Source organism: Arachis stenosperma, chromosome 5 (genome assembly GCF_014773155.1).
Source record: "Arachis stenosperma cultivar V10309 chromosome 5, arast.V10309.gnm1.PFL2, whole genome shotgun sequence".
Classification (NCBI taxonomy): Eukaryota; Viridiplantae; Streptophyta; class Magnoliopsida; order Fabales; family Fabaceae; genus Arachis; species Arachis stenosperma.
The window spans coordinates 23,807,110-23,878,925 of NC_080381.1; the positions used below are offsets into that span (position 1 = coordinate 23,807,110).

Consider the following 71,816-nt stretch of genomic DNA (forward strand, 5'->3'; position numbering starts at 1 on the left):
ATCAAACTAAAAAAGAAAAGATACAAATAAAAGACACCTACAATAACATCTTAGAAATTACAAATACTTGTAAACATAGCATGGTGACATAGTCACAAACATGCTTTATTGAATATAAAAATTAAAAACATATTATTTAAGGAAAATAAACTACAAAGCAAGTGACTCAAACATAAGAAGTAAGTGCAATCTAGTCAATGTGCTCCTTGTCAACAGTGATAATAGACTCCTTGATGATCTTCCTGCATTTAGAGAATGAAGAGTTATCGAGCTCTGGGAATACATTAGCAAAATTTTTAGCACACTCTACAGAACTTAAAGGGCGCTTAGGAGTAATATAGTCCTGGTTAGAGTCAAGGTTGATTATCTTTGGTTATCTCACATGATTGGGAGTTATAATCGTAAAGAATTTTTATGAAATTAGAATCATAAAAAATTAGATAAAAATCGAGACTAAAATGACTTAGAAATAAAATAACACATACTATAGGAGTTTCATTGTAATTAGTTTGTATACTTTGTATTTTAGAGTTCTCCATAGTAATGTTCTCCTAGTATAAGAGAAAATAATTAATCACGAAATAGGTAATAAAGAAATACATTATTAAAATTAAGAAACCATACATCATAAATGATGTATTTAGATGCAACTAATGATATCAATTGCAAATTTTCACAGAGCTTAAGAACGATTATATTGCATGGTTGGCAAGCATTTATGTTATCAAGCTTGACAGAAATTTTGAACAAAAATTTCTTTTCTCTAAAGGAACGAAGTTCATCTAAAAAAGTCATCCATAGAAGAGCCTTATATGATAGGAAACAATAATAAATTAATGTCAACCACAACATTAACATGAATAAAAAAGGAACGTATTGAACAATAACAATTACACACACTCCATGAACTTACCTTGGACAACTGAGTAGCATAGAGATCTGAAGTAGAAATACCAAGATATCAGGAAGCCTCTTTATTATCATATGACAAATGATGTATTATCAGTGTCATCATAAATCCTAACTTGGATGCAAAATCTGAATGAGAAAAGTGTATCAGTTAATATAAACTTGCTGGTTGCAAATAGATAAAGAAATTAACAAAAAAAAATCCAAAAATGCACGTTTGACCAACCATAGCATTTCGTAATTCATTGTTAAATCTACTTTGATTCTTTATGCACAAACAATTTTGGACTATTACCATAGTTAAAGCAAAGTTAGGCATAGGAAGTTTTAAATCTAGACGCAGTATAATATTCTTTCTACCACCATGTTAATATAAAAAAATAGTTTGAAAAAAAAAGATAGTTGGAATCTTTTTCAATTTAAAATTTAATAGAATTTTTAAATAAAAATAATTCTATTAAATAAAAATTTTTACTTATAACTCATATAAATATCTATTTTGGAATCTATTTATTTTATAAGAAGAAAAAATATTTTGAATGGAATATTTGAATGGAATACTAAATTAGTGGCTTGTTCAAGATGATGAACAACAATATTTTATTCTGAAAAAACACAATCATTATGAAAATGGACAGGCAGTAGAAAAATTATGCCAATCCATTGAGATATGGTATGCTACAAGTGAATATTTACGACATATAAATGAACTCTCTTCCTGTTTCAATGCATGATAGCACAACTTGCAACTTTTGTACCACCATCCATTTTTGCTCTTGATAGAAATCATAGTGTCAATAGTACAATAGAATCCACTCTGAAAAATTATAAATTTATTACATTTTATAAATAATGCATACATGAATAAAATAAGTACGTTATCAAATAATAATATGATACCTCAGTTAACTCCTTAATCTCACAAATAGGTTTGTATGGACTTCTACTGAGACATCATCCTCAAGAGAGTATGTCGTGTGAGAAGAAATTTGAGTTAAGACATTTCTGGACTGACCATTGCCAATAATAAAACTGGAAAAAAAATCTAAATTCAGAATACCATAAAAACATTTAAACATAACAGCTTATACATTGTTGTCTATACGTTTAAAGAGTAATATTAACCTCCTTAAAATTAGGATTGATATATAGAATTGAATTATAATTAGTATTTGATACATCCATAGTACCTGCAAACAAATCTAGGAATTTAATGGTATAAAGATTATGAAAATCAACCTTGTATCGAATACAAACTTCATGTGCATACATTATTTACTAATATAATGAAAGAAAGCTACAAACCCTTTAAAAAAATTGAACTTAACAAACTGAATAATAAAAATGTATTCAATAGTAGAATTATCCTTTATATGGTGAACCAGTTGTGTGCCAAACTCCTCCCCAATGAGTATACCTAATGGTACCTTTGTCCCTAAAAATTATGAAGAAATAGAAGAAAATAACTAATCTGTGATTAACAATTAAAAAGATGGACAACACTTGTAAAGAATATATGAAAAAAAAAATGTACTACAGGTCATCAAGCTCCACAACCATATAAATTGATTTTTTTGCCATTTTTGAGAATTTAACTATGTCCCTTCTTGCAGTAAGAAGACCCATAACATCTATAAGTAAAAAATGAGACACAAAATGGAGATAATAATATATAATAAAAATGTCTATCATAAAATTCTTTGCAAAAATGTCCATAAAAAGCAATTACCTATGAGATGGGACTATGGATTCTGCTAAGACAATATTAATTCATTTGGGACAAAGTGAAAGACATTAGTAAGAAAATTAATATCATTGACATGGAGAAATGAGTTTTTCTCTTAAAATAAATACGAAGAGCATGGGAAGTGGGCTTATATTTTTTTATCATTAGCAGCAAGGGAGAAGTTTGTCAATGAGTAAAGCCTTCTCTCAGTTATGTCGTTCTCAAAAAATCTTCTATGAGGGCTCCTAATAGAACATTGAATTCTATGACGTTAAAAAAACATAACAAAAGTCATTACATCACTGAACACAATGTTGTAACTAACATTATAAATACTACTTAAAATATAGACAGAAAAAAACACGTACCATTTAGTCCATCGCAATCATCTCCAACATTGGTCTTTTATATTTGTCTTCAGCAACAGAGATTGACCATTTCTTAATGACTCTAACCTTGAGGCGCCAATTTTGTTGGTCAAATGAGGCATCAAGGTCTTTAAGCATAGTAAAAGAAGTTGTCATGGGAGCTAAGGAGTAAAAAACATATTCGAATAAAAGGATTAAGCAACAAAAGATAAGCAGATTTGTATGAGATATGAAAAAAATGTAGAAAGAAGTAGATGTATTTATATGAACAAACTGTATACTTGGACAACACCAAAAAGAAAGATTTAACAAAATTACAAATAGATATATCCAAAAGAAAATTGGTCAAAATAGATACAACACTCTGTAATAATGAAAAATGTGGAAATTCTTCCTTTGAAGACATGATCATATACGATATAAATGGACATGATAACAGACTATGAGTAACAATGCGAAAGCTATAGTATAGCCCATAATTATATACATGCAAAAAGAGTTAAAACAAGAACTAATAACATCTACATTTTTTCTTAGTATACTACCTAAAAAAAAAAGGCTGCTATACTGCTATGAACCAATAAAAATAAAGCATGAAAGAAAATTTATAATATATATAGCAAAACATGTAAAAAAATGTATTTTACTGTAACTGCATTATAAACATAGGTTAATATATGCATAAAGTGTATATAATGAAATTGAATGCAAAATCATAGATTGTTACAAAAATATTAATCTCAAAAGGTATATAAGAATAAAACTAAAAAATATTTATAAAGCTAAGAATAAAAAAAATAAAATTGCAAAAAGATATGACATGTACTAAGAAATGGGTAAGATCAAAGGAAAAAGCAAAACGGAGTTTTATCTACATAGAATAAAAACTAATACCACTCCTGTAATCAAGATAATGTGCATAAATGAAAATAAAAAATAAAAAAAGAGGCAAAAGTAAAATATCTGTGAAACAGCATTATAAGCATGTAAGTGGATAAAGCATATAATTGCTAACTTTGTGGTCTAAATACAATAAGAGTAAAAGTTGTTAAAAGATTAAAGCACTGACAGGTTTAACTACTCTAAAGTGTTTGTATAAGAAAAAATAATAACAGCTATTTAGGATTGATATAGAATCAAATCAATGCTATACAAATGAGACATATGCATGTATAATCCTATAATCATTACACTTAAGAAATCTAATCCAAAAAGTGAAATCATGATTTAACTGCTATGTAGATAAATAAAATTAAGTTGTGAGCTATATTAAAAATAATATTTCAAAATTGGTACAACTTTGTTACACGTGGTACTAAAAAATGTAGATATGAAACCGTGTGAGACATGTATGAGATAGCAAATCATCCTAGAACCGGTGGTGATGATTAGTTGAAATCTAATATTAAAAAGGTATATAATATCATTCTAATCGATCTCGCTAGGTAAATAATGAGAGTTGCAAACAATGAGCCGCATTTTCTAGCACAGTATTCAGTCAAATATCCCAAACCCAACATTCATTTTCACCTATCAGCTACTCCATAACCCAATTTCACACTACCAACCCCTAAACCCTAATTTTTTAACGTAACCTCCCGAAACTCAAAAATCACCAAACCGCATTCCACCGTTGCCGTGTCGTCGCATCTCCATTACACTACCACCTTTTCGTTGCCGTCGCATCATCGTTGGGCCGTATCATTTCCATCTCCCCACTAACTCTTCGTCTGCCTCGCGCCCTCGTAGTTGCCATCAAAAACAGAGGTTAGCACAGCCACGGTTGGACAGTAGAGGCAACCCATCTCGGACCGTCGCTCTCCCCCCACATAACTGGATTTGTCATGCTATAAGCCCTAAGCGGTCACCAACACCACTAGTAACTGTTCTTCCTGTAGTTTCATTTGAAATTTTGATTGAATTTTTTAATTGTTTGAATTGGATTTCTGGATATTCTTTAGCTTGAATTCTTTTTTAGTTACTAGATGTTGGTTTTATAGATTAGTGTATGTTATTTTTTGTTTGAATGAGTGGACTTTACTTCTTCTTATTTTATAAATTTTTAGTTACTAGATGTTAGTTTTATAAATTAGTGGATGTTAAATTTGATTTGAATCACTGGACTTTACTTCTTGTTTTATAAATTTGTAGTAACTGGATGTTTTTCTATAAATTAGTGGATGTTAAATTTTGGTTTGAATTAATGGACTTTACTTCTTCTTGTCTTAAAAATCTTTAGTTACCGGATGTTGTTTTTATAAATTAATACTTCTTTGTCTTTTGTTCTTAACTAGTCTCCTAGAAAAATAAAGGAAAAAATAAATGCAAAAGAAGTAGAATGAACTCGTCTTCAATTGAAATCAAAGGTACTCTTTCAGTCTTTACTACTTCCCTGTGCATGCCATCATCATTAAATTCTTTTACAAATATTTATATTGCATTCGAGATTATTATTTATGTGTTTAATTGTTAAATGTGTATATAAATTGAATTCAGTAGCTGAAGTTTACTTAATTATATATAATGGATAATAGTTATGATCCTAATCCTAAGTTAAGAGCTGGTTATTGCTATTGTCATCTATTTATATGTTAAGCATATATTGCATGTCTTAAAAATTGTCTTCCTTTATAAACAATAGAGGAAAAGGTAAACATAATTTCAAACCCACACCCCAGCCAATTTTTCACCAGGTCAAAACGTTTCAAAAAGTTATCAAGAAAAAGGTATTTTCTTTATTTATTTCTTCTTATTTTATAAATTTTTAGTTACTAGATGATGCTTTTATAAATTAGTTGATGTTAATTTTGGTTTGAATAATTTAGTTATATCATATGTATTAGTGGTTGCCTAATAATTGACAAAGATGTTGAGATTACCATATATGTAATTGGTTCTTTTAAATGAGAACTGCTTAGTTGTTTTTTTATACCATTGTTTTGTTTACTAAATTGCTGGAATCGACATGTACATGCTCCGTAGGTTTATTTTGAATAGAAATTGGATTTGATGGGAGTCATTTAAATCGGATGCACCGGTGATATTTTGGTCAATGAGTTAGTTGTTACCTAAGCACTAATAAAGATGTTCATTTTAGCATGTACGTGGATGGTTATTGCAATTCAAAGAATGGATGTTTGTTCGAGTAATACCAATGGTCTTTGGCTTGATTTTCTATGTGAATGGTTATTTCTTGTTGAATGATTTAAAATAATTGGTTGTATTTTGTTGTGTGTTTATCTGACTTATTTTTGTCATTGACTGGTTGTGTATTTTCCTCATATTTACCTCATGATACGAGGCTTGGAGATGATATGGACAAATCAATCATGAAATCAGTACAGAGGAAAAAGAGGAATTCAGCCCCAATATGTGTTTGCATTAATTAAATTTGGACCTTTTGTTGAGATATTTTTGTGGAGTTAGTGACTTATTTTTGTTTGTGTGAAAATTTTACAGGATAATCGTTTAGAATCTTTTGAAAATAGAGAATTGAATGCATCTGTTGAATAGAATGAAGCGTAAGAAATTGGCGGGTTTATGTCTTTGTTAAACTCGTTTAGCAATAGCTAGTCTATGTTGAATACGGATTCCACGATGTTATTTTTTTGGTCAATTTATTAGTTGTTTCTTATCAAGTATGTCGAATGTTCAATTCACTATGTATGCGGATGGTTATTTTCATTCTGATGTGGATGTTTATTTGAGTATATCATTAATATTTTACTTGGTTTGCTTCATGCTATATGCACATGCTTTGCATGTTTCTCTTGTTATGTGGTTTGGATTAGATTTAGTTTAACGTTGACTAAATTCAAGATGGGCTCGAGTTATGGCATTTAGATATAAGTTATTAAGATTAAAAACTTTGTTAAAAAACTCCGACGGCATGGGAACTATTATCACAACACATGTTACTAACTTTCTAAATCCTACTTAATTAGGTCATTTACGTAGAATGTAAATTTATCAATTATAAAACATATGCCATTATTATTCTAAGTGTCTAATGAATGAGAAATTTAATGTACATGTTAGAAGTTGTGGTCAACCCATAATATGTCAGATGTTCATTTTACTAGGTGTGTGGATGGTTATTTTCATTCTTAAGGGGATGTTTAATTGATTGGATTGGATTTAAGGAGATACAATTAACATATGCTGGATGTTCAATTCACTAGATATGCGGATGGTTATTGTTATTCTTAAGTGAATGGTTATTTGATTAGATTGGACTTAAGTAGGTACAATTAAGATATGACAAATGTTCAATTTACTAGGTATGCAGATAGTTATTTTTATTCTTAAGTGGACATGTATTTTATTGGATTGGATCTAACTCAAATTTGCTTGATTTTGCAACAGAATCACACAAGTTCAAAAAAGAACGGAACATCTATATGTTTGTGACTAGAAAAACGTCACATTTGTCTTATAAATAAACTCCAACTATTCAATACTAAAATATCAAAGAAAATTATACTATTCAATTTTATTCGGTTATTTTTTTCTCCCTTTGTCAGCTCTTTTCATGGGTAATCCTTTGACCCGTTGTATTATAGTCCTCATGCTTGGTGCTATGAATGGTGTTCTCACCTCCTTACGCTTGTTTCTTGGATGGTTGTGGCATAAAAGTTCAGCCTGGTCTTCCAATATAGTTCACATTTTATCAACTAATGAATTTTGTGGATGTAGGAAGCTCTTCAATTTGATTATCTGAAATGTTCAAAATTAGCCAAGTCAGTACAATATGAAGCCATTTAATAAAAAAAGATGATGATGTTAACTGTTCCAAAGATCTAGATTAGATTATCATAAAAAATTGTCCATCCCTAGAGAAGTCTTACAGTATATATATTACAGTCATTCTTCATCTGAAATTTTGACACCATTTTTAAGATTATAAAGCTAACAATCAACTAAACTCAGTTTAGTAAGGTCAACAATCTTTCAAACCCAGTTAAATAAGACCAACATATTGATAAAAGAATTCTTTGATCTATTTGCATGACTAGGAAGGGAAAAATGGATGTGAAGGAAAATACATGCAAAATCATGCATTATCATCCTCATCTGATGCATACACAAAGAAGTTAAATTAAGTATATACAAACTATTAACTTGTATTTCTTTCAAAGAGTAGCAACTCCCCAACGAATTCTGGAAGAGAATGTAACATGTTATTTGACACATTTAAAATCAACAGTTGCATTATCAAACATACATGAAACTTTAAATTTAAAAAAGGTTTAATTACTCTGTTGGTCCCTATAAATTCGTGAAATTTTCAATTAGGTCCCTATATTTTTTTTCCTTTTAATTGGATTTCTACACCAATTTTTTTTTCAATTAGGTCTCTCTTAGTAGTAATTGGCTTAATTATATAGGGACCCAACTAAAAAAAAAATTTGGTGCAGGAACTCAAATAAAAGGAAAAAAAAGTATAGGAACTCAATTGAAAAAAAAAATTGGTGAGGGGACCCAATTAAAAGAAAAAAAGTATAGGGACCTAATTGAAAATTTCGCGAAACTGTAGGAACCAACAGAGTAATCAAACCTTTAAAAAATGGTACACATTTTATATCAAAATATCCTAAACAATCAAAGAAAACACAATAACAGCAATTTCAGCAAATTTATCATGAATACATCCTTATAATCCAAGTGCCATGGGTGTTAACAGCATAATATAACATCGAAGGTAACAAAAATAGCAAATATCAAAGAGAAATTAAGTCTATATCCAAAGAATCATGAATAGTTAGATGGAAAAAAGATATAAGAATGACACAACACAATCTAAAATGTCTTATAGTGTAACTAACTTTGCATCATAGCTAATGTGTCTATGACATGGAGAAAAGTTACCAATTCAAAATGTTTATTAATAATAGGGTAATCCCAAACCATTCAACATTCCTTGATTATGCAGTGGTAACAAATATATCCATATAAAGATGCATCATGAATGAAAACTCCAAATCTGAGAAGGAATAAAATAGTGAAATGATATTTAGGTTCCATTATGTATGATCACCACATTTCTTAAACTGCCAATAGTTGCTGGCAAGCATGTTAACAAATTTTCAGAAATGGATAAGCGTTCAAGCCTTACCAACTGTTCCACTGGAAAAATAATACACTGTCAGCTATAAATAAAATCTCACAGAAAATGTTCCTTGAAATACATGTCATGGAAGAAAATAAGGCAAAATCATTTCTTTAAGAAAAGTATCTCATGGAATTAAAAAAGAGAATTACATTCATCAGGTAAGGAAGAAATTTGATTTCCATAAAGGTTCACGAGTTTTAGAGATTGGAGTTTTTCCAAATTTATTGGCAGTCTCTCAATTACATTCTCTGCCTCTGTGATGTTAGTGCAACTTTATTATGTAGTAGTTTTTGCAATCAATCTTTAATAATACCATACGTCTAGGGTGTTGAAAAATTTAAAACAACCACGGCTAAAACACCAACATGGAAGGAAAAAAACATAATAGTTTAAACAAACTCAAAACTAATAAATTCTATCCTAATCAATAAACAGACAAACTTCTAAAGGAACAACAAGAATATGATAGAGTTTGTGGTAGTAAGGAAGCCAACCAAATCTCAATTGGTTATGTGGCTCTTTGAAAATTTTTATAGGATTTAGAACTTCTTGTTCATCCTTTCTATTGAATAATGAAAAGACCAATGTATTATGTAAACAAGTTTGAATGCACATTGAGCAATTATTTATCTTTCTAACTCACTAGCCTCACCTTTTTAAGAGAAAGAATGATCGTGTTTTCAACACGAAATACGGTATTAGACTTGGGATGGCAACAGCGGTGTCACCCTTAGTGACCACAAGACAACAACTGCGGCAGTGGTGGAAGTGTCGTGAATTGGAGCGACGGAGGGAGCACAAGAACGTGAACGAAACGCACGGGGTATGGCTGCGACTGTGTCTGCATGGGTATGCGGGGGGGGGGGGGGGGGGACAATAGTGTTCTGCTGCGTCTAAACAGGGTGAGGGGGAACGACGGCATTCTGCTACGTCTGAACGGCTGTCTTCGACAACGATGATGAGTTGTGGACGTGGATTGGAGAGGAACTATGTGGGCTATGCCGTGGACGTCAAAAAATGAGGTTATGCTAGGATTGGAAGTAATCGTAAGTAGTGTGAATGTGGTTGGGTGCTAATCCTAATTTTTTAAATTTTAAAATCTGATAATAATTAATTAATTAAGAATCTAAAATTTAATTTTAATTATATCAATTTTTTTAATTCGTTGTTCACGTTAATTACTATATGCATTGTTCCCTATACTTTCTCAATCATATATATGCATTTAATATTAAACAAAACATTGATGGGAATAAAAAAGATATTGCCTGCAAAACTATACTTAAGAAACATATCTCATGAGTGAGTTGTTCACTGATATTGGGATAAAACAAAAAGTTAAAGATTATGACTAACAATATAATAGTTAATATTAGGATTAAGTACAATTTTGGTCCCTAAGATAGAAGTTGAAAATCTTTTTCGTTCCCAATCATTTTTTGCTTATAAAATTGTCCCTAAGGTTTAACTTAGTTTTAAAATCATTCTTTTTACCAAAATTTTAAATTTTTATTACCAAATTATCCCTAACTAAAAAAATAAAAAAAACGCGTTAAGGGGGAAAGGGGGAAGGGAAAACGCGTTAAGGGGGAAGGGGGTTTCAGAGAAGAAGAGGGGGAAGGGAAGGTGGGGAAGGGAAGGGGAAGGGAATATGCCGCCGCTGCTCCTCTTCCTAGCTCGACGTCGACGCCAGTAGATCCGCGAAGAGGGTGCCGCAGTTTTTGGAGTGAGCTTTCCAGTCGGATTGAACTGCGTACTTCTTAGAGAACTTGTCGCATTTCCATTTCTTCTCGCCGTGATTCTGGCTGAAGTGCTTCTTGATTTTGGTGAGGTCTCCTAGTGCTCTGGCAGGATCGTGGTGCACGCAAGTTGGCTCCGAGCACACGTATACCTTCTTCCTCACCACCTCCATCTTGGTTCTCTGCTTCAGCTTCCACGACAAGATGTGGCCTCTTTTGTGCAGCTGCAGATTATGGTTCCTCTGAAATCCTTTCCCACAGATCTCACATAAAAATCTGTTCGTCATCATCAGATTCTTTGGTGACAATGTTATTACTTCAGCATCAAGGTCCATATACATAACATAATATACCATGTTTAATTTAATTATGTACCTACAGAATTTAATTAATTTAGCCGTGAGTTTGAGTTGGTAGCGGTGGAGTGAAGTTTGACATGCTCTCTTGAGTTATTACTCCTGCTAATGCTTGATTCTTGTGTTGTTGTTCTTCTGATTCCATTATCCATTATTGTTGTTATTCTTCTGCTTCTGGTTGTTGTTATTTCATTGTTGTTGCTTCTAGTCGCTTCTGCTTCTACATTGTTGTTTCATTGTTGCTTCTGCATCTGGTTGATTTTGGGAAAAAAGGGAAGGGTATTTTGGTCCGAAGGACGGTTTTAAAATTAAGTTAAATCTTAGAGACAATTTTGTCCGCAAAAAAGGTTGAAGACGAAAAAAATTTTCAGCCCCCACCTTAGGGACCAAAATCGTACTTAACCCTTAATATTACTCATGAAATTAAATGCTAGATCTTCATAGATAAAATATTATATACATAAAGTTATAAAAAAACAATTAGGATGATTATATAATGATTAGATAAGAACCAAATAGTAGAACATACTAGCATTAATAAAATTTATATTTAAAATATCCATTAGATAAACAACTAACATGACCAAAATACATACATAGAATTAATAAAGACTTTCTAAAATAACATGGACTGAAATTAAATGTGAATACAATAACATAATATTAGATTTGGATCCTCTAAATTTTGAATTTCACTTTAGAGAGTAAAGTGTGATATCTCACCATTTATTTTATAAGTGAAACCAAGAGAAAATATGAAAGAAAAATTATTCAAGGGTGAGAGATCATACTTTATTCTCTAAAATAAAAAGTCAAAATTTAGAAAATCCAAATTTCATAACATTAAATTGAATAATAACATTGCATAACTGCAAAATATTACTAACACGAAATCCAACCCACTAATTGAGCATCTATTGTACTTCAAAGACTTGATATATTAATTGACATGATTGTCTCATCTATTGAGGAAACACTAAAACGTAACACGTTGCCTTCTACCATTCTTTTGTGAGGAACACCTCGTTGGGCCTAATATCACACCATCCAAGTTTCATTCTTATCAAGTGTCCAGAGGGTTGAACAACATTAACAAAATCAAGTTTTTTGGGAAATTAAATGCTCTTTTAGCAAACCTAGCAGAAAGTAACTGGAAATGAACAAAGAAGATTTAAAATTAGTGGTCAACTATAAAATCAGCCAAAGCAATTTATTAGTGAATGTAAATTATTTAGATAAAGTAAAGAAATTAACCATTGCATAATGGTGGGCTCGATAAGGAGATATGACCTTAACTATTGAATAAACAACAGATGAATCTTGTGAGGAAGGAGGTGGGATTGGGGAAAATGATTAGGTGAACTCGTATTATGCACAGACATGCATTGATTGAATGAGTTAGATATATCATCCCCAAGAGACATGATAGAATCCTCCATAGAGAGAGGCATGGTTTCAATACACTATGACACCTAGTCCTAAATAAATCATGAGAAGAGTTTAGTTGCCTCTCATTACAGAAAAATGAAGCATGAATAGAATCTTGATGGGATTGTGTTTGATTGAAAATGTAGTCAGTTCTATCGCACAGGCTGTCATTAAAAAATGAAAGAATTTGGGATGGGTTAACAACTTGTGATGTGTTAGGGCCTTTCTCAATTAAAACTTCGAACTCGTTCCCAGCACAATCAGTGAAAGATAATAAAGAAGATAATTCATCTTAAAATCTCCTGTAGAAAGTGACGAAAAGCTCACCCATGTCCTGTTAGCATAAATTAGTAACGAAGTGTAGTCATATAAGGGGTTGAACAGAAAAAGATCTGCATTGAATAAGACATAAACAAATTAATAAATTAAATAATAGATTATGATCACACATTCTTATCATCTCAGATGATACCTTTAGGAAAAATGACCTCCCTTGAGTTATCTCAAAAGTAAAAGCCATCAGACGAGGAGAAGAATAACAAATTATTATGTGAAAAGGAATACAACCTTTTGGAGTAGAAATATAGTAAGGAAAGCAAAAAACAATATAGCATTGGACAATTTATAAAAAATGGGATAGAGTAACAATAAAGAAAAACGTATAAAAAAATAAAATAAAATAAATAAGTTAAATAATAAAACTGGCCAAATATAATCTCGAAATTTTAATTCAAATAAGAAATATTGAGGAAATAAAACTAAAGTTGGAAAGTTGATGAAATCGATAAGCATGTATGAATATCGGATGAAAACAGAGGCACTGATTAGTTATAACTGAAATAATGATTGCTTTTCTGATTGTCGATAGAAAATAGCCAAATATATATAGTACATAGGTTTCATGTGTAATTAAAAAGATACAGATATAGGTGGTAGAAGAAAGCAAACTACTGATAAAGGAAAATATAATTCCCTTGGTATGTATGAATGTATGCATGATGGAATGAACATGAAATAGAGCATAATAAATGCTGATTGAAACCAATCATAATGAAGCTAGATGGATGTGCATGTCGTAAACAATTGCATCACATCTGAGAATTTTGACAATATGAAATTCTACTAACTTAAAAGTCTTTTATTTGAAGAATAATATTAGATATTAGATATTAGATAATATTAAATATTAAATTAGATTATATTAAATCTATTGTATTGTGTTCTATATTTATATTAGAGTGTTTGTACTTCATAAGTGATAGGTGAATAATTATTTATGGGTTAGTAAAAATTTTCTAAAAAAAAAAATATACTGAAATATTTTGTGAATAAAAATAATAAATTTTTTTCATCAAACAAAGAATTCTTAAGGAATAAAAACATTAAATTGTTCTTACAATAAAGAAAGGATAAATATTAGCCAATTTTTAATATTAAATCGTTTATCAATATTGAACTAAATAAAATAGTTTTAATAAAAAATATTTTAATATATCTATGCTATTATGTTATGGCGTTTTTTTATTATTTAATAATATTTTTTAACTTTAATTTCAATAATATTTATATAATTATTGTAGCTATTATAAATTTATAATTATTTACATACTAAAATTTACTTTAATAAAAAATAAATATTTATATACAATTATTTTTATAAAAAATTAATAATTATAAATAATTAAATAATATTTTAATTAAATATATCAAATCATATAATAATTCTTAACTAATAATAATGTGAGAGAAAGAAAATTTTACCTCTAATAAAAATATGGCAAAAAATATAACAAACCATCTGGTTAAACATCTGACGCTACCCGTTTACAAACAATTAAGATCGCTGAACCAAAATAAAATCGTAGCGTAACGTAAGTATCTCCTGTGAAAATCAGAGTTCCTAAATTCCTAATTCCACATAGACACCAAAAAAGGAAAAAAGAATCCTAATTCCATAAAATTGGTGGGTGTTGTGAGAGAGGGGGCAGAGAGTGTCCAGTTCGATTCGGTTTCTTCTTTCGTTTCCTGGCTGCCAAACAAATCGTCAGTTCTTTACCGCGTATGCAGAGTTTCATGGATGGATTAGCAATTTGGTTGTTTCGATTTGTTTTTCGGGGTTTAACTTTTTGCTGCTCTTCCTCTCTCGTCTCTTGCAATTTGGTTTAATAGTGATTCATCGTTTATTCTTTCGGAATGGCTGAGAGTGCAACGGACGAGTCCTTGTTGGCTCGGATCCAACAACTGGAACAGGGTATGTACGTCAACTTTCTTTTATTTTCTCTGTGCTATGGGGCTTAACTTTGATTAGCTATTGTACTATTCATTCCGAATTTTCAATAAATCATAGGAAGGGGTTGTTCTTATAACCACACCATATCATGCCCCTAATTCCTCACTGATTGCAACCCCGAAACAAGCCTCCTTTGTTTCATACCAAGCATATAGTAAATAACAATTCAGAAATTCTTTTTATGGATGGCTCTTTGTTAAAGTTATAAGATGTGCTTAACGAGTATATGTTTTTGCAGAGCGTGATGAATTACGCAAAGATATTGAACAGTTATGCATGCAGCAAGCTGGGCCTGGGTACCTTGCTGTGGCTACTCGAATGCATTTTCAAAGGTATCCATTCATTTTCCTTGTCCATTACGAAATCTATGTACAATGAGTATCTATTATGTTAAGGTAATCAACAATTACCTATTATATTGAAATTCATGCCCAATTAGGACAGCTGGATTGGAGCAGGAGATTGAGAGTTTGAAAAAGAAGGTGGCTGCTTGTACACGAGACAATCTAAATCTGCAAGAGGAGCTTTCAGAGGCTTATAGAATTAAAGTGAGTTATTGAACCTTTTGTTTCTGTCGCTTAAATAATTCTTTCGATCTTGTTTACTTACTTTACTGTATTCAGAGTCAACTGGCAGATCTACACAATGCCGAGGTTTCCAAGGTTCCTATTCTTTCTCTCCATCCCTTTACTTGCATACTCTTCTTATTATTCTTTCTAAACAGATATTGCATTACGGATCTGTTTTCCTGCTTCAGCAACTTGATGAAAGTTTTTGGTCACATACAGATATTGGTGTAATGGGTTTCCATTTGTTCATATAAAATGCTTATACTTGAATGTCTAATTTTACGATGACTTATGGCAAGCACACAATGGAAAGAGTTCTTAATCCAATTTATAAATCGCGCACAAGTGCTAGAGTTTATCGAAAGAATTAAATGCTTTTGTGTTGTCAACTTTATGGATTTTGTACATATTTTGACCTACAATGTACATGAGCAGTAACATGGTTCACTGATTATATCTCCAGAATATGGAAGCAGAGAAGCAGGTTAAATTTTTCCAGGGTTGCGTAGCTGCTGCTTTTGCTGAAAGGGATCAAGCAATTATTGAGGTATGGCAATTTTCATTAGAAAAAGTATCATCTTCACTCTTCTATGTTCTTTGCACTATGGTGGTTATGGATATTCTAAACATTCAATGTGCTAATAACAGGCTGAAAAGGCCAAGGAAAAGGAGGAGATAATGTCACAACAAATAAATGGCATTCATCAAAGGTATTTTGAATTTTTGAACCCTTTAAATTTAATGAGAACGGGAAGCTGATGCTGATTAAACATGTAGCTAATATCAAATTCAAAAGTCAAAACCAAAAAAAAGAAAGATAAAGGAGAACTTGGTGTAGAGCATTATCTTTTACTGGGTATTGAACTATCTGTTGGTGGATATCTTCAATTCTTTAGACTATCATAGTTTATGGGAGTAATTGATAGAGGTCAAGAATGAAATGTGTTGTTATGGTAACTTTTGAAGCAATATTGGAAACGTGAAACTTGTTGCTCATTATATGATTGCCTATACCACTGCTCCCTGTGGTTATGCTTTTATATATGGACTTGGTTTACCCGAAATATATATACTTTTTTCATAACTTCATGCAATCTTCTTTTATACAGGATAGAGGAGCTCACCTCCGATTGTGTTAAACTGAAAGAGTTTAATGATGCTCTGCAGATTGATCTAGCAAAGCAGATTGAGCTGAGTGTAAATTTCAAGATGGTAATATTTCCTCTCCCCTTTTTCCTTCTCTATATCTTTGTTTAATTTCCTGTTATGATAATTTTATAGGTTTCCCGATATTTTTAAGATTCAGCATGTAATAGTTGAAAAGCTGGGCTGTTCTGCACATTTCTTCTCTATTGCTTTATTATGCAAGAAATAAAAAAATGATTTGTTTCAGCATCTAACTGATTTAAGATTACACGAGTGAAATATTCTCACTGGTTAGCTGTGCTATATCTTTATTGGCATAAAGCATACTTTGAAGGGTGCTGGTTACAGAGTGTCAAGGTTACTTGAAAAGATTTACTCCCTCTCTCTCCCCCTCTCCCCCCCCCCCCCCCCCAAAAAAAACCACACACAAAAAAGAAAAGGAAATACTTAATAATTAATATCTTTGTTTGCTGTGTGATTGCATTTATATGCTTTAATTCTTATGCATTCAGCTGGCTAGTGATTTTTTGTACTCCATGTTGATTGCCTATGGCAGGCTCCATTTTTATTGACTTTTTCTTTATACTTGTTTTGCCCTTACAGGTAGTTAATAAGTTTGTTCAGATCAGACAAGGTTCTCTGGAAGAATTTGAAGATACAAGTTGGGATGATAAATGTGCATGCCTTTTGCGTGATCCTGATGCATTGTGGAGTTTTAATGATGCTTCTACCTCTAAATACATTGTAAGATTTTGGAGCCCTGGTATTCTATTCCCTTGAAAATTCTGTTTCCTAGCTTATGCTGGTCATTCATATGGTGTCCAATATGGAAGTAACAGTATATGACATGCTATAACTCTAGACTTAGCTTCTGTTAGTGACAGATGATTTTTATTGCATGTTTGGGATGCTTAACCTAACAAAATGGACTCGTATTTTTTTAATGAGATCCAATATTCTATACATGGTGTTAATAACTCTTTCTCAGACAGAGTGCATTAGAAGAACAGCTGGAGACATTGAGGAATTCTGTAGATCGTCTTCAAAATAAACTAAGGGTGGTATGATCTAGCTTACTTTTGTCATGTTTGCTATGTTAACCCTATTTTTCAATAGCCAGTTATTCTTTTCCTGTTTTGGATGCTTTAGGGCTTGGAAATTGAAAATCATTTGAAGAAGAGAGTAACTATACTGGAAAAGAAACAAGTGAGTACATTTAAAACTCAAAAGGGAATTAATCGTTTAATCTATTCTATTTTGGCTTCTTTTTTTTTTCTTTCCTTACCTGTTTGGTTATTTTGCATTCCGACGAGTAATTTGCAGAATTCGATGGACAAAGTGGTTGATAATGGCATAGCAGACCTAAAGCATCATCACTCTCAGTATAAGGAGCATATTATGAATTTACTGAATGATGGGGAATCAAGTATTAAATCCATAATCAATGTGATTGATGAAAGAGTCCGGAGTTTTGATCAGAGTACTATGCCATATTTGATCCCCCAAAGAGATGGACAACTAGAAGATCATGAATGTCGAGATGTGCATATAAGCCCTCAAACTAAACCAGTATCATCATCCAAGGTTTGAATCTGCAATGCTGATACTATTGTATTCCTTTCTCAAAGGGACCTATCATTTTTGCCGATAGCAAACTTACCCTTATATCAATTGGGGTCAGCAGGCTAAAATTAAGAGTGCATAGTGCTGGCAAAGAATATGATTGATTTAATAGTATTCAAATTACAAGAACATACTCATCTTAAAGAATTAAGCTACTTGAGAGTCTCTATCATAGTTTTTCTCTCCAACAACTGTATTAGCTGTTTTATAAAGGTATATGAATTTTTTATATTTCACATGCCCCATAATAAGTATTGATTGGAGTTGAAGAATGAACAATGCATTGATTCACCTAACATTTTGCTTAGATTTCACTTATATTTAGAATAGGAAAAAATAGAATTGAACACTAAAGACTTGGTTGTAAAGGCTTTGACACCATGTGAAAAAACCATCTCCCCTAAAGTTAAGCTGTTTGATAGAGTTACATAAATAGATTTATGTCTAACAGAAGTGTTCAGGTGTCAGTAAATAAAAACAGCGGAACTGAAAAGACAAGTAGATGAAATGAGAACAGTGCATCACAGGAATATGAATATGTATGGCCAGCCCAAATCGTCATCAGACTGAAACCTGCCCAGTCTTTTTGGGCTGTAACAGGGCTGCAATGTGGTCAGCCACCCAGTCATATAGAACGCAATGGATTTTCTAAAGCTGTTATAATGCATTCTATCAATAATAATTACGTTATTCAATATTTATTGCAATAAGAAGTTTGTGTGGAGAACGTGTCCTGTCGGAATTTAGATGAGTTACTCCCGATGGTATAACAACAAAAATGGTCTTCCCTATAGAAAGTTATCCAATATTATGGTAACACTGGGACCCAATGTAAATGTATTAACCTGGTCTAGAGTGGAGCCTCACTTTATTCAATTGATTTATGTTGACTGATATGAAGTGTAATCCTTGGTATTCATTAATATAATTGATCACTCTATTACAGAGTGATCCTAGCTTGGTGGAACTGAAAGCTGGTGGAAAAGGTGATAGATTTGATGCTCTAGCAGTTGCTTTACAAGAAAAGGTCTTTACACCATCTGATCATATTCTTTTATTCTCCATTTATTTAATTTTTAATAGCTTTTTCGCTGACATGTGCTTTTGATATATGGTAATTTAGCATTCTAATATTCACTATGCTATATTCAGGTTGCTGCATTATTGCTCTTATCACAACAGGAGGAAAGACATCTATTGGAGAGAAATATGAATGCAGCTCTTCAACAGAAGATTGAAGAACTTCAGAGAAATTTGGTGCAGGTTATTATAAGTCACCTCTCTGCTTCAAACACTTGGAACATTTAGGTGCTAGTAGATTTTGATGCTAGCAGAGTTTAGAAAAGGACTTGAGGTTTTGAGACAGCTCGATATTTGTTTAATACCTTATTTTCGTTTTTTTTGTTCTCTATTATTATCTTGTAACTTTTTTCTTCAATAATGCATGTGCCTCCGAATTGTGAATTAATGATTCATAATTTGAAGAGCTACATGTGCAGGGATCCTTGCTTTTTATCTATTGTTTCCAGATATGGTTTTCTAATCTGTAAGGTGGTTTTTTTTTTTTTTTAAATTCAGGTTACCAATGAAAAGGTGAAAGCTCTTGTGGAATTTGCACAACTAAAGCAGGAGCATCAGTTACTGATAGAGTATGATTGCTTTCATATGATGGTTACGGAATCATATTTTTTCATGTTTATATTATTAGTGGCTGCTGTTTATTTTTGTTATTCTTTAGTGAAATTTTTCCCCTGGAAGCTCTTTATCTTTGTTAATCAACCAAAAAGCATTCATTGAAAACAGCGGTAGCTTTATAATAGTGTTGTGTCATTTTGAAGGATAAACCTGCATTAAGCTGTTTCAGAGTGTTGTTTTCAACTGTTTTCTGAACAATTATATTTTCTAGATTTTGATTTGATTGCCACAACTGAATAACGTGAAAATTGAAAAACATTCTGGAAAATAGTTTGCTAGTTTTCTGGGGACAAAATAATGCAAACATGTAACATCAGAAAACTGAGTCTGAACCTCTCTGTTTTATGAAATAAGTGAGATGTTTCTCTTCCTTAAATATTGCATGATTATCAAAATATGCTGTAATTCTTGTCTAGGAAACTGGATCAGGAGACTAAACACGGAAAAGCCATGGTTAGCGTTGGAGAAAGAAAGCTTATTACTCATGAAAGAGATGGAAGTTTAAAAAACTTACTGAAGAAAACATATCTAAGTCGATGGATTGGCCCACTTGATAAGAGCGGCAATGAAGTCGACAGTAATCCAAATAATGAAGGAAAATTCCTTAATAAGAGATCCACCAGTATGGATTTTGCAAGGTAAGTGTTTTATTGGTAGTCAGTTAATCTGAATTTATTGCATCAATAGATGATTTTGGAGGGTAATTTAAGCATATCTCTAATCTAATTGACTTGTATGAAGCTACCACTATGACAAATAGTGATTGTTTTCAGACTTCTGTCTATTTATATGGTAACGTGTCTTGTCCATCAGAATGAAGATTGAAATTGCAACGCTTAAGGAAAGCATGGAAAGCTTGGAGTGTTTAACTTCATCAATTCATAGGCTTCGTCTCTCTCTTTTCAAGGTATAAAAAGTTTTTGTTCCGTAAGTGCTAAAACTTCTATATTTGAAAGAATCAAAGCATAAAAGGGAGGTTTCCCCTCTTGATGTATCAATTTTGTCATGTTTAGTTTTGAAACTCAACATCTGAAACATATTAATGTGGGTTGCTTGCTTGATATGGCAAACTAGACCAAGGAATCTGTTGCCTGTGAAGATGTAGTTTCTAGTATCTCAGAAGTCCTCAATGAAATTATCAATGAAGCAAAACTTGTAAAGACTGCACTTGGGAGCTCCTTACCCATCAGTTGGTCAGGGGAAGGAGATGCTGGTTACACAGGAGATAATGCGGGCAGTGGCACGCTGCATCAGGAACGCAGTGGTGAGAAGATAGATACTGTTTCTGCGGCGGGGCTTGAGATGGTAGAACTTTTGATATTTGCTGCTCAGACATTGAGAGATAGCGCAAACCAAAATAACGTGGTTGTTGATAGTTGAAATTGAAGTAGTAATAGTATGATGCTTTCCGTGTTTTTTACTATTACTGACGTCTTGGTTTGTATAAAGCTGCATATTGGGGATTCCATCTGACCAGGGTGATATGTGCAATAGAATGTTTGTACCTATTACCCAATTTGTTGAAATATCTCGTGTGCTTTAATCTGGATTTCTTGTTGCCATTTGATTAATTCAGTGTGTAATCTATGTATTACAGTATTAGTTCAATTATCTTCGTGTTATATAATTTTCTGTAACCAGACATTTTGTCTCTGGTACTCAAGGATGACGATTAAGAGAGAGCATTTTGTGAAGAATCAAGATATCCCGCTCCAGTTTAAACTGAAAACGAAGCAAACGAAGGATAAAAGTTACTACCGAGAAAGAGTAATTTACACATTTATTCTGTAATTTTCGAAAGATAATAAGATATTGAAATAGTTGCCGACTTGTAAAGTGCTTATATTCGGAAATTAAATTAAAATACATAAATTTTGTATAAATCTATGGGGAAAGGAAGAATAAGGGGAGGGAAAAAATAGATCAGTGTGTATCTATTTTTTGTTGTCTTTTTAGGATATTTGAATGGGGAGTTTGGTTGAATAATATTTGTTTATTTAATACTAGTTTATGTTAAAAGGTTTTTCTTACAACTGTTTTAAAGACATTAATTAAGAATATTATCCAAAAAAAAATCTTAGAAGATACAAGTAAATATTAATTATTTTAATTGTTATAATTCTCTTATCAAATAATTTATATAGTTATATAAAATTAAACACGAAAGTTAACGTAGCGCGGGCATTTGGTCTAGTGGTATGATTCTCGCTTTGGGTGCGAGAGGTCCCGAGTTCGATTCTCGGAATGCCCCTTTATTTTTAACGCACTTAATAATTTTAAAAGGATATAGCCTTTCGTCGATTAGATCTTCGGAACCATCTATCTCATTCTCATCAGTCAACAGTCATCAGTGATCACCGAATATCAAGTAAGAAAGGCGCACTTAAACAGCCTGGTTTTATTTTAAGGGTAATGCTACGGTGATGATGTTATTTTTTTTCAGTATGTCATGAAACTTGTTGGCATAGTCCTGGGGGCGACATGTTTTTTGTTCTTTACAGGTTAGTGAAGTATAGGATCAGTTGGGTCAGGTTTGGAGTCAGGTTTAGATTACTCAATGTCCACAGATTCCTAGATAAAGTCAGATTTTAACATAGCTGATGATATTAATAAAATAAATTAACTACCAAATTAAAGAATTTTTATTAAATAAATTAATTGCACGTTCTATTTATTAAAAAAGTATTTACTTTTTAAATAAATTAATTAAATGTTTTCTATTTTAGAATACTAAAAAAAATAATTTTTTTAAAATATATGTAATTTAAAAAGTATTTATTAATTTATAAAATATTATTTATCTTATTTATAATACAAATGAGATAAATCATATTACAAACACTAATTTTTTAGTTGTTTTATGGTCCAATAATTGTACACATTTAATTACAATACAAAAGATATGTTTTTATTTTTAATTTTTTTTAAACTCTTAATATCTCATTTACAAATTTGATTTAGTCAATTAAAACTTTCGATAAATTTAAAAAATAATATTAATCTCCCAACTATTTTAATAATTGTCTAACTTTTTCTCTTTCCCAAATTTTAGTCTAATTTAAATTTAAATCTCACTTTTTTTTTATATATCTCTTTTATATATCTATTTATTAATATATATAATTTTAAAAGAAGTTATATTTTTACACTTTATTCACATCTTATTACAGTAATAATAAAATAAATAGTATGAATTTATATCGAGTGTAAATGAAATAAGTAAAATTTTAATTGACTAAATCTAATTTGTAAATAAAATATTAAAAATTAAAAAAAAAATAAAAATAAAAATATATTTCTTTTACTGTAACTAAATATGTGTACAATTGGACTATAAAACAATTAAAAAATTGGGTAAAAAATCATTATAAGCCATTGCCATGTAGAATTTAAGTATATAAGCCAAACCAAAAATGGTTTCAGTAATGCGTCAGATCATATATTAATATAATTCGAACCAATATGGTTCGAACTGCATTTGGTAGTAATTCGAACCAGAGCAGTTCGAATTACAAGTTGTGTGTTGTTAATAAATCGAACCAACATGGTTCGAACCTTGATTGCACGTAATTCGAACCTGAGTGGTTCGAATTATAGAGAGAATTCGGCCTTAGTAATTCGAACCAGGGTGGTTCGAATTAAACAAACCATAATTCAAACCAGGCCGGTTCGAATTAGTGGGAGAGAGAGGTCTATATAAGCGTTCTAAACGTGAGTTGGTCTCATTAGAGGGAGTAGGATGGCTAGTGAGGAGAGTTTTGTTGTTCTGGTTCACCATAGAGGATCCATAAAGAGGAAAACTCGTTCCGGAGTGAAGTTCACAGATAAAGATCCTCTCTGTATTGTCGTAACTCCTCGGACAAGCTATGATGACCTTGTTAGATCTGTACTGACGAAGCTCGATCTGGAAGATGCGAAGCGGGTGAAGAAGTTTTTCTATCGCATTCCAGTCACGGTGCTCCAGGATACCGCGAAGTATGATTGTTTCACGATTAGTAGTGATGAGGACTTACAGGTAATGTTTCTTTGTCGGCGGCAGTTTCCGGAGGTCAGGACCCCAGAGTTGTTGGCAAAGCTGGTTGATGTGGTATCCAGCTTAGGTGGTTCGAACCGGAATACCACCACTTTAGCCACACCAGCCGGTGTTAGTTCCCGGCCTGCTGTTGCTTCTTCCTCCGTCGCTGTTTACCAGCCAGTGGTCCAAGTTGTCGCCTCCCCGTCTTTTGCTGTTGATCTCAACGGCAGCGTAGGTAAAGACGTACATTCAAGGAAAAATCTGCCGGACGATTTACTTGGCGTTGGAGACGGAGTGTTGGGTGATGCAGATGAGGATGACGTCGAGCCGGATATGATTGACGATGACAGCGGCGATGACATTGGACCGAGTGAGCCTGCATTGGCGACGGGTGGTTCTAGCACTGGCACACAGCAGTATCCACCACATTTTTCCTCTTTGGACTTGGATGCCATGAGGCAGGAGGGGGTTTCTGGGCACTCTGTTGGATTCGGAGCTAGAGATGCGGAAGGGACTGCTGGTCTGACAGAGTTCCAGATTGGTCAGCAATTTCAGGATAAAGATGAGGCCCTTCTAAGTGTGAAGACTTACAGCATCCGGCGAGGGGTACAGTACAAAGTAGTGGAGTCCGATCAATTTTGGGAAAGAGAAAAAGTTAGACAATTATTAAAATAGTTGGGAGATTAATATTATTTTTTTTAATTTTATCGAAAGTTTTAATTGACTAAATCAAATTTGTAAATGAGATATTAAGAGTTTAAAAAAAATTAAAAATAAAAACATATCTTTTGTATTGTAATTAAATGTGTACAATTATTGGACCATAAAACAACTAAAAAATTAGTGTTTGTAATATGATTTATCTCATTTGTATTATAAATAAGATAAATAATATTTTATAAATTAATAAATACTTTTTAAATTATATATATTTTAAAAAAATTATTGTTTTTTAGTATTCTAAAATAGAAAATATTTAATTAATTTATTTAAAAAGTAAATACTTTTTTAATAAATAGAACGTGCAATTAATTTATTTAATAAAAATTCTTTAATTTGGTAGTTAATTTATTTTATTAATATCATCAGCTATGTTTAAATCTGACTTTATCTATGAATCTGTGGACATTGAGCAATCTAAACCTGACTCCAAACCTGACCCAACTGGTCCTATACTTCACTAACCTGTAAAGAACAAAAAACGTGTCGCCCCCAGGACTATGCCAACAAATTTCATCATATACTGAAAAAAAATAGCATCATCACCGTAGCATTACCCTTATTTTAATATTGAGTAATATCCCAAATAGGTCCCCAAAAAATTTACTATCCGACAGTTTTGTCCCCCACAAAATTTAACTAAGATTTTGACTCTGAGGTTCTCAGATATCCCCCAAATACGTCTCCAAAACCGTTTGATCCAGTTAAAGTGGTGACGTGTCAGGTTAATTGTGACATGTCACCTTTAGGACATTTTGGTCCCCATCCACGCTGGACAAAACGACGTCGTATTGGAACCAGTGGCAAAACGACGTCGTTTCGGGGAGGACAAATTCGTCCCCACTTAGACAGAGAATGCAAACGGCGTCGTTTTCATGTTGGGGACCTATTTGTCTTATAATAGTATCTTAGGGGACCTATTTGACCTATAATTCGTGATGTTAAAAAAAGTTATATTTACTTCAACGCAAACCCCTTAAAAACACATTGACATTGGTCTGTTCATTTATCAAAATAGTAACATAAACCTGAGAACTCAATCATGTTAACCACACAAATATTTGGCTTCAATAGCAACACAAACCAAATTAAGTTAAAAGAAGGTTTATTTTCTTCAACACAAACTAAACGAAACCATTTTAAATAACATAACGTCTTTTTTCTCCAACATAACAAAAGGTGGTAACATAACTAAGACAACAACTTTCACACTAATTCTTAGAAGCATTGTAAGGTCTCATATCGGTTGGGGAGGGGAACGAAGCATGCCTTATAAGGGTGTGGATACCTCTCCCTAGCATGACGCGTTTTGACGAGTGAGTGTGGGGGGTTTCGACTAGCATCCCTATCGTCAAAGGTAAAATCGTGAGGTCTTGTGTGCCAAAGCGGACAATATCGTGCTAGCGGGTGGTATGGGAGGGTTGAACCAGTCTTTCAAGAAATGATGCTTCTAAGAATTAGTGTGAAAGTTGTTGTCTTAGTTATGTTACCACCTTTTGTTATGTTGGAGGAAGAAGACGTTATGTTATTTAGAATGGTTTCGTTTAGTTTGTGTTAAAGAAAATAAACCTTCTTTGACTTGATTTGGTTTGTGTTGCTATTGAAGCCAAATATTTGTGTGGTTAACATGTTTGAGTTCTCAGGTTTATGTTACCATTTTGATAAATGAACAGACCAATGTCAATGTGTTTTTAAAGTTTGCGTTGAAGTAAATATAGCTTCTTTTAACATCACAAATTATAGGTCAAATAGGTCCCCTAAGATATTATTATAAGACAAATAGGTCCCCAACATGAAAACGACGCCGTTTGCATTCTTTGTCTAAGTGGGGACGAATTTGTCCTCCCTGAAACGACGTCGTTTTGCCACTGGTTCCAATACGACGTCGTTTTGTCCAGCGTGGATAGGGACCAAAATGTCTTAAAGGTGACATGTCACAATTGACCTGACACGTCACCACTTTAACCGGATCAAACGGTTTTGGAGACGTATTTGGGAGATATCTGAGAACCTCAGGGTCAAAATCTTAGTTAAATTTTGTAGGGGACAAAACTGTCGGGGACCTATTTGGGGTATTACTCTTTAATATTTTTCCATGTCACTTTTCGCCTTTATAGTGTTTACATATTAGATTAACCAGCCACCACCGCATGGTTCCATGTGTGCACTTTAGGCGAAAGAAGTTTCTCATATTTGGCACTTCTATTAAGTTCACGTACCTGATAACAATTAGAATTAATTCATACTTAGCATGTCCAAGAACAAAGTAAAGATACCGTTGAGTCTAATGTCTTAACTTCAGATTAACCAACAGAAATTTCAATTATCATACGTGAAACAGAACAGGCAAAGAACCGTATAGCTATTTAGGAATACATATCATAACACCGTTACAGAGAAAAAAAAAAGGATATTTACAAAAGGGGTTGTAGGCTTGTAGGTATAGAAAGTATAAATCCATCAAATTTCATACTATATTTACAATAAAAAACTATACAGGCTTAAAACTCTCGAGTCTTTGAGAGAGAGGAGACAAAGTAGATGGTAGCATTAGGTAATTGATCACTTCAACGCTGCAGTAGCTGGTGTTTAAGAAACTAAAGAAAGTATACAGTCAAAATTTCGCTGGCTGAAGAATGAAGATAGGAGCACCGCCATATTATGCATCTAGGTACCCTTTGTTCTCCAAGTATACAACTATTTTTTCTGCCATCTCAACAGGGGAAGCGCATGGCTCTCCATGTTTCAGCACTATCTGATCATTTCAAAAGAGAGAAAGCTAACTATATTTTTCCAATATTATTCTTTGTGATAACAGAAGATACAAGCTTGAAGGAAGAAACCAGTCAAATTCAGGAATATAAACGGTGAAATAAAAGGTGCAGGCTTGAAATGCATAACTAGCACAAGTTTCTTTAGCAATAATGGCATGCTAAGGGCTACTCACCTAAAAAATGCAACAAAATTTCTAAATTGGACCACTTCTGATAGGAATGTCAATCTACATACATCCCAACAAGTCAATCAACAAGATTCTATTAAAGTTCAGGACACATACCTCCGAATGAATCGGTGTCTCGTAAGGATCGTCAATCCCTGTAAAGCCTGGAGACACTCTAGTAGTCATAGTCATAATAATATATGGATGACATGTAAAGAATGAAGCAAAAGTGAAGAATGGAATTAAAAAGTCTGTGCAAGACTACCTTTGATCTTGCCAGCACGTGCAAGCTTGTAAAGGCCCTTGGGGTCTCTTGCTTCGCAAACATGTAATGGCACATCCATGAAAACCTGTAATAATGTGAAATCTCAGTTAACTAAGTAATCTAGGCAAAAGAGCAGTCACAATAATGAATTACCTCAATAAAATCTCCATTTGGCAACATTGATCGGCAGGCATCTCGATCTCTTCTATACGGAGAAATCAAGCTTGCAATGCAAATAACTCCAGCATCTGCAAATAGCTTTGCTACCTCACCTGGATGGAAAAATCAAGTTGTGTTGTTGATATTTATTTTAGGTAGAGCTTTCAAAACTTTGCATGACAATCAAATAGTATTCAAGAGATTCCGTACAACAAAACTTACCAATTCTCCTGATATTCTCTGCACGGTCTTGAGCTTTAAATCCAAGGTCTTTATTCAAGCCATGACGAATGTTGTCCCCATCAAGAACATAAGTCAACTTGCCCCTCTGATGCAAGATTCGACTCAAAGCACAAGCTATGGTGCTTTTCCCTGTAAATTGTGTAATTACAAAATGAATAATGCTAGGTAACTAACTTTTTTTCGACTAACATTAGCCAACTTTTTAAAAATTATTGTATTTATCTTGACTTCTAAATCATAAACCCTTAATCCTACACCCTAATTTATAAACACTAAACACTAAGGCTTAATTTGGTAAGATTTTACTTTTAAAAGTGCCTTATAAAATTAACCTTTAAAAATTAGCTTTTTAAAAGGCAGTAACATATTTGTATTTGGTAAATTAAATTAAAATTAACTTATAAGCACAAATAACAACAAGTACGTTTAATAAAATAACTTTTAAAATTTAAAAATAATATAATAGACATTAATATAAGAATTAAATTTAGATATTAATTAATATATAAGATTATATTAAATTTTTTATTTTTAATAAGTACGAATCAACTTTAAAAATTTCTTAGGTGCTTTTAAAAACATCCTAATTTTTAAAAGCTACAAAAATAAACACATTAACTTTTTTATTTATCAAAATCAAAATGAGATGGTTGTGAAAACCCTCTTGAAAAAAACTTTACCAAACCAACTTATACTTTTCCTAGATTTATGAGTTATGTTGTATGTTTATATAATTTGTAAAAAAAAAAAAAAGAAAAAAAAAAGAAAGAAAAGTGAGAAAAATGAAGAGGAAGAGAGGCACAAACCAGAGCCACTAAGACCAGTGATCCATATGACACATCCTTTTTGATGGAGTAACCTGTGCCTATCATCTTTTTGGACGGAACAGCTGTGCCATTGAATATTTGTAGAGTTTCCAATTGTAGATAAATGCTTCAGGTTCGTTGTCCCTGATTGAGAACCGCGTCAGGAAACTACATAGCCAACTAAACTGAAACTTGCTCAACCAGCAAGTCATAATGAGAGAGAGATAGAGAGAGAGAGAGAGAGAGAGAGAGAGAGAGAATGAAGGGAACGGAAGGTTACCGGATCCGGTGGCATTGCCATTGCCATTGGAGTTGGAAAGAGTGAGGTCGCGAGCGACATTGAGGCGCATCTGATTGGAGCTGTCGGAGGCTTTGATTTGGAGGGATCTGAGGCTGATGAGAGAGCGGTTGAGCTTTAAGAACCCTAGCTTGGGAATATGCGACGTCGTTTGAAGCCGAAGAAGAGGGAAAAAGCTGTCTGCCCCCACAGTTGCTGTTCCAGTGCCAGTCATTTCCGCTTTGAATCAAAACTCCCCCCACAATGAGATGATTCTTCTCTTGTTATTTAATTAGAGGAGAAAAAAGAAGAGCATCCCTCAAAGTAATGATGATGAATTAATAATATAATTAAGAAGGGAAAAGACGAATGAGGAAATATAAGGTAGTAATTAACAACGGTAACGGAGTAATAGAAAAGAAGAGAATAGTAGCAGGAATGAATTGAAGGGGGTCATTCCCATTCATATGGGTGGTGGGGATTGAGGGAATGAATAGATGCGGTGAGAAAGCGGCATCTTCTGTCTTTCGTAGGATTTTGGGAATAAAATTTGGTGGTCGCTGCTCATTATAACCATGCCATTGCTGCAACAAAACAAACACCCTCAGAAAGACGCAAACTACATACGTTGGCTTTATGTAGCCGCGACGACGATCACACATTATCACCCCTGCCCGCAGGCCTCAAGCACGTGTCCTTTTTTCTTTTTTTTTTTTCCTTTTTGGGTTTAAACAGGATCACAAACTAACTATGGTGACTTACGCGAACTCGACATGATACGGAACACGACGAGTCGACGACACACAAATTAAATTTTTTTTTTTTAAATTGGCATTTTAACTGTTTTTAATGTTTTTATTAAATATATAAAATATTTTTTAATTTGATAAATAATAATATACTATTTTTAATTTTATTTTAAAAATAAAATAAAATTAAATACGCAATACGATAAATAATTTATTTCAACTAATTTTAATTTTTATACTTATATATACATTTAAAAAATAAAAAAATAAATCTTTAAATATGGTAATACTTATTAATATGAAGTCATCTGACTATGGCTAAGAACGGTCATCCTGAAAATAAATCTTTTTAATTTTCTTTTTAATTGTTTTGTTAAATATAATTTTTTTATATATTCCTTAAGTAGAAAAAATATATAAAAAATATTAAATAGTAAAATAAATCACACTTAATAAAATAATTTAAAAAAAAATTGAAAAGATGTATTCACACTTGCACAATAAGATAACAATTTTTTTTCGAAGTATATTATAAGAAGGGGGATGTTACTGTAAAGATGTCATTTTCATCTTTTTGTAAAGATGTTTTCATTTTGTGGTTGTTATTGATTTAAAAGTGTATCACTAAAAGTGTTGCTTAAAGAGAAAGTGTTACCCTTAATCATTAACTTGGCTCTGATACCAATTTTTTAACATCGACTTTTCTTTTAATTTCTTTTTCGAAATTTCTATTAACTCTTCATATTTTACTTTGAATAAGTTTATAATTTGTATAGATTCAATTGGTGGTGCTTTATTTAAAGGATTTTGATAAAAATAATTTGCAAATTCATAATCTAAAGTATTGACCATTTCTACTATTTCTCTTGCATTTATTACTAGTCCTTAATGTATATTTATAATTTTGATTTATAACTTTTCAATCTTGTTTTAGTTTATAATATTCTTTTTTGCATGGATTATTGTATATAAAATTTTTTATCTGTTTGTCTTTTTTTTTAATATTATTTCTCAAATCCTCAATAACTTCTTTTATTTCTACACTTTTTCTTGTTTCTAAATATCTGTTTAATTTTTCAATTTCATTCTCCATTTTTTCTTTCAACAGCTTTAATTCTTTTAAGTCATAATATGGTTTTCCAGGCATTTATAAATTTTTTAAGTTTAATTCCAACTTGTTTATATTTATTCTTATTTCTATCCTTTTTATTATATGATCATCAATTTCAATCTGAAGATTATTTAATTCCCTTTTATACTCCTTTATTTTACTTTTTAATTTTTTCGTCTTTTTTCTTTTTATTTTATTTTCTGGTTTTTCAATCTTTTTATGCTTCATTATTTATTTTAAAATTTCTGCAAACTCTATCATCGATTCATTACTATTTTCTAGAGATTCTATTAATTTTTCTAGTTCTTCAACTTCTCTTTTCAACTTGTCATAGATTATTTTTAGGGCTTCAAATGCTCTTTGATTTATTTCAGAAAACTGTAAATAATTCAAACGATTTTCTCTTTCAAAGAGCTCTTGTTTCTTGTCTTGATAAGTTACATATATTTCTTCTTTATTTATTGTCATAATTTAGTGTTTAGGGTTTCATTTAATTTTTCGACCTTTTTTGTTAGTTCTTTTATTTTAGAATTTTCTTCTTTAATTTTTAACTTAGATAAACTTAACGGGGGTATTATTTTTGGATTCTCTTATTTGAAAATTCGATGAAACTAATTTTCCTGATAGTTCTTTTAATAATAGAACTGGGTTTTCAATAGCTTTATATTTTGGTATTTTTGTTTTTACAATTTTCTGAAATAATTCATCAACATAAATTCTTTCTCTGTTTTTAAATATTATACTATGATGGCTATTTGTTAAAGCATAATTTATTGCATATGTAATTGAAAATGGTTCATCATCTTGTTCCATTAGATTCTTTCTGTGAAATTTATAAGCCAAACTTATAGATCTTCCAAGATTTTTTCAGTTGATAAAGGTATAGCGTATCCAAGATGGGCATTGAATTTAACATTTACGTTTGCCAAGTTTCCATGAACAATTCCAATTATTTGATCTATTGGGTCATCAGTAATTCTTTTGTCACAGATTGCTAAGCTTATTGGTGAATTAATTCCTTTCATATATGTAGATTTGATTAAGACTTGTATAGTACTAATATGAATCCATCCAATTTTAGACCTTTTTTGTTGATCCTTAATTTTCTCAATCTGTTTACTCAATTCTTCATCATTTATCAAAGCTATTTCAAGTTCTCCATTAGCGGATTTTATCTTTGTAGGGGCTTCAAGTTGAATTTTTCCATAGTATATTATATTTTTTCTATTAAAAACTTCTTTTAAAAGATTTTGTTTATTAAAATTTTCATTTGATTTGAGATTTAATTCTGTTTTTAGAACAGCCTATTTTTCATTATCTAATAAAGCAGTTAATCTATAATAATCAGATTCTTCTGTTAATTCTAAACTTTCTAAATAATTCATAATTGAAAGACTAGGATGAAGATGTACCTTTCTGGAGAAAAACTTCCTTTATTTAGTATATTTTACATGAGGTGTTTTTATCTCCAGAGGGGAGATTGTAGATACTAACTCCAGATGGGAGTTTAGAACTATTTTTCCCTAAGGGAATTCTTCCTCAGACTATAGAATCGCCTCGGCAGCTTCCTCCTTGCTCTCCTAGCATATGAGTACTCTTAGCCTTCTGCTTTCTATTGTCTGATGTCCCTTACAATTGCCTAAGCAATCTATTTATAATGGTTGGGTCTGATGGACAATTTCCATCCTTACCCTTCTTATGACGTTATTGCTTACGTCATTATTTATTATTTTGCACCAGCTACATTGTTGGTGCCTTATGACCTAAGCGCTTACGTCATAATATTGAGGGATGCTTCAGATGCACTGTCCTCTTCTTTTATCATGTGGGCTTCAGATGCATTGTCCTCTTCTTTTATCATGTGGGTTGATTCCGTTTCATTATTGCTTTCTTCAGATATTTCTGAGGCACATAGCTGGCATTTGTGGTCTTCTCTGTCTTTTATCAAATAGCAGAGATTCCTCTTTATCCCTTCAGGGAGTTTTTCTAAAAGTCCAGATAAATTGTAGAATGCTGATTCAAATTCCACCAAGAGTCTCATGTCTCTTTCTTCAATTTCATTTCTTTTACTTGACACAAGCAGAGTATTTCTACTTTTATAATTAATCCTTGTGTGAGATTCCTTCGTTATTTTTTGAGTTCTTTCAAAAACCCTTGCTAATATGCTGGCTAGCCTTCCTTTATGATTGTAAACTGTTAAATCTTGAATCTGATCAATTGGTTGAAAATTTCCTGGGAAGACGGACATGAATATTACTTGGTGTGCTGGAACCAAGCATTCTTCTTCTTCATTAAAAATAGGTTGACTGTTTGTAAATTTTAGGGATATATCCCTTGGATTTATATTGTCAATCATATTTTTAAATCTCTTTACTGCATCAACGAATCCTGCAGGAAACTCACTAATAATTTTTAGATCATTAAAAATTAAAATTGTATCAATTAATCCATATTGGAAAAACTGATAGGTGTCAGATGGGGAAGCATCTGAAAATATAACCAGCTTTGTTAGCTGTTCTTTGGCAATAGGATAATATCCCAAAATTGCCCTTTTTTCTTCAGTCCAATTCAGGACTATGTTAAGGGTTTCTCTGAGATTTGATCTACAGACCCTTTTCTTTTCCTTGATTTCAGCCCTTGTAGGAATGTTTCTTATTATCCCGGTTCTCTGGGTTTGAATTGGAGCTTTATCTGCTCTTTTTAGGGTTTGCTCTGGATGAAGAGCTTCATATTCCCTGAAGGATTCCTTTGCCTCTTCCAGTGTTAAAAACCCTCCTTTATGAATTATCCTTGATTGATGTGTGAATAGTGCTGCTTTTTCCCAAGCATCATATACTCCTTTCATGGGGCCATTATAAATTACATAATATTTTTTATCTTGGGTGGATTTTTTAATAATTTTAGCAATTGTTTTATTTTCTGAAATTTTTTCTTCACCTGATTTGTCCACCATGCTTAGCTGGCTGAACTTTGATGGTTTTGGTTGTTGTGTTGATTTCATTGCTTCGATGGCCTTCTTGAGGAATTGGATCTGTGTCCTTATTTGCTAACAATGCTTGCATTTTTCGAGTTCTTGCTCATATTTTTGAATTTCTTGATCTAATGCATTGTAGACGAACTCCATTCTCTTGTTAATGTATCTGCAATAACATTTTTGTCACCCTTAATATATTCAATTTTTATTGGATATTGTAACAAAAATAATTGCCATCTTACCAGTCGTCCATGATTATAATCAACTTTTAAATTATATCGTATGAAACCTGTTAGGTAACTTGAATCTGTCCTTAATGTAAATTCTCTGGGTAGTAAATCAATTTTCCATTTCTTAAGAGATTTAATTGCTGTTAGAGTTTCCTTTTCATGAGTGGTATATCTCTGTTCTGTTGGAGTAAAAGTCCCTGAAATATACCTGCAAAGTAGTTCCTTTGGGAAATATTTAGAATCTAGTGATTCTTTTTCTTGTTCCAAACTTTTTATAGCTTTCTTAGCTTTTAGACATCCTGACCAGGTTATGTCTGAAGCATCTGTTTCTACTATTAAGTAGTCATTTTCTTCTGGAATATAAAGTTCTAGAAGTTTTTCACATAATTCTTTAACTCTTTGAATTTGCATACTATCTTTTTCGTCCCATTTCCATTCTTTTTTAGTACTTATTTTTGGAAATAAGATTTTAGTGTATTCTGTTATATTCTTTAAAAATCCTTGATCAGAAATATAATTTATACACCCTAAAAATCTTTGTAATTGTTTTCTATCTTCTATTTTATTAGGAAATAAATTTACCTTTTCTAAAACATTTGGTTGAAGTTTTAGCTTTCCTTGAGTGGATAGAATTAATCCAAGAAACTCTATTTCTTGTTTTGCTATTCTTGCTTTCTTTTTGCTAAGAACTAATCCTTTTTCTTTACATCTTTCTAAAACTATTAATAATTTTTGAAGATGATCTTCTTTATCCTATTTTGTAAAAATTAGTATATCATCAATGTATACTAAAACAAATTCATTTAACTCTTTTAGATTTTCTTCCATAAATCTTTGATAAATACTTGGGGCTTGTTTTAATCCGAATGGTAATACATTCCATTCATAGAGCAACACACTTGTTGATTCTTTTGTTGGGCAAGTAAAAGCAGTTAATTTCTTTGTTTCTTCGTCTAAACGAAGTTGCCAATATCCTGATTTTGCATCAAGAGATGAAAACCAAGTTGCTCCTTTGATTTTTTCTAAAATAGAATCTTTTCTTGGAAGTTTATGAGCATCACCAATAGTTGCTTCATTCATCTTCTTATAGTTAATAACCATTCTTCGTTTTCTCCTTGTAATTTCATTATTGTTTTCGACATAAAAGGCTGGAGCCGCATGAGGACTTCTACTTAATCTTATAATTCCTTTTTCCAAAAGATCTCTACATTCTAATGAGAACTCTTCTCTATCTCTTGCGGAATAAGGAATTTTATTTGGAACATTTATCTCTTTTGTAGGATCTTTTAATTTAATGCTTACTAATTCGTTATTTGTATTTTTAATATCTAAAGGATTTTCAGCACAAATTTCATCCAAAAGTTCTTCTATCTTTATTTCAAGATTATTTTTTGGAATATTTATCTGAAAGTATAAATTTAAATAACACGTCTCTAATATAGAAAATATTTTGAATTTTAAGATCTTATCTATAGTAGTAGTTGGTATTTTATACGTTTTGATTTTTGATTTACTGAAGAATCGCGTGGAGCTTTTAAAACTATATATGTTAATTCTTGAATGAATGGATGATATAGCTTTAAAAAGTTATTTCCTATGATAAAATCCATTCCAGAATCTAACATATATATAGATGGAATGATGAACCTATAATTTTGAATAAAAATTTCAGCCATCTCTGCTTTTTGGTCAATTTTATGTATTGATTTGTCAGCTATTCTAACTCTTAATGGTTTCTTTAATTTTTTCCAATCAAGTTTTATATTTGTACTAGCAAAGTATTGTGTTGCTCCAATATCTATGAAAGCATTTATAATCTTTTCTGTTATTTTTATAGTAATAAACGTGGCATTATTACTCAGTCTCTGAGTCTATTTCTGAGACATATTCAAAAATATAGTCTAAGTTAGTTATCATCAGATTCTTCTAATGGTTCCATGAAACAAGACTTAGCAATTTCTATTTGTTTGGTAAGATCCTTTTTATCCTTCTTTTTTGGACATTTATTTGCATAGTGTCCTTCTTCTTGGCAATACCAACACTTACAATTTTCTTTTTTATTTGGGCAATAGTCATTTTTTTGTCTTTTGTTTTTATTGTTATTTCTTTTTCTAAAATACCTCTTTTTTCTCCAGTTTGGATAGTATTTTCTTTTTCTAAATTGATATTTTCTTTTTCTTTGAAAATTTTTATTAAAACCATATTTTTGGGGTATCTCTTCATTATCCTGACAGCAAATTCTAATTATATTTGCAAATCTTTTTTGAGTCGCTTCTTGCATACAACGTTCTTTTATTTCCTCTCTTATTGCAGAGGTTGCTCTATCAAAATTATTTTCAATTGTCCCTCTATTTATTTCTCTTATAAATCTCCCCATTATAAATTCATTAGCAGGATATGGAAGTTTTGTTATATACATACTAAGATAATGATTTTTATCTTCTTCTTTTAATTTGTAATAATGTATTTTATATTCACATATATAAGACTCTACATTACATAAATCATATATCTGAATATTAGCTAAATGGTTTTTTGCTTCTTGATATTCTTTATTATAGACTTCTTGTCTATGATCTATAATATTTTTTTCCAAAAAATTCCTTATATAGAATCATCATTATATGTAATATCTTATCATAAGCTGTTATTTTTGTTGTTAATTCTTCTATTATTTGGTTTTCTATTGATGTCATATAATCTCTTATAGTTCCTTTAGTATGAAACCCTATGTAATTCCAAATATCTCTTCCAGACAATTCACTAAGTTTTGGATTAGTAAAGGCTTCTAATAAGAAGGAATTCAACCAATTTTCGAAAATTTCTTTTTCATTCTTTTTACAGTCTAAATCGAGCATTCTTTCTCCTTCCATTTCCTGGATTTTAGAAACGTATTTTGATGGTATTTTTGTATATTTTGAATCTTTATTTATAAACCCTTTTTTAAAAGCATAATTATCAAAACCTGTTTCCCATTTAAATTGAGATTGATTATCCTTAGATGTTCCAGCTTCATTTTTTACTTGTATTGGAATTGTTGGTTCTTCGTCACTTGAATAATCTAGGATGTGTTCTTCATTTTCTATTTTTCAGAATTTACTAATTCTTCTTCTATTTGAAATCCTTGTTCCATAATATTATTTTCTTAAGCCATTTTTAATTGTTTAAAGAGCATTGTAACTTCTTCTAATTTTTCTTCAATATTCATAATTTCAGTGGTGGTTTTACTTTTAAATCTATTATGTTGATTATATTTTGAAATTTTTCTTCTTTGGGATTCTCTTTTTCCTTATTTCTTTGAAATTTTATGGATACTAATATTTCTTCAAGCATATCTACTATAGAATTTAATTGTGGGTTAAAAGTATGATAAAGATGTGGGGAATCATTTCCATGGTGACATTTTTTTGAAATTTCGTGTGAAAATTAAGTTTTTTCAAGTTTTTGAAATCCTTCAATAAAACTTATAGTAAAATAAAGATTTTGAGAAAAATTATTTTGTATTGATTTTAAGAATTCGGTGTCATTACAATTAACATTAGTTAAAATCATTAATTTTGATCTATTAATTTTGATAATTTAATTATTTCTTCTCTTAAATCTTCTAATTTACTTTTTTCCATTAGGTGACGCTTTTCTTTGTGAAGAGTTACGGTTTTAAATAAAAAGTGTGACTTTATAATGTATGGTTTAGACTTTACCACGTAAGCGTCTTTACCATAAAGTCATTTTTGGGATCTTTATTTAAGTGGTGCCTTTATAAGAAAACTACCCAATTTTTAGCAACCAAATTCCTAATCACTTAACAACATGTCGCTACATTCCTAAATTATTGGCATAAATGGATGGCTATTTTAGAATTCATTTGCACAATGACATTCACAAAGCCTTCCTAAGCAATAAACTGGAGACTATAGAAATTAATAAATTATACTAAAGTTCCACAATGGTGATTGAGCAAGATAATAAGGAAAATAGCACAAATAATAAGAAAAACAGTGAAAAAAATATGTTCTTAGTAATCTAGGTTATTAAAAGGATTTTTTTTATTAAATTTTTAAAAAATATGTCTTTGACAATTTAGAACAAAGGTTTAAAATTGAAAGAACCAACACTAAAAATTATCTTAGACTAGATCTTTCACACTACAAAAAATTCGTTGAAAACTGTAAAACCTGGTTAATTAACGGCTAATTAACCCATAAATGAGAATTTATTCTAGAAAGCCTAAAATATGATTTTTATGGCTAAATGTGATAGAGGAGACTGAGACGAGAATTTTGGTACCAATTTTATAGAATTCGGACCAAGATTGGACCGAACGGGCTAAACCGGGCCAACCGGACCCAAAGTGGGCCCTTGGCCCAACATAACTAAACCAAAACCCTAGTTTTCAGCATTCTCTCTCCTCACTAAACACACTCACATGCTGAAAATGGAGGCCATGGAGGGAAGAACTCTCTCTCAAGTTCTTTCTCTCACTTGATCTTCAAACCACCATAACTTTTGATCTAGAGCTCCGATTGCCGCTCCGTTTGCGGCCACGCGTTCACCGCGGAGAGCTCTACAAAACCCATATAATCAATCTTGAGGTAAGCCACAAGTTTCTGTTCGAAATTCCAGCCCTTATTTTCGAGTTTCATGGGTGAAATGTTGAGATTTTGGGTTCTTTGATGTTATAGGACCCAACTCTTTTGAAGGAGAAGGTTAATCTTGTCTCCTTGGACCTTGGGTGTGGTAAGACTCTCAACCCTAGTGTAATTTGTGATTTTATGATGCTTGGGTTTTGAGATATTGTGTATGGGTATGATGGTTGTGGCTTAGGTTGTGTATGTGTGGATATTGGAGCTTGATTGGTGACTTTGAAAAGCTTGAAAAGGGTTTGGTGGTGAAAAATCTGTTCTTGGAGGTGTTGAGGCCTTGAGAGCTTGTGGATAAGTGGTTTGGAAGTGCTCCGGTGGAGCTTGGGAAAATCGGCTAAGGTATGGTTTCGGTTTCCCGTATCTAATATGTAATGTGGTAGGAAATACTTAGGCTAGAGGCCCTAAGATAGGCATTGAATGGTTGATGTTGTTGAATGATTGAGATATATGATGTGGTCATATATGTGATGATGATTATTGATGCCTTGGTGATATGATGTATGAGAAATGTGCATGTTGTGATATATGCTTGATGATTGGTTATGGTTGAATTGTGGGTTGAACCATGTTGATGGTGAGTATGATGTTGATTATGTACAATGATGATTTATTGGAATTGATGTTGTTGAGAATTGGCATGAGGAATAGTATATGATATGTCAATATGTTTGAGTTTGAGCCACTTGGGTGAAGTGGGCTAAAATAATGAGATAGTGATTTTATGTATTGTGGTAATGTGTCAATGTGTGAGTTGAGGAGGCTTGATGTTGAATTTGATACATTTTGATTGATTTCAAAGAAAAGGGATGAAATTGGCATGTTTTGATTGACTTTGAAAGGAGTTGAAAATGGTTTGTTTTGAAAATGGCATATTGTGGTTTTGTATGAAAATATGGTTTTTGGGCATACTTTGACAGGACATAACTTGGACTACGGATCTCTGTTTTGTACCAAATCTGTTTAAAAATGAAATTGGATCCGGGATGTCCATACCGTTCGAAGAACGGGTGAAAAATGATTTAAAATGAGGAAGTTATGTCCGTTGGAAGATTGGGGTGTAAATCTGTGAAATTCTGCAGCTTTTAACTTAGAAAATTTTTAGCAGAATGACCCCTTGCGCGTGGGCGCACCTGGCGCGTACGCGCCGATCTTCCAGAAAATGCCATCCACGCGTACGCGTGATGTGCGCGGGCGCGCCGATTGTGCTGCACCCAATGCCAAGCCATTTTCCAGAGAGTTATGCCAGAATTGTGCCGGTGTTGTGCCTGGGGCACGAGGACACCCGCTCGTACGCGTGGTTGACGCGTGCGCGTCGATTGGCAAATTTGTAATCCACGCGTTAGCGTGCATGACGCTTGCGCGTCGATGAGTTTTTGAGGCCATCCACGCGTGCGCGTGGAGTGCGCGTACGCGTGGCCCTGTTTTCATCCCAAAGTTGATTTTTGAGTTTTAAAAGCCAAATCTCATACTTCTAAGCCTCCAATCTCACCATTTATGTCTTAAATCATTATGACATGCCTAGCTATTAGAAAGGGGCTAGTGAATGAGGTAACTTGCGAGTGAAGCAAGGCAAAAATGAATGATCAATGAGGATCAAGATGATTATGTGAGATGCGGAGGATGGTGGTGGAAGTGCTTGTTATGCCATGGGCCGAAAGGCTGTAATTGTTAATGAAATGGTTGGTTATGGATTTAACCGTGAGCCGGAATAGCTGTGTATGCTATGAATATTGGCTGGTTATGGATTTAACCGTGAGCCGGAATAGCTGTGTATGCTATGAATATTGGCTGGTTCTGGACTGAACCGTGAGCCGGATGGCTGATATGGATGTTGATCCATGGATGAGAATTCATGCATGTTGATGCTGAATTATTGATAATTGTGAATTGCACTTCCACTATCAGAGATACGAGTTTCCCTGGGTAGTAGCAGTGGCTAGCCACCACGTGCTCCAGGTGGAGGCTCGAGACTCTGTTGACCCTATGTCGTAAGTGTGGCCGGGCACTATGAAAGACCCGGATGAGCTCGCCCCCGAAATATTCACCAGTGAGGGTGATGGATATGGATCATGTTTATGATCAAGTTTATAACGAGTATAACTCGAGTTGGGGATGCGCGACAGAGGGACAGTCCAATGGTTAGCGACCAGGACTTGTCGGGTTGGCTCTATAACCGACAAGATGATATCATCGGCCACTAGGGACAGGCATTCATCATATGCATACTATGTGAATTGTTTGAGATTGCCTATTTGACTGCATATTACTTGTTAATTGTCTAAATGTCTTAACTGCTCCTATTTGTATATTCTTTGTCTGATATAACTGTGCTTGCTATAGTATACTCTTGCTGGTGGTTGGGAGGTTTGAAGGAATTGGAAAGGGAAGTATTAGTTAGACTGAAGAATCTTTAGTCAGATGCCCTTATATGGTTTAGCTTGTTTATAAGCTTTGATATTATTTGGAGGAAGTTCTAGGATTGCCTTTGGCTTTCCTCTATTATTATGTATTATATATGTGGAAGCTGTTACCATGCTGGGGACCTCTGGTTCTCACCCATGCGGATTTTGTGGTTTTCAGATGCAGGATGTGAGGTTTCCCGCTGAAGCATGCTGGAGACTTCTAGATTCGCGAAGATTCCTTGTTCTTGGGGACTCTGTTTAGTTTATATATTTTGCTTAGATACTTTTATCTCCATTAAATAATACAAACTGTGATGACTCCTTTTATGGGAGATTTTGGAGAATAGGTTTTATGTATTTGTGTCCCTTTGGGTTTCCTTTGGGGTTTTCCTTATTTTATCATATGTATATATTGCTATGCTCGGACCGGTTATCTTCGCAGCCGGATTTTGAGTCTTGATATTCCTGTTTTTGACACTCCTTTGTATATATATAATCTCGCGTTGGTTTATCCTTGTTCGTTACGTTATCGATCGGAGTGATGCGCTTTTGAGTTGCGGTTTTTGTTTACCCCTTTTTCTACAAAGGCTCCTAGTTATAATCAATCATTCATACTACTATACGTACTAAATTTTTATTTTAGAGGTCGTAATACCTTGCCATCTCTGAATTATGACTTAAGCATAAGGCTCTGTATGGTAGGGTGTTACATTATGGTATCAGAGCAGTTCGTTCCTGTAGAGCCTGAGGGATGGACTGACTATGCTTCTGTGCATTCTCTGTGTGTGTGTTATGTGCTATTAGTATATCTGCTTGATATAATTGGCATAAACGTTCATGAGCATGCGTTTGGGACTTTGAAGTACTAGACTTCCGATATTGAGACTGATCAACTTAATATCGATTGTTTGGTATGTATAGGAACTAGATGGCGCCTCGTGGACGCGGTAGAGGTAGTGTGAGAGGTCGTTCGAATGCTCGTGCGCCGGAGGGTAACCCTAATAACCCGGTGAACTTTATGGCTGCGTTGGAGAACATGGCTGCTGCTATGCAAGCCACTGCTGAGGCTCTTGGTCAACAGATGAACAACCATGGTAATGATGGAGGTGGAGTTCAAGGCCCGATGACACTGGCAAACTTTTTGAAGGTTAATCCGCCTAAGTTCAAGGGAACTACTAGCCCGACTGAGGCTGATACATGGTTTCAGGCTATAGAGCGAGCACTGCAAACACAAGTGGTACCTGAAGGACAGCGTGTCGAGTTTGCCACCTATATGCTCACCGGTGAAGCGTCGCATTGGTGGCAAGGCATCCGACGTCTTCTGCAGCAGGGTGATGACTATATCACCTGGAATGTCTTTCAAGAAGAGTTCTATAAGAAGTACTTTCCGACTTCTGCTAGGACGGCTAAGGAACTTGAATTGTTACAGCTGAAGCAGGGTACTATGTCCATATCAGAGTATACTGACAAGTTTGAGGAGCTGTTCAGGTTCTCTCGTATGTGCCAAGGGACCCCGGTGGAATATGAGGAATGGAAGTGTGTTAAGTATGAAGGAGGACTCCGGAGTGATATCTTCAGTTCAGTAGGGCCAATGGAGATTAGGACTTTCTCCGAATTAGTGAACAAGTGTAGGGTTGCTGAAGAGTGTGTGAAAAGGGTAACCGCTGAGAAAGGGAGTCACAAAGGTTCATTTCCACAGAACCGAGGTAAGAGCTTTGCACCTAGAGGTCCGTCTTTTAAGAAGGGAAGCTCTTTCAGGAGGCCCAACAACAACAACAATTTCCAAGGAAAGAAGTTTGGGAAGCAGCCTCAGAATGATCAAGCTTGTACTAGGTGTGGGAGTCACCATCCGGGAGCACCATGCAAGGCCGGATGGGGTTTGTGATACAATTGTGGAAAAGCGGGGCATAAAGCCGCCAGTTGTCCGGAGAAGCAGAAACAAGGTGCTGGGAAAGCACAACAGACTGGTCGGGTGTTCACCACTTCAGCTGTAGGAGCTGTGGGATCCGAGACACTTATTAGAGGTAACTGTGAAATGGCTGGTTAAACTTTAAATGCTTTATTTGATTCTGGAGCATCGCATTCATTCATTGCATTTGAGAAAGCCCATGAGTTAGGATTGAAGATTGTAACCTTAGGTTATGATCTAAGAGTGTATAATGCTACCCATGAAGCTATGGTAACTAGGCTAGGATGCCCGAAAGTTTTGTTTAGGTTCAAGCAGCGTGATTTTGTCCATAATTTAGTTTGCTTGCCGATGGTCGGTCTTGATCTTATCTTGGGATTGGACTGGTTATCTAAGAACCATGTTCTGCTTGATTGTTCTACAAAGTCGGTGTACTTTATGCCGGAAGATACAGAAGGGCCGGTCGTGGTGAATAATTATTACTTGAATTCGATGATGGTGAACTGTTCCGGAACCGAGTGTCAGGGTATCATGTTGTTAACCGCGGGCGTTTCGGGTGATGATCAAAGGTTGGAGCAGATTCCGGTTGTGTGTGAGTTTCCAGAAGTGTTTCCCGATGATATTGATGAGTTTCCACCTAACCGAGAGGTTGAGTTTGCTATTGAATTGGTGCCCGGGGCGGGACCAATCTCAAGTGCTCCTTATAGGATGTCACCGTTAGAGATGAACGAGCTTAAGTCTCAGTTAGAGGATTTGTTGGGAAAGAATTTCATACGACCAAGTGTCTCCCCGTAGGATGCTCCAGTGTTACTGGTGAAGAAGAAAGATGGGAGTATGCGGCTCTGTGTGGATTACAGGCAGCTGAACAAGGTTACAATAAAGAATAAGTACCCATTGCCGAGAATTGATGATCTCATGGATCAGTTACAAGGAGCTGGAGTTTTCTCCAAGATCGATTTGCGATCCGGTTATCACCAGATAAGGGTGAGGGGTGAGGATATCCCTAAGACCGCTTTCAGGACTCGTTATGGTCATTACGAGTACACTGTGATGTCTTTCGGGTTGACGAACGCTCCTGCGGTATTCATGGATTACATGAATAGAGTTTTTCGTCCGTTTCTGGATAAATTCATTGTTGTCTTCATTGATGACATACTAATTTATTCCAAGACTGAAGAAGAGCATGCGGAACACTTGAGGACCGTGTTGCAGATTCTAAAGGAGAAGAAACTATATGCAAAACTGTCTAAGTGTGAGTTTTGGAAGAGTGAGGTGAAGTTTTTGGGTCACGTGGTGAGTAAGAAGGGAATAGCCGTAGACCCAACTAAGGTGGAGGCTGTGATAGATTGGAAGCAACCAACCACCGTGACGGAGATAAGGAGTTTTCTGGGTTTAGCTGGCTATTACCGAAGATTTATCAAGGGCTTTTCACAGATAGCTTTGCCAATGACAAAGTTAACCCGCAAAGACACTCCGTTTGTTTGGACTCCTGAGTGCGAGGAGAGCTTTCAGACATTGAAGAAAAAGTTCACTACTGCACCTGTGTTAGTGTTACCCGAGCCGAATGAGCCATTTGAGGTGTATTGTGATGCCTCATTAAAGGGTTTAGGGTGCGTGCTGATGCAGCATCGTAATGTGGTGGCGTATGCCTCACGACAGTTGAGACCTCATGAAGTTAGTTACCCTACGCACAATTTGGAACTCGCTGCGGTTGTGTTTGCCTTGAAGGTGTGGAGGCATTATCTTTATGGGGTTAAGTTCCAAGTTTTCTCTGATCATAAGAGCTTGAAGTATCTCTTTGATCAGAAAGAGCTTAATATGAGGCAGAGAAGGTGGATGGAATTGTTGAAAGACTATGACTTTGAGTTGCATTACCATCCGGGAAAGGCGAATATAGTGGCGGATGCGTTAAGTCGGAAGTCGTTATATGCGGCTTGGATGATGCTTCAAGAGGAGAAGTTGCTCAAGGGACTCGAGAGTCTTAAAATTGGTGCTCGAGAGGTATCCGGAACTTTATGTTTGAGCCGATTAGAAATCTCAAGTGATTTTAAGTCCGAACTCCTAAAGGCTCATCAAAATGATGAAGCGTTATGGAAAGTGTTACCGGCTATTGAGCAAGGAAAACAGTGGAGAGTGTCGGAAGAAAAAGATGGGTTATGGAGATTCAAGGGTAGAATCATTGTGCCGGATGTTGGCACCTTGAGGCATGATATCTTAAAGGAGGCACACAAAAGTGGATTCTCCATTCACCCAGGAAGTACTAAGATGTACCATGATTTGAAGGCGATGTTTTGGTGGCCGGGTATGAAGAATGATGTGGCGGAATATGTTTCAAAGTGCTTAACTTGTCAAAAGGTAAAGATTGAACATCAAAGACCTTCCGGGATGTTACAACCCTTAGAGATTCCACAATGGAAGTGGGAAAGTATTGCAATAGACTTTGTGTCAGGATTGCCAAGGACTAAGGCTGGTTTTGATGCTATTTGGGTGATTGTGGACCGACTGACGAAGTCAGCTCACTTTTTACCCATTCGGATGACTTACACCCTTGAGGAGCTAGCACGGTTATACATAAAGGAGATTGTGAGACTTCATGGTGTACCTGCTACTATAATCTCTGATAGAGATCCTCGTTTCACTTCAAGGTTTTGGGGTGCATTTCAGAAAGCTTTTGGAACCCGATTAAGCTTGAGCACGGCTTGCCATCCTCAAACAGATGGACAATCTGAGAGGACGATCCAAACACTAGAGGATATGTTGAGGGCTTGTGTTTTGGACCAACCGGCGAGTTGGGATCGGTATATGCCATTAGTGGAGTTTGCATACAATAATAGTTATCATGCGAGCATTGAAATGGCTCCGTATGAGGCCTTGTATGGGAGAAAATGTCAATCTCCACTATGTTGGTATGAAGCTGGAGAGAAAAGCTTGTTGGGGCCAGAAATGATAGCTGAGACTACTGAACAAGTCAAGAAAATCCGAGATAGGATGTTTACGGCGCAGAGTCGTCAAAAGAGTTACGCCGATCAAAGGTGAAAGCCCTTAGAATTTGAGGAAGGGGACCATGTTTTCCTTAAGGTTACTCCGACCACGGGAGTAGGTAGGGCGATTAAAGCAAAGAAGTTGAATCCTCGATACATTGGTCCATTTCAAATCCTGGAGAGAATTGGACCGGTGGCGTATCAAATGGCTCTACCACCTCATCTTTCGAACCTGCACGACGTGTTTCACGTGTCGCAGCTTCGGAAGTACACTCCTGATGCTAGCCATGTGTTAGAACCAGAGTCGGTTCAGTTGAGGGAAGATTTGACGCTTCCAGTGGCTCCAGTCAGAATTTATGATACTAGTATCAAATGGTTGCGTGGAAAAGAGGTTTCTTTAGTGAAAGTGGCTTGGAGTCGAGGCGGTGTTGAGGAACACACTTGGGAACTTGAGTCGGAGGTGCGAACGGATTATCCGCATTTATTCTCAGGTAATTGCATTTGAATTTTGTGGGCAAAATTCCCAATTAGGTGGGTAGAATGTAAAACCCGGTTAATTAACGGCTAATTAAACCATAAATGAGAATTTATTCTAGAAAGCCTAAAATGTGATTTTTATGGCTAAATGTGATAGAGGAGACTGAGACGAGAATTTTGGTACCAATTTTATAGAATTCGGACCAAGATTGGACCGAACGGGCCAAACCGGGCCAACCGGACCCAAAGTGGGCCCTTGGCCCAATATAACTAAACCAAAACCCTAGTTTTCAGCATTCTCTCTCCTCACTAAACACACTCACATGCTGAAAATGGAGGCCATGGAGGGAAGAACTCTCTCTCAAGTTCTTTCTCTCACTTGATCTTCAAACCACCATAACTTTTGATCTAGAGCTCCGATTGCCGCTCCGTTTGCGGCCACGCGTTTACCGCGGAGAGCTCTACAAAACCCATATAATCAATCTTGAGGTAAGCCACAAGTTTCTGTTCGAAATTCCAGCCCTTATTTTCGAGTTTCATGGGTGAAATGTTGAGATTTTGGGTTCTTTGATGTTATAGGACCCAACTCTCTTGAAGGAGAAGGTTAATCTTGTCTCCTTAGACCTTGGGTGTGGTAAAACTCTCAACCCTAGTGTAATTTGTGATTTTATGATGCTTGGGTTTTGAGATGTTGTGTATGGGTATGATGGTTGTGGCTTAGGTTGTGTATGTGTGGATATTGGAGCTTGATTGGTGACTTTGAAAAGCTTGGAAAGGGTTTGGTGGTGAAAAATCTGTTCTTGGAGGTGTTGAGGCCTTGAGAGCTTGTGGATAAGTGGTTTGAAAGTGCTCCGGTGGAGCTTGGGAAAATCGGCTAAGGTATGGTTTCGGTTTCCCGTATCTAATATGTAATGTGGTAGGAAATACTTAGGCTAGAGGTCCTAAGATAGGCATTGAATGGTTGATGTTGTTGAATGATTGAGATATATGATGTGGTCATATATGTGATGATGATTATTGATGCCTTGGTGATATGATGTATGAGAAATGTGCATGTTGTGATATATGCTTGATGATTGGTTATGGTTGAATTGTGGGTTGAACCATGTTGATGGTGAGTATGATGTTGATTATGTACAATGATGATTTATTGGAATTGATGTTGTTGAGAATTGGCATGAGAAATAGTATATGATATGTCAATATGTTTGAGTTTGAGCCACTTGGGTGAAGTGGGCTAAAATGATGAGATAGTGATTTTGTGTATTGTGGTAATGTGTCAATGTGTGAGTTGAGGAGGCTTGATGTTGAATTTGATACATTTTGATTGATTTCAAAGAAAAGGGATGAAATTGGCATGTTTTGATTGACTTTGAAAGGAGTTGAAAATGGTTTGTTTTGAAAATGGCATATTGTGGTTTTGTATGAAAATATGGTTTTTGGGCATACTTTGACGGGACATAACTTGGACTACGGATCTCTGTTTTGTACCAAATCTGTTTAAAAATGAAATTGGATCCGGGATGTCCATACCGTTCGAAGAACGGGTGAAAAATGATTTAAAATGAGGAAGTTATGTCCGTTGGAAGATTGGGGTGTAAATCTGTGAAATTCTGCAGCTTTTAACTTAGAAAATTTTTAGCAGAATGACCCCTTGCGCGTGGGCGCACCTGGCGCGTACGCGCCGATCTTCCAGAAAATGCCATCCACGCGTACGCGTGATGTGCGCGGGCGCGCCGATTGTGCTGCACCCAATGCCAAGCCATTTTCCAGAGAGTTATGCCAGAATTGTGCCGGTGTTGTGCCTGGGGCACGAGGACACCCGCGCGTACGCGTGGTTGACGCGTGCGCGTCGATTGGCAAATTTGTAATCCACGCGTTAGCGTGCATGACGCTTGCGTGTCGATGAGTTTTTGAGGCCATCCACGCGTGCGCGTGGAGTGCGCGTACGCGTGGCCCTGTTTTCATCCCAAAGTTGATTTTTGAGTTTTAAAAGCCAAATCTCATACTTCTAAGCCTCCGATCTCACCATTTATGTCTTAAATCATTATGACATGCCTAGCTATTAGAAAGGGGCTAGTGAATGAGGTAACTTGCGAGTGAAGCAAGGGAAAAATGAATGATCAATGAGGATCAAGATGATTATGTGAGATGCGGAGGATGGTGGTGGAAGTGCTTGTTATGCCATAGGCCGAAAGGCTGTAATTGTTAATGAAATGGCTGGTTATGGATTTAACCGTGAGCCGGAATAGCTGTGTATGCTATGAATATTGGCTGGTTATGGATTTAACCGTGAGCCGGAATAGCTGTGTATGCTATGAATATTGGCTGGTTCTGGACTGAACCGTGAGCCGGATGGCTGATATGGATGTTGATCCATGGATGAGAATTCATGCATGTTGATGCTGAATTATTGATAATTGTGAATTGCACTTCCACTATCAGAGATACGAGTTTCCCTGGGTAGTAGCAGTGGCTAGCCACCACGTGCTCCAGGTGGAGGCTCGAGACTCTGTTGACCCTATGTCGTAAGTGTGGCCGGGCACTGTGAAAGACCCGGATGAGCTCGCCCCCGAAATATTCACCAGTGAGGGTGATGGATATGGATCATGTTTATGATCAAGTTTATAACGAGTATAACTCGAGTTGGGGATGCGCGACTGATACGTAAAAATGAGATTTCACGTAATTACCGGCAAGTATACCGGGTCGTATCAAGTAGTAAGACTCACTAAGAGTGAGGTCGATCCCACGAGGATTGGTAGATTAAGCAACTTTAGTTAAATGGTAAATTTAGTTAAGCGAACATAATTTTGATTTTATGAGCAATGTGACTTTTGAACATAATTACAGGAATTTAAATGGCAAGGAGTTTAAGAACGGGAATATAGAAATAAAATGAAGGTAAATAAATGAAACTTAAATTGCAAGAAGCTTAAATGACATCAAGATAAATGGCAAGAAATTAAAGGGTGCAGAAATTTAAAGAACATAAAAGTAAATAGCAAGATTAAAGGAACAAAATGTAGATGACAAGAATAATAAATTGACAGAATGTAAAGGGAATTGGGTTATGGGTAATCAAACAACTAGAAGCAAAAGAAATAAGAAGTGATGGTAGAGAGGATCATTAGGGATCAGAGATGCAAGTTTTCATGAATTGATGTTAGTCAAATCCTTCTCAATCATGGGTATAGATCCATGGCAAGTGGGTAATTGAATCCCAATCTCTTGGTGATTCAATTTCTCTAAACATAACCAATTGCCACTCTCGTGATCTAAGTGTTCATGAGAAGAGATGAAGCTCAATTCTAATCCAGCCACACAATTCCCATAATCTCAACCAAAGAAAGTTACATCTCACATACTAACCAAGGTGTATTGATTAAGGAAATCATGAAAGGATGAACTCTAAACTGAATTATGTGGCTCATTCCTCAAATTCACCACACAATTCACATAGATTAACCCCTCTCTCGATGGTGGTTGAATCTTTGAAGAACAAGACTTTCCTCTTTGGATCAACCACTAGAATTGAGGAGGAAAAGAGAAGTTCATCAATACATTCAACAAGCAGAGCTCTTCCCCCTAATGAAAGTGGGGTTTAATGAGTCATAGCTCCAATTTTAACAACAATTGCCATCAACAAAAACTAAACTAAGTGTAAAGAAAAGAAGAAGAAGAATAAGAAAATGCTTAAAACTTCAAATTCAAGAAGAAGAGTTGAAAGAAAAACCAAAATAGCTCTCCGGGTATCCTCCCGGAAGTGCTAAAGAGTTCTCAAAGTAAAAGTGCTAAAAGTCTCAAATTCTAAGTGTAAAAAGTCCCCCTAAAGTACAAACTCAATCTCTATTTATATTAGTCCTAAAACTCCTTCAAAGATCTTCAATTGGGCTAGCTATGTGGGCTTTCTCTTTGTTGAATTTCTGGTTCAATTGAAGAAGTTGCTGGCCTTTGTGAGGAATATAGGAAGCAGAGCAAGTTGGTAACAATTCTGGCCCATTGAGGGGCGTTATTGGCAATAACTCTAGGCTTAATGCACGTTGGCAACGTGCATGGTGTTTTCCTGGGAGTGAACTTTCAGACTTGGGCGTTGCTAGCCCAAGTTGTTGCTAAGAACTTGCTTTTCCTCTTCTTGGCTCTACTTTCATGCTAAATGTAGCCCAGAATTTGGGTGTCAACCTTCTGCTTCAATATGAACTATTATACATCATTGGAAAGCTCTTGATGTCTTCTTTCCAATGCCACTGGAATCACCTCATTTGGACTTTCCTAGCTCAAGTTATGCTTCCTCAAAGAAGGTAAGGTCAAGCTGCTAAAATCGCAGGCGTTTTTGGCAAACACGCCTTTGTATTTCCAAGTTAGCAACGTGCTACCTCCATTCTTCACCATCCAAAGCTTCCTGGCGTTGTTACCAAACACGCCAATGCTTTCTTGAGTTGGTAACGTGCTCGATGCTCTTTCCTAGCTCCAAATATTGCTTCCCACGTTGCCATTGAACACGCCTATAGAAGCTGGCGTTGGCAACGTGGTTGGCAGCTCTTCCTGGCGTTGGCAACATGGTTGGCAGCTCTTCCTGGCGTTGGCAACGTGGTTGGCACCAAGACTTGGCGTTGGCAACTTGATTGGCACCAGGACTTGGTGCCTAGCCAAGCAACCATTCCTGGCGTTGCCTTAGAACACGCCCATGGTTCCTAGCTCAACAACGTGCTCGAGCTCCCCTTTGGTGCCAAAGTTACTTGCTACGTTGCCAAGGAACACGCCTTCATAACTTGGCGTTGGCAACGTGCATCTCCTTTTCCTGGGCCAAGCCTTGCTTGTGTGCGTTGCTCGCCTGCGTTGTCCTCAAACACGCCCCTCGTCTCTAGGCCAGCAACGTGCTCGAGGCTCTAAACTAGCTCCCCAAGAATGCTTGGCGTTGCTTTGAATAACGCCTATGGTTCTTGGCGTTGGCAACGCCAGCTTCTCCTCCTCTTGGGCCAAGTTTGCTTGTGTGCGTTGCCTTGAATAACGCTTCTTCATTCCCACGTTGGCAGCGCCCTCGAGCTCTCTTTGGCTCAGCTCTTCTAGCCTTGCGTTGCCTTCAACAACGCCCTCCTTTCTCCAAGTTGGCAACGCCAACTTGTGCTTCTCCAGGGCTGCCTGGCGTTGCCTTCAACAACGCCCTCCATTCTCCAAGTTGGCAACGCCAACTTTTGCTTCTCCAGGGCTGCCTGGCGTTGCCTTCAACAACGCACCCTTTTCCCAAGTTGGCAACGCCCAAATGCTTCTCCAGGGCTGCCTGGCGTTGCCTTCAACAACGCACCCTTTTCCCAAGTTGGCAACGCCAACAACTTTTCTTCTTCTTGCCCAGCTTGCATCATTCTTGCTTCCATGCTTCCTTGTTTCATCACCTATCATCAACAAAGGAAATAGCTTCAAAGTCTTACCAATTCATGCAATAAATTTCATGATATTCATTCATACTCATTCATGTATGTATTCTTTAAATCATTTGCATGAATTTGGCTAGAATCAACATGTTCCTTGGTATTCTCATGCATGAAGACAAAACTCATAAAAGGACTTGTTTATTTAGAGAAAATGAGTGAAATTAAGCTAAAACCAACTAAACTAACTAGCTAATATAACAAATATGCAATTGCATCACAACACCAAACTTAAAGTGTTGCTTGTCCTCAAGCAAGATGTAAAAACTTTGTCACAAGAATCCAAGATGTGAGACTTGAATGTTCTACCAGAGAGTAATTTTTTTTTTTGAACATGTCATCCTCATTTGTGTGGTCCTTGATTCATTGTAAATGAACATGGCTATTCAATTTTTCAATTAAAATGCTTGCTTCAATACTAAATTGGTTAACTTCACTAGACTTCTTTTTCTATACCGTAGCACATGATCCTTGAACCATTCTTTTTTCTGCTTCTTTTTTTTTCTTTTTTTTTCAATTGAGCTCGAAATCTTGTCTTAAGGCGGCTCTTTAGCATAAGCTTTCAATCAACAATCCCAAACCAGTTGGTTCAAGTTGTTAAGTGTTGAGACACTCTTAAAGATTTACTAACTCAAGCCTCTCTCCTTAACACATTCAATCACAAGCATATAACATTGAAATTTTTGTTTGGATAGTGGTGTCCAGCACCTCTTTGGGTTGCTAAATGTTCTGTTATAGAGCTACTCTTGATTTTGAGTTTTCAATCGATAATCCGGAGTTAGTTAACTCAAGTTATCGGGTGATGAAGCACCCCTCGGATTTACTAGCCCAAGTATGTCTCCTAACATCAATCATCACAGACACATATCCAAACTTTGTCATTGATGCCTAGCCTTTCATTCTTTGTCTTCTGTTTTCTTTATTGTCAAGGTTATTTGTGCTATTACTGATAAAGTCTTTGTGACCCTTAACCGAACTAGTCTTGTATAAGCAAGCATTCTTTTGAACTTATTGAGCCTTGATTCTTTCACAATAAATGTATATATACTAGCACTTTTCTCATGGGACAACATGATTCTTTTTAAACTAGAATTCTCTCTGTTCTTGCTCAAACTACATCTTTTATTCCATTGACAAGTAAAAGTACTTAAGACAAGCAACCATTCCAAACCTGTGAGTGATGATGCATGGAATGGGCAACATAAAAGAAAATGCTTCAAACAGAAAATGCATCCTAGAAGGTATACCATATTTCAGACATACATCTTCTTTATTTATTAAAGCATAAAGAAAAACAAAGGAACTTCACCACCTTTAGTCTTCATGTCCCTTTTTCTTTGCTTGATTCTCCTTGCTTTCCTTTGCCCTTTGGATCTTCTTTCTTTTTCTTCCTCAACTCTCCTTGTTGTTTTGTTGTTGAATCCCCCTTTGGATCTTCTTTCTTTTTCCTTCTTAGCTCTCCTTGTTGCTTTGTTGTTGAATCCCCCTCTTCTCTTTGCCAAACTCCTGAGCTTATCATTGTCTCCTTTAGCCTCTGTTGATTAAATCTCACCCTTGCAAGTTCCTGCTCTTCAAATATCTTGCGAGCTTCATTAAAGGTTTTAATTTGTGGGTTGAGTAATGGGGGTGCTCCACAGAGGTAACTGAGCTTTTCTTGGGTGCATATATCATAGTCAAGTCTGTCCTTATGCCTGGCTTCCCTGAACATTCTGCTTTCATTGAACTCTTTGTGAAATGTATCATGTCTAGCATCCAACCTATGGAGAAGCTCCCTTTGCTGAGCTTGTTCTTTCCTTAGTTGAGCTTGTTCTTGTATTACTTTCTCCATGGCTTTTTCATGTTTCACAGTTGAATTGTTGATGGCTTCTTGCATCTTGGCATATTGTTCTTGTTGTAGTTCCGTCATGTGTGTTTGGTATTCATTTTGTTGGTCCATCCATTGAACTTGAATCCCTCTTTGTTGATCCATCAATTGCCAAAGGTCCCTTTGTTGCTGAGCTTGTTCCTCTTGGCTTCTTTGAATTTGTGAATATTGTCCAGAGATTCCTTCCAAGGCGGCTTGGAGTTGATTCATGTTTAAGGTATGGGACTCTTCCATTTCTTGAGGCTCCTCCTCTTGTCTTGCTTCTTTCCTTTTCTTCCTTCTTGCTAAAGGTTGCCTTTCCAATTGGGTTGTGGTGATAAATTCCAACCTTTCTCGGGTAAGAGGTTTTCCAACAGAGACCACATCAGTTTCTTCAAATTCTTCCAGAGGCACTCCAGCTTCTTCACATAGGCGCAGAATAGTACTAGGATATCCTAGCCAGCTGTCCTGTTTGACCTTTTGAGCTATGTCGATGATGTTCTTGGCTATAATGTCTCCAACATTGATTTTCCCTCCTTTCATTATACAATGGATCATTATTGCTCTATTCACCGTTACCTCAGAATTATTTGAAGTGGAGATCAATGATCTCCTCACTATGTCATGCCATCCTTTTGCTTGAGGTATGAGATCACCTTTCCGAAGTTTGAGTGGTTGTCCATGTGAATCTAACACCCAATCCGTGCCTATTCTGCATAAGTCACTCACCACATCCACATATCTTGGGTCATTTTCAACCCTTTCTTCATAGCTAGCTCGTTTGAACCGTTTTGGCTTGACCTTTAGCACCCTGTTGATGGTGTCCGGGCTAAAATCAACAGTCACACCTCTTACATAACTCATGTATGGTTCTTCATCATCATATTCTCTTATCACATTAGTGTAGAACTCATGGATGAGAAGCATGCTCACTTCCTGAGGTTGGTTACAGAGAAGCTCCCATCCCCTTTTCCTGATTATTTTTTGTATCTCAGGGTATTCATCTTTTCTTAGCTTGAAAGGTAACTCCGGAACAACATCTTTGCTTGACATCCAACTAAAGATACGCTCATTGTGTTTGGATTTGAATCTTCTTTGATCAAAGGTGTTTTGTCCTTCATCTTCTCTCCTATCCCTTGATGATGAGGCCATTGAAGTTCACTTGCAAGGGTTGAATCTCCCACACCAAACTTAGGTGAATGCTTGTCCTCAAGCATAAAGAAAATACTTGTGAAAGGGGGAGGTATATGACGAGCAAGGTGACTTAGAGAAGATAGAAAAAGATGGTGAGGGGGGGTGGAGTGTTTCGGTTATGTGGAGAGATGTGATGCTTCAAGAGTTTTGTTGGGTAAAGATGAGGTTCAAGGCTAGAGTTTGTGAAACACGGAATAGGTTGGAGGTTGAGTATGAGTTCGGGTGATGAAATGAAGTTATGGGGGGTAGAAAGATGAGTGAGGGAAAGTGAGGTTTGATGAATATGGTTGATGTATTTAAAGTGAGTTTTGGTGGGGATGCATGGTTCTAGTGATTTCCGTGGTGAGATGCATGGTCTTAGTGGTTCGGTCATAGCATGGGGAGCATGCTTCCTTGTGCCCAATGCATGTTGAGTTGTTTTTTTTCCAATGCACAAAGTTCAAGACTCATGTGACTCCAATGCATCCGTGATCTCCCTTCCAAGATTCCCCATCACTTCTTTCTTTCTTTCCTGCAACAAAATTCCAAAATCTTGAGATTCTTAAAGTGACATTACTAGCTAACAACTTATGATGATATTCCTATGCAAAATTGACTAAGCAAAATTAAAATTTATGAATTAAAGACACCAAACTTAGTTTGTGACTAAGTTTTCTATGGAGTTAACTCCAAAGATGGCCACACCAAACTTAGTATCTTACCTACCTTGTATGCTATTTCAATCTCTTTTTACGATTTTTTTTTTATAGTTGCTTTCATATAACTAAAATAGATGACTGCACTTTCATAGTCTAGCATTTTCGTGTATGTATGGACACCAAACTTAGTTTGTGGCTAAGTGTTGTAGAACAAACTTTTGCCATTACTTCAAGATTGGCCACACCAAACTTAGTGCCTTGCATACACTATGTACTAGTCTACTTTTTATTCTCTATGATGCAACCTCTCATTATTGATTACTAAAGTATGAAAATAAAAGACTCCCTGTGCATGGGTTGCCTCCCATGAAGCGCTTGTTTATTGTCCTTAGCTTGACACTGCAGCTTCTTTGCTCATGCTAAGAGTTGCACACTCTCTTCCTTGCTCCAGGGGCCACCAAAATAATGCTTCACCCTATGTCCATTAGCTGTGAAGGTTTGTTTTGAGGCTTCATCAAGTAATTCGACATAGCCATGAGGTGATACTTTGATGATGGTGTAGGGGCCAGTCCATCTAGACCTCAGCTTCCCAGGGAAAATCTTCAATCTCGAATTGAATAACAACACCCTTTGGCCTGGTTCGAATGTTCTCTGAGAGATCCTCTTATCATGCCATCTCTTTGCTATCTCTTTGTATATTTTGGCATTTTCATATGCCTCCAATCTGAACTCCTCAAGTTCATTGAGTTGTAGCAACCTTTTCTCTCCTGCTGCTTGAGCATCTAAATTCAGAAGTTTGGTGGCCCAAAAGGCCTTATGTTCAAGCTCCACAGGGAGATGGCATGCCTTTCCATACACCAGCTGAAATGGAGATTTTCCTATGGGTGTCTTGAAGGCTGTCCTATATGCCCAAAGTGCATCATCCAGCTTCCTCACCCAATCTTTTCTTGTTGTTCCCACAGTTTTCTCCAAAATCCTTTTTAGCTCTCTGTTGGCAAGTTCAGCTTGCCCATTAGTTTGTGGGTTATATGGTGTAGCTACTTTGTGAGTAACACCATATTTGTGGAGTAAAGAGTTTAGTTGCTTGTTGCAGAAGTGGCTTCCCCCATCACTTATGAGTCCTTTGGGCACTCCAAATCTAGTGAAGATGTTCTTCTTGAGGAATTGCAAGACCACGTTGGTATCACATGTGGTGGTGGCTATTGCTTCTACCCATTTGGAGACATACTCTACTGCTACCAAAATGTATTTGAATGTGTAAGACGGAGGAAAAGGTCCCATGAAGTCTATTCCCCACAGATCAAAGAGTTCCACTTCCAAAATGAACTTTTGAGGCATCTCATTTTTCTTTGACAGACCCCCTGTTCTTTGACATTCATTGCATTGGCTCACAAACTCCCTAGCATCCTTGAAGATTGCAGGCCAGTAGAAACCACTTTGAAGGACCTTTGCAGCTGTTCTTTCCGCCCCAAAATGACCACCATAACTAGAGTTGTGACAATGCCATAGTATGTCCTTCATCTCACCTTCTGACACACATCTTCTTATCATTCCATCTGGGCATCTTTTGAACAAGAATGGTTCATCCCAGAAGAAGAATTTAGCCTCATGTAGCAGCTTCTTGACTTGTTGTTTTGTGTACTCTTGTGGAATGATTCTCCCCGCCTTGTAGTTGGCCATGTCTGCAAACCAAGGGACATGTTGAATTTGCAAGAGGTGCTCATCTGGAAATTCTTCATTTATTGATGGAAGGTTGTCTTGACATGCATCTTGTGGTACCCTTGATAAGTGATCAGCAACTTGATTTTCATTGCCCTTTCTATCTTTTATCTCAATGTCAAACTCTTGTAGGAGTAGCACCCATCTGATTAGCCTTGGTTTGGCATCCTGTTTTGACATAAGATACTTAAGGGCAGCATGGTCAGTATACACTAAGACTTTAGATCCAATCAAATATTGTCTAAACTTATCAAAAGCATATACCACAGCTAGTAGCTCTTTCTCTGTTGTGGTGTAGTTTTTTTGAGCTTCATTCAATACCTTACTTGCATAGTAGATAACATGAAGCTTCTTTTCCTTCCTCTGCCCCAACACAGCACCAATTGCAAGGTTACTTGCATCACACATGAGTTCAAAAGGTAGTCCCCAACTTGGGGGTGTGATGATTGGTGCTGTGGTGAGCTTAGCCTTTAGAGTTTCAAAAGCATGTTTGCATTCATCATCAAAGATAAAAGGATTGTCTACCACCAGCAAATTGCTTAGTGGCTTTGCTATTTTGGAAAAATCTTTGATGAATCTCCTATAGAATCCAGCATGTCCTAAGAAACTTCTAACGGCTTTTACACTAGTTGGCAAAGGAAGTTTTTCTATAATTTCTACTTTTGCCTTGTCAACTTCTATACCCTTTCTTGAAATTTTATGACCAAGAACGATGCCTTCGGGTACCATGAAATGGCATTTCTCCCAATTCAAAACTAAATTGGTTTCTTGGCACCTTTTCAAGACTAAGGTAAGATGGTGCAAGCAAGTATTAAAAGAATCACCAAAAACAGAGAAATCATCCATAAATACTTCAATAAATTTTTCTACCATGTCTGAGAAGATTGATAGCATGCACCTTTGAAAGGTAGCTAGGGCATTACACAGTCCAAATGGCATTCTCCTGTATGCAAAGACTCCAAAGGGACAAGTAAAGGAAGTCTTCTCTTGATCCATGGGGTCAACTACTATCTGGTTATACCCAGAATATCCATCAAGAAAACAGTAATAGGCATGGCCAGCCAACCTTTCAAGCATCTGATCAATGAAAGGGAGAGGAAAGTGATCTTTTCGTGTGGCATCATTCAGCCTCCTATAGTCTATGCACATTCTCCACCCTGTCACTGTTCGTGTTGGAATAAGCTCATTCTTCTCATTAACAATGACGGTCATCCCCCCTTTCTTAGGTACTACTTGCACTGGACTGACCCACGGGCTGTCAGATATAGGGTAGATGATCCCAGCTTTACACAACTTCAGGACTTCCTTTTGAACAACCTCCTTCATTGTGGGATTCAATCTTCTTTGGGGTTGTACCACTGGTTTGGAATTCTCCTCTAAAAGTATCTTGTGCATGCATACGGCAGGGCTTATGCCTTTCAAGTCATCAATGGTCCATCCCAATGCCTCTTTGTGAGCTTTCAATACTACAAGGAGCTTTTCTTCCTCCTCTGCATTCAATGTAGAATTTATGATCACTGGGAAGCTGTCCTTTTCACCAAGAAACGTGTATTTAAGATGAGGGGGTAGTGGTTTCAACTCTTGTTGTGGTGCCTCTTCTTTCATAGCTTCACTTGGTTCCTCTGATGCTTCCAATTTGTTCTCTTCTTGTCCTTTAACATTCTGGACTTCCTCCTGTTTCACTTGATGGTTTGTGTCAAGTACCTCTTCAACCAACGAATCCACTACATCAATCCTCATGCAACTTTCTTTCTCAACGGGGTGTTGCATTGCTTTGAAAACATTTATGGTCATTTGCTCATCATGCACTCTAAAAATCATTTCCCCCTTTTCCACATCAATGATTGTTCTAGCTGTAGCCAAGAAGGGTCTACCAAGAATGACTGAATTGTTTCCCTCTTCATCCATGTCTAGGACCACAAAATCAGCTGGGAATATGAAGTTTCCCACCTTCACCAAGAGGTTCTCAACTACTCCATTTGGTATTTTGATGGATCTGTCAGCAAGTTGGAGTGACATCCTTGTGGGTTTAAGCTCTTCAATCATCATTTTCTTCATCATGGTAAGGGGCATTAGGTTAATGCTTGCTCCCAGGTCACAAAGTGATTTGTCAACGGCCATGCTCCCAATCGTGCAGGGTATGAGGAAGCTGCCAGGATCTTTGAGTTTTGGAGGTAGCCCTTTTTGAATGATGGCATTACACTCTTGATTGAGAACCACCGTTTCTTTTTCTTGCCAACTTCTCTTCTTGGTGATCAATTCCTTAAGAAACTTTGCATATAATGGCATCTGTTCCAGAGCTTCTGCCAATGGGATGTTGATTTCAAGTTTCTTGAAGATTTCTAAGAACCTTGGGAATTGTTGGTCCTTTGCTCCTTTATGTATCCTAGTTGGGTATGGAAGCTTGGGTACATAGGCCTTTACTCCTTCATTTTTGTTTTCTTGTTGTGGATTCACATTCTCCTTGCTATCATGGTTGCTTCCTTGAGTGGGTGGTTTGCCTTGTGGCTTGACAGCTTCTTTGCCTTTGTTAGATGTTGAAGCCTTTTCTTCATCTTGCCTTTCCACATGTATTTCCACTGTGTCTTGCTCTTTGGGTTTTATTGCTTCTTTATTCGAACTTTCACCAACTACCTTGCCACTCCTTAACTGCAGAGCTTTACATTCTTCTCTTGGGTTGGGTATTGTGTCACTTGGGAGAACATTGGTTGGTCGCTCAGCTTGTTTGGCTAATTGTCCCACTTGTCTCTCAATATTCTTCATGGTGACCTCATGTTCCTTTTGTCCCTTAGCTAAGGCTTGAGTGGTTTGAGCAAGTGCTTGCAAGGTTGCTTCAAGACTTGAAATTCTGGTCTCATGATGGTCAATTGGGGATATGATGGGGTTGATTGTTGTTGAAAGTTGTTGGGTGGATTAGTGTGGTAATTCTGTGCGTTGGATGTTGGTGCAGGAAAGTTGCTTTGGTGAGTTTGTGAGTTATTATGAGGTGCTTGATATGTGTTTTGTGTTTTTCTATATTGGTTAGTGTTGGTGGCATGGTGATTTTGGTTATTTGTGTTACGGTTGTGGTTGTGGCTGTTGTTCTTTTGCCAATGGTTTTCACCCCACCTTAGATTGGGGTGATTTTTCCAAGAGGAGTTGTATGTATCACCATGAAATTCATCCTGAGAATTTGAAGTATTTTGCATGTATTGAACTTGTTCTTGTGGCTGTTCAACAGTGGTCCCTTCACCTTGGCTCCATTCAAGTGATGGTTGATTTGTTGTGTTCACTGATGCTAGCTGAAAACCATCCATTCTCTTTGTTATCATTTCCATTTGCTGTTGGATTTGTTGGTGCATTAACTTATTTTGTGCCAAGATAGCATCAACACCTTCAAGCTCCATTACACCTTTCTTTGGGGCCGGGTTATGTTGCCTCTCTGATGAGTAATAATACTGATTGTTTGCCACAATCTCAATGAGGTCTTGAGCCTCCTCAGCAGTTTTCATCATGTTGAGTGATCCTCCTGATGAGTAGTCTAGCCCCTTCCTTGCTTCTAAGCTTAAACCTTCATAGAAGTTTTGGAGTTTGACCCAGTCACTAAACATATCAGGTGGACATCTTCTCATTAGTGCCTTATATCTTTCCCAGGCTTCATACAATGACTCCCCTTCCATTTGCCTGAAAGTTTGAACCTCTGTCTTCAACTTGATGATTCTTTGAGGTGGGTAGAACTTTGCTAGAAATCTGCCCATCAGGTCATTCCAATTGTCGAGGCTTTCCTTGGGGAATGACTCTAGCCATTGAGTGGCCTTGTCCCTCAAAGAGAATGGGAATAACAGCAGTTTGTAGACATCTGGATGCACTCCATTTGTCTTCACTGTGTTGCATATCCTCAGAAAAACAGACAAATGTTGATTTGGGTCTTCAAGAGGTCCCCCTCCATAGGAGCAATTGTTTTGTACCAAAGTGATGAGTTGGGGTTTTAACTCAAAAGTTATTGGCCTAAACACTTGGAGTGGCAATACTGCTTCCACAATGTCTTGGATCAGGGATGGTATAAGAGGATAGCACCCTTCTAGGTGGTCCATCATTGTTGTTGACCCCTCCAGGAGGATTGTGCATCTCATCCTTCATGACTTGATCTTCTTCCTCTGACTCCTCTTCACCAACTATTCCCTTTCCTCTTTCTGCTCTCCTTATCCTTCGGAGGGTTCTCTCGTCCTCAATATTAAGTCTACGAGCTCCTGACATACACAAACAAAACCAAAATCACAAGTGAGACACTCTAGAACTAGAGTGGAATTGGAGTTAGTGAAACAAAGTATCAAACAGTTAGTGGGCTTAACAAAAACACTAAAAAAAATGCTTAATCTAAACCACCATTCACTTAATCATTGTCAATCTTTTCCAATCCCCGGCAACGGCGCCAAAAACTTGATACGTAAAAATGAGATTTCACGTAATTACCGGCAAGTATACCGGGTCGTATCAAGTAGTAAGACTCACTAAGAGTGAGGTCGATCCCACGAGGATTGGTAGATTAAGCAACTTTAGTTAAATGGTAAATTTAGTTAAGCGAACATAATTTTGATTTTATGAGCAATGTGACTTTTGAACATAATTACAGGAATTTAAATGGCAAGGAGTTTAAGAACGGGAATATAGAAATAAAATGAAGGTAAATAAATGAAACTTAAATTGCAAGAAGCTTAAATGACATCAAAGATAAATGGCAAGAAATTAAAGGGTGCAGAAATTTAAAGAACATAAAAGTAAATAGCAAGAATTAAAGGAACAAAATGTAGATGACAAGAATAATAAATTGACAGAATGTAAAAGGAAATTGGGTTATGGGTAATCAAACAACTAGAAGCAAAAGAAATAAGAAGTGATGGTAGAGAGGATCATTAGGGATCAGAGATGCAAGTTTTCATGAATTGATGTTAGTCAAATCCTTCTCAATCATGGGTATAGATCCATGGCAAGTGGGTAATTGAATCCCAATCTCTTGGTGATTCAATTTCTCTAAACATAACCAATTGCCACTCTCGTGATCTAAGTGTTCATGAGAAGAGATGAAGCTCAATTCTAATCCAGCCACACAATTCCCATAATCTCAACCAAAGAAAGTTACATCTCACATACTAACCAAGGTGTATTGATTAAGGAAATCATGAAAGGATGAACTCTAAACTGAATTATGTGGCTCATTCCTCAAATTTACCACACAATTCACATAGATTAACCCCTCTCTCGATGGTGGTTGAATCTTTGAAGAACAAGAGTTTCCTCTTTGGATCAACCACTAGAATTGAGGAGGAAAAGAGAAGTTCATCAATACATTCAACAAGCAGAGCTCTTCCCCCTAATGAAAGTGGGGTTTAGTGAGTCATAGCTCCAATTTTAACAACAATTGCCATCAACAAAAACTAAACTAAGTGTAAAGAAAAGAAGAAGAAGAATAAGAAAATGCTTAAAACTTCAAATTCAAGAAGAAGAGTTGAAAGAAAAACCAAAATAGCTCTCCGGGTATCCTCCCGGAAGTGCTAAAGAGTTCTCAAAGTAAAAGTGCTAAAAGTCTCAAATTCTAAGTGTAAAAAGTCCCCCTAAAGTACAAACTCAATCTCTATTTATATTAGTCCTAAAACTCCTTCAAAGATCTTCAATTGGGCTAGCTATGTGGGCTTTCTCTTTGTTGAATTTCTGGTTCAATTGAAGAAGTTGCTGGCCTTTGTGAGGAATATAGGAAGCAGAGCAAGTTGGTAACAATTCTGGCCCATTGAGGGGCGTTATTGGCAATAACTCTAGGCTTAATGCACGTTGGCAACGTGCATGGTGTTTTCCTGGGAGTGAACTTTCAGACTTGGGCATTGCTAGCCCAAGTTGTTGCTAAGAACTTGCTTTTCCTCTTCTTGGCTCTACTTTCATGCTAAATGTAGCCCAGAATTTGGGTGTCAACCTTCTGCTTCAATATGGACTATTATACATCATTGGAAAGCTCTTGATGTCTTCTTTCCAATGCCACTAGAATCACCTCATTTGGACTTTCCTAGCTCAAGTTATGCTTCCTCAAAGAAGGTAAGGTCAAGCTGCTAAAATCGCAGGCGTTTTTGGCAAACACGCCTTTGTATTTCCAAGTTAGCAACGTGCTACCTCCATTCTTCACCATCCAAAGCTTCCTGGCATTGTTACCAAACACGCCAATGCTTTCTTGAGTTGGTAACGTGCTCGATGCTCTTTCCTAGCTCCAAATATTGCTTCCCACGTTGCCATTGAACACGCCTATAGAAGCTGGCGTTGGCAACGTGGTTGGCAGCTCTTCCTGGCGTTGGCAACGTGGTTGGCAGCTCTTCCTGGCGTTGGCAACGTGGTTGGCACCAAGACTTGGCGTTGGCAACTTGATTGGCACCAGGACTTGGTGCCTAGCCAAGCAACCATTCCTGGCGTTGCCTTAGAACACGCCCATGGTTCCTAGCTCAACAACGTGCTCGAGCTCCCCTTTGGTGCCAAAGTTACTTGCTACGTTGCCAAGGAACACGCCTTCATAACTTGGCGTTGGCAACGTGCATCTCCTTTTCCTGGGCCAAGCCTTGCTTGTGTGCGTTGCTCGCCTGCGTTGTCCTCAAACACGCCCCTCGTCTCTAGGCCAGCAACGTGCTCGAGGCTCTAAACTAGCTCCCCAAGAATGCTTGGCGTTGCTTTGAATAACGCCTATGGTTCTTGGCGTTGGCAACGCCAGCTTCTCCTCCTCTTGGGCCAAGTTTGCTTGTGTGCGTTGCCTTGAATAACGCTTCTTCATTCCCACGTTGGCAGCGCCCTCGAGCTCTCTTTGGCTCAGCTCTTCTAGCCTTGCGTTGCCTTCAACAACGCCCTCCTTTCTCCAAGTTGGCAACGCCAACTTGTGCTTCTCCAGGGCTGCCTGGCGTTGCCTTCAACAACGCCCTCCATTCTCCAAGTTGGCAACGCCAACTTTTGCTTCTCCAGGGCTGCCTGGCGTTGCCTTCAACAACGCACCCTTTTCCCAAGTTGGCAATGCCCAAATGCTTCTCCAGGGCTGCCTGGCGTTGCCTTCAACAACACACCCTTTTCCCAAGTTGGCAACGCCAACAACTTTTCTTCTTCTTGCCCAGCTTGCATCATTCTTGCTTCCATGCTTCCTTGTTTCATCACCTATCATCAACAAAGGAAATAGCTTCAAAGTCTTACCAATTCATGCAATAAATTTCATGATATTCATTCATACTCATTCATGTATGTATTCTTTAAATCATTTGCATGAATTTGGCTAGAATCAACATGTTCCTTGGTATTCTCATGCATGAAGACAAAACTCATAAAAGGACTTGTTTATTTAGAGAAAATGAGTGAAATTAAGCTAAAACCAACTAAACTAACTAGCTAATATAACAAATATGCAATTGCATCAGCGACAGAGGGACAGTCCAATGGTTAGCGACCAGGACTTGTCGGGTTGGCTCTATAACTGACAAGATGATATCATCGGCCACTAGGGACAGGCATTCATCATATGCATACTATGTGAATTGTTTGAGATTGCCTATTTGACTGCATATTACTTGTTAATTGTCTAAATGTCTTAACTGCTCCTATTTGTATATTCTTTGTCTGATATAACTGTGCTTGCTATAATATACTTGTTCCGAGGGTAACCTGAAACTGTAGGTCGATCTCGGATGAGATCTTCTGTGCTGGTCGGAGCTGTTGTGTCCGACTTGTTGATGGTGGTCGGAGCCGCCGCGTCCGACTTGTAGATGGTGGCCAGAGCTGCCGCGTCCGACTTGTTGGACTGGTTGCACTGCTGATCCTTCGTCACCGGAGGGTGGGGGGTACCTGCAAGAGACTCCGATGCTTAAGTTAGCATGGGTATTAAACAGGTTTTATGTAGAATCAGAGTATGAGTTATACCTGGGTGCTCCAGTGTATTTATAATGGTGAGAAGTGACCTTCTTAGATAAGATAAGTTAGTTATCTTATCTTATCTTATCTTATCTTTGGGTGAGGTCAGCTTATCTTCAACGGAACCGCCTTTATCTTTCGGCTGCCTTTGGATTGGGCTGTGTTCCTTCGTTTGGGCCTTCTTGGGCCTCTGTGGCGTTTTGGCCAAGCTCTTTGAGAAGAGGTCGGATATTGGCCGAGCTCTTTAAGAAGAGGTCGGATATTGGTCGAGCTCTTTAAGAAGAGGTCGGATAGCCTGACCTGAAGAGGTCGGTTGGCTTGTTGCTAACATCCCAGGTCGGACATCTTGACCCAGGGTATGAACAGTGCCCTTGCTTGAGTTCGATCTTTTCGTGAGATCGTGTTTTTCAGAGCTTCGATCTCTTTGGAAGTCGTGCTCAAGCATCTGTCTGGCTTTGATTCTTCATTGCTTTGAAATCTTTTGCAGATTTTCTAGAGGTTTGGTACTTCACAGTCCGTCCTCTTTTGAGTAGTAGTGTGGGTTTTCTACCCTTGCCTTCTGGATCACGCCTTGCTTTTGTGTTGACAACCCTCTGCTTTGGTGAAGTTATCTTTGCGGCTTGATATCCGGACTCTTAGTGACTTGTCTGATGACTTTTTAGTGTTCTTTGTATAGAACCTTTTTAGTCTCGGATGACGTACGTAGCCCTGTTTGAGATTGTGCCTTCTTTGAGTGGAGTTGTATCCCTTTTAGCTAAGCACTTTTGAGCCTTAAGGTTTTTTCTTAACCTTTTGGCTTGTTCTTTTTTGAGATTGTACTTGCGCCTCTTCTTAGCTGACGTCGACCTGTACGACTTTGCCCCTGCTTGAGTTCGATCTTTCCGTGAGATCGTGCTCTCTTTGGGGGAAGTCGTACTCAAGCATCCTGACTTTGGTCGATCTTGAGTAGTTTTATCTTGTGCGAGTTTGGCATTGCCTTTTTTAGTTTGTTGAGAGGTCTTTTCAGCCTTCTTCTGACTTGTTTGTCTTCACTGTTCGGGCTTTTTAGTCATAATCCAACAACTTTTTTAGGTATAGTTCCTGATGGGAAACCTTTTATAGTCTGTTTGGATGACTTTTTAGCGCCGTTTTGATTTGTGCTTTTGCCTTTTAAGTAGTGTCTTTTTTCAAGACTTCGTACCTTTTAGCAAAGCATTCCTGGCATTCCTCTGGCCGTTGCGAGATGTCTTTGTCCCCTTTGTGGATCTTTGTAGAGTGTCGGTATTTTGTTGTCCGACCTCTTTTGATCACTGCCGGTTTTGTCCACTTTCTGCTTGGTTGAGGTGGTCCTTGGGGCTAACTTGTCCGACGACTTTTTAGTGTTCTTTGGTAGAACCTTTTTAGTTGGTCTGAACAATTTTGATAGCCTTGTCATGGAGCCGTGGCTTTTTGGGCAAAGCTATGTCCCTTTTTGCGCACGCTTTTCGTTGGTCCAATTTCTCGTGTCGACGAGCTGTAGCTTTCGTTGGTCCGACTTCTTGTCGGTCCAAGCTGTGGTTTTCGTTGGTCCGACTTCTTCTTGTCGGTCCAAGCTGTAGCTTTTGTTGGTCCGACTTTTTCTTGTTGTTCCAAGCTGTAGCTTTGGGCCGACTTCTTCATGTCGGTCGTTTCTAAGTTATTTCTAGTAATCCTCTTTATTGGACCTCTGTCAGGTCTCTTTCAGGGATTACTTTTTATAACTTTTTGTTTATGGGACGACTTCTTTACGTCAGTCCCTTCTCCAAGTTATTTTTGTAATCCTCTTTCTTGGACCTTTGTCAGATCTCTTTCAGGGATTACTTTTATAACTTGTCCGTTGTAGGAGACCGACTTCTTTATGTCGATCTCTTCTAAGTTATTTCGTAACCCTCTTTCTTGGACCTTTGTCAGGTCTCTTTCAGGGATTACTTCTATAACTTTATTATTGTAGGAGACCGACTTCGTTAGGTCGATCTCTTCTAAGTTATAGCAATTCCTCTTTTATAGGGTTGTCCAGACCTCTTTCCAGGGATTTGCTGATAACTTGGGTTGACTTGGTCCGACTTCTCAACGTCGGCCAGTCTTTAAGTTACTATTTTAGCAATCCGTAAGACCTCGTCAGGTTCTTTTTTGGATCACTTTCGATAACTTCTTACATTATTCTGTGTTCATCTTTGCCGATTTGTAGAAAGTGGTTGGCATCTCTAGCTCGTCCTTTGGGTGAATTGCATTTTCACCTTTATCGGACGACTCATCTTTATCGTGGTCGTGCAGTGAAATTGTTTTTCACTTTCTGCCGACCTGTAGCTTTATAATCGGACGATGAACTCTGCTTTCACTTTTTTGCCGACCTTGTCGAAATCGGGCGATGAATTCTGGTTTCATCTTTGCCGAATTTTATCATGATCGGGCGGTGAATTTGGTTTTCACCCCGCCGACCTTGTCGTGATCCGGCAGTGAAATTTGCGTTTCAGATTAATGCGTCTTGGTATAGTAGTGAATTTTGTTTTCACTTTGTCGAAATTGAATGATGAATTCGGTTTTCATCGTGGTCGGGCGGTGAAGTTGGTTTTCACCTTGCCGACTTGTCGCTTTGTAATCGGACGATGAGTTTGGTTTTCATCTTGCCGACTTTGTCGTGATCGGGCGATGATTTTGGTGTTTCACCTTGCCGACCTGCCGTAGTCGGGCGTCTTGGTAGGAAACTTTTTAGGGAATCTGCAATCTTTTAAACAATAATATAAAGATAAGAGTGTGTACATGTTAGTACTTACCTTTCTAGGTCGGGCAATCTTTTTGGATCTCGGCCTGGCGCCCTTTTTAGATTGCAGGCATGCCATGACCTTGGTAGCTCTTGCCCTTCAAGTTCGGGCAGTCTGTAGCAACCTTTCCCCAGTTCTTCTAAACAACTTGGTGTGGTCCTTTCCAGTTGGGTGCTAGCTTTCCTTCTCCAGGTCGAGTTGTTCCGATATCATTTCGGATTAGGATAAGGTTGTTGTTGGCAAAGCTTCGCTGTACTACCTTCTGATTGTATCTTGAGGCCAATCGACGTTTTAACGCCTCTTCCTTGATCGGAGCTCTCTCTCGGACTCTTGGAAGTAGGTCGAGTTCTTTCCTTTGGATTTGGGAGTTGACCTCTTCATTGTAGAAGATCATTCTTGGGGGATCCTTCTTCGATCTCTACTGGGATTATTGCCTCCATTTCGTAAATCAATCGGAAGGGTGATTCCCCCGTGGTGAAGTGTGGAGTTGTCCGATATGCCCATAGGACTTGTGGGAGCTCTTCAGCCCAAGCTCCCTTTGTGTCCTTTAGTCTCCGTTTTAACCTAGCTAGTATGACTTTGTTGGCAGCTTCTGCTTGTCCATTGGCTTGTGGGTGTTCTTGTACAAGAATTTCTGACTTCTTTGAGCAGTGGCATTAGCTAGGGGCTCTGCCTCAATCCATTTTGTGAAGTAATCCACCCCTACAATGAGGAACTTTGACTTGTCCCGATCCTTGGAAAAATAGTCCGAGGAGGTCGAGTCCCCTCTTTGCGAACGGCCAAGGTGATGTTACACTGATGAGCTCCTCTGGTGGGGCAATGTGGAAGTTGGCATGCTTTTTGATGTAAAGCTTTGACTTTGTATTTGGGTTTTTGCTCTGTTGTTGCCTCCAAAGGGTGCCCTTGGACTTTTGTGTGAGTCCTGGGGTTTCCCTTTTACTGCCACGTCTGTCACTTTATGTTTTACTGTTATTGTCCGAGTTGTTTCCTTATTTGCCCGAGTTGTTTGGTAGTAATTCCATAGTCGACCTATGTTTTTGAGATGTCTACTAAGATCCCGGACAGCGTGTCTGATTAGCTGGATTTTATAGTTTAAATGCGTGTTACTGTGGCTGACCCTGAGTACATCCCTTATACCGCCTTCGAGACCGATTTGTTGTGGTCTTGTAATGTAGCTCGGATGAGGCTTCTGTTATTGCCCCTTGGTTGGCTAGTTTTGAAAATGCATCAGCTCGGGCATTCTGCTCTCAAGGTATGTGTCGGACCTCATATCCCCGAATTGTCAGAGCTGTTGGTGCTGGCTGGTTTTGAAAATGCATAAGCTCGGGCATTCTATGTGTCGGACTTCATTTTTCTCCGATTTGTCCGAGTTGTTGGTGCTGGCTGCATTAGCTCGGGCATTCTATGTGTCAGACTTCATTTTCCCCGATTTGTCCGAGCTATTTTCTGTTTTTGTCCAGAGTCCCCCGAATTGTCCGAGATGTTCTCTGGTTTTGTCCAAGGTTTCCCAAATTATCCGAGCTGTCCTCTGTAGGATTCTTCCAGCTAAGTTTGTTTTCTGCAGGATGCCCTTTATTGTCTGGTTGGTTGGAACTCTGATAGTGTGAGCTTGAAAGTATGGGTGGAGTCGTCGAGAGGTGAGTATGAGGGTGTAGGCGAACTTTTTCTATCTGTTGATAGGTTAGTTCGGTCCCTTGTAAAGCTTTGCTGATGAAGTAGACGGGTTGTTTCCCACTTTCGTCTTCTCTGACTAGTGCTGAGGCTATTGCCTGACTTCCCACTGCGAGGTATAATGAGTTCTTCACTTTCCCGTGGTCTGGAAAGGATGGGTGGTTGCCCCAAGAATTTTGAAATCTCGGAAGGCTTGTTCATACTCCGTTTTCCTTTTCAACTCGTCCAACCTCCTTGGTGTGAGGTGGACGTTCAACTCGTCCGACCTCTTTGGTGTGAGGTAGATGTTTAACTCGTTCGACCTCTTTGGTATGAGGTGGACCTTCAACTCGTCCGACCTCTTGGTTGTGAGGTGGACCTTCAACTTGTCCGACCTCTTTGGTGTGAGGTGGACGTTCAACTCGTCCGACCTCTTTGGTGTGAGGTAGATGTTTAACTCGTTCGACCTCTTTGGTATGAGGTGGACCTTCAACTCGTCCGACCTCTTGGTTGTGAGGTGGACCTTCAACTTGTCCGACCTCTGGTGTGAGGTGGACCTTCAATTCGCCCGTCATCTTCGGTGTGAGGTGGACCTTCAACTTGTCCGACCTCTTTGGTGTGAGGTGGAGCTTAAACTCGCCCGACATCTTCAGTGTGAGGTGGACCTTCAACTTGTCCGACCTCTTTGGTGTGAGGTAGACCTTAACTCGCCCGACCTCTTCGGTGTGAGGTGGACCTTCACCTTGTCTGACCTCTTTGTTGTGAGATGGACCTTCAACTTGTCCGACCTCTTTGTTGTGAAGTGGACCTTAACTCGCCCGACCTCTTCCGTGTGAGGTGGACCTTCAACTCGCCCGACCTCTTCGGTGTGAGGTGGACCTTCACCTTGTCCGACCTCTTTGTTGTGAGATGGACCTTCAACTTGTCCGACCTCTTTGTTGTGAGGTGGACCTTAACTCGCCCGACCTCTTCCGTGTGAGGTGGACCTTCAACTCGTCCGACCTCTTTGGTGTGAGGTGGACCTTCAACTCGCCCGACCTCTTCGGTGTGAGGTGGACCTTCAACTTGCCCAATTCTTTGTTATGAGGTGGGCCTTCAACTCGTCCGACCTCTTTCTCCTTTTTGCTTTTGATTGGGCGAGGTGGTGGGATCTTCTCCGATTGATCTTCTCTTTTCTTGGACTCTTTATCCTTGTCCCGTGGTGGGTTAGGAGAATTCGGTTTTTTAGCTTTCTCCTAGTCGAGAGTTCTCTTCCATGTTGATGTATTTCTGTTCTCGTTCCTGTACCTCGTTCAGAGATGTTGGGTGCTTCTTGGATATTGAGTGGCTGAGAGGTCCTTCTCTTAGGCCATTGATGAGTCCCATGATGGCCGCTTTTGTTGGAAGACTTTGCATGTCAAGGCATGCGTTGTTGAATCTTTCCATGTAGCTGTGAAGGCTTTTCTGATCTCCTTGTTTAATTCCCAGCAAGCTTGAAGTGTGTTTGGCTTTATCCTTCTGGATGGAGAACCTGGCGAGGAATCTTCTTAACAAGGTCGTCAAACTTGTGATGGATCTTGGAGACAAACTGTCGAAGCACCATATTGCTGTCTTCGTTAGAGTAGTCGGGAAGATTTTGCATCGAATGGCGTCCGATGTGTCGGTGAGGTACATTCTTCTGAAATTACTGAGATGATGGCTTGGATCCAATGTGCCGCCGTACGGGATCATGTCGGGAGCCTTGAAGTCCTTTGGGACTTTAGCTTTCATGATATCTTTGGTGAATGGGTCTTGATCTTTGTAGGGGCTGTCTTCGTGACCGGATCGAGTTGTTTTGGCCTTG

The 71,816-nt window shown here is 36.7% G+C and overlaps 4 protein-coding genes and 1 non-coding gene across 8 annotated transcripts; 3 read left to right on the forward strand and 2 right to left on the reverse strand.

The window, feature by feature from the left end:
- Positions 1–10,787: 10,787 nt before the first annotated feature.
- LOC130980586 (zinc finger protein BALDIBIS-like) lies at positions 10,788–11,210 on the reverse strand. The gene has a single exon (XM_057904247.1). It carries the CDS (start codon positions 11,208–11,210, stop codon positions 10,788–10,790), a length of 423 nt encoding a protein of 140 aa, XP_057760230.1.
- A 3,262-nt stretch (positions 11,211–14,472) lies between these two features.
- LOC130982277 (uncharacterized) lies at positions 14,473–21,487 on the forward strand. Of its 2 annotated transcripts, none has more exons than XM_057906221.1 (17): positions 14,473–14,889; positions 15,167–15,260; positions 15,368–15,476; positions 15,552–15,590; positions 15,961–16,044; positions 16,146–16,207; positions 16,607–16,709; positions 17,247–17,387; positions 17,636–17,704; positions 17,793–17,849; positions 17,967–18,227; positions 19,213–19,293; positions 19,419–19,529; positions 19,845–19,915; positions 20,378–20,599; positions 20,775–20,868; positions 21,036–21,487. In XM_057906221.1, exons 1-17 carry the CDS (start codon positions 14,832–14,834, stop codon positions 21,339–21,341), a joined length of 1,962 nt encoding a protein of 653 aa, XP_057762204.1. In that variant the 5' UTR covers positions 14,473–14,831; the 3' UTR covers positions 21,342–21,487. The 2 variants fall into 2 exon arrangements, with proteins under 2 accessions (XP_057762204.1, XP_057762205.1); XM_057906222.1 differs by having other exon boundaries at positions 15,373–15,476.
- A 653-nt stretch (positions 21,488–22,140) lies between these two features.
- Positions 22,141–22,212, forward strand: TRNAP-UGG (transfer RNA proline (anticodon UGG)). The gene has a single exon. It is a non-coding gene; the product is annotated as a tRNA-Pro (tRNA).
- Positions 22,213–23,700: 1,488 nt separating this feature from the next.
- Positions 23,701–24,651, forward strand: LOC130980587 (uncharacterized). The gene has a single exon (XM_057904248.1). It carries the CDS (start codon positions 23,701–23,703, stop codon positions 24,649–24,651), a length of 951 nt encoding a protein of 316 aa, XP_057760231.1.
- Positions 24,652–27,014: 2,363 nt separating this feature from the next.
- On the reverse strand, positions 27,015–30,012 carry LOC130979861 (adenylyl-sulfate kinase 3-like). 3 transcript variants are annotated; one of them, XM_057903408.1, is made up of 7 exons: positions 29,391–30,008; positions 29,111–29,254; positions 28,284–28,433; positions 28,056–28,174; positions 27,903–27,987; positions 27,755–27,812; positions 27,015–27,451 (listed from the first exon to the last, which is right to left on the reverse strand). In XM_057903408.1, exons 1-7 carry the CDS (start codon positions 29,620–29,622, stop codon positions 27,448–27,450), a joined length of 792 nt encoding a protein of 263 aa, XP_057759391.1. In that variant the 5' UTR covers positions 29,623–30,008; the 3' UTR covers positions 27,015–27,447. The 3 variants fall into 3 exon arrangements, with proteins under 3 accessions (XP_057759391.1, XP_057759389.1, XP_057759390.1); XM_057903406.1 differs by having other exon boundaries at positions 27,017–27,451; positions 27,755–27,801; positions 29,391–30,005; XM_057903407.1 differs by lacking the exon at positions 27,015–27,451 and having other exon boundaries at positions 27,523–27,812; positions 29,391–30,012.
- Between the last annotated feature and the right edge of the window lie 41,804 nt (positions 30,013–71,816).

Bases quoted from the DNA above. Each gene is read 5' to 3' on its own strand.
- LOC130979861 (XM_057903406.1), bottom strand. From the start codon at position 29,622: ATGACTGGCACTGGAACAGCAACTGTGGGGGCAGACAGCTTTTTCCCT. The intron at 29,255-29,390 runs GTAACCTTCCGT...GTTCTCAATCAG, and splicing joins TGGCAATGCCACCGGATCCG to GGACAACGAACCTGAAGCAT. The intron at 28,434-29,110 runs GTTTGTGCCTCT...CACAATTTACAG, and splicing joins CACTGGTCTTAGTGGCTCTG to GGAAAAGCACCATAGCTTGT.
- LOC130980586 (XM_057904247.1), bottom strand. From the start codon at position 11,210: ATGGTATATTATGTTATGTATATGGACCTTGATGCTGAAGTAATAACA.
- LOC130980587 (XM_057904248.1), top strand. From the start codon at position 23,701: ATGGCTAGTGAGGAGAGTTTTGTTGTTCTGGTTCACCATAGAGGATCC.
- LOC130982277 (XM_057906221.1), top strand. From the start codon at position 14,832: ATGGCTGAGAGTGCAACGGACGAGTCCTTGTTGGCTCGGATCCAACAA. The intron at 15,261-15,367 runs GTATCCATTCAT...ATGCCCAATTAG, and splicing joins ACTCGAATGCATTTTCAAAG to GACAGCTGGATTGGAGCAGG. The intron at 16,710-17,246 runs GTAATATTTCCT...TTGCCCTTACAG, and splicing joins TGAGTGTAAATTTCAAGATG to GTAGTTAATAAGTTTGTTCA.